This window comes from Triticum urartu, chromosome 2 (genome assembly GCF_003073215.2).
Source record: "Triticum urartu cultivar G1812 chromosome 2, Tu2.1, whole genome shotgun sequence".
NCBI lineage: Eukaryota > Viridiplantae > Streptophyta > Magnoliopsida > Poales > Poaceae > Triticum > Triticum urartu.
In genome coordinates, this window is record NC_053023.1 from 665,997,703 (window position 1) to 666,069,791 (window position 72,089).

Below are 72,089 nucleotides of genomic sequence, written 5' to 3' on the forward strand. Positions count from 1 at the left end.
AGCATCTGAAGGTCAGACTTCTTGGACTCATCTCTTCTATTTGTAGTACATTGCTGCTGCACCCAAAGAAGGGTGCCAACTTGGGAGATAGAAGTACCGTTTGGCATTCTTGTTTCATCCATGTTCTTGCGCTCTCGTCAATATTTCTGTAACGACCATCGATGGACCCGTTTTGTGACCATTGACCGTATGTCTTGATTATGGATCCAAGTGGAACGCAAAGCAACCTGAAGAGAAGATCAAGAAAATCCCCTCCGACTTTGGCATACAACACCGATGCCTTGTCCTTCGTATGGACGAGCGTTATTTCGACTGCGCTGAGCACGGGCTTAGTATCATCACTGGCTTCTTTGGGAAATAGATTTTCAGGTAACTGATCCAAATATTTTGTCAGTGGGACTGAGAGGCAGACGTCAAAACATAGTGCAGTCAAGGGTTGCTTGGAGATCAGTACGTTCTTAAGAAAACGAATTATCTGCAAGAAAAATGATGGTATACCAATGAATTCTTGCATTTCATAGAAACATAAAATGAGGAGTTTTTTTCTTTCGTGGGGGATAAAAATGAGAAGGAGTTATAGAGAGAGACTAACTTTATTGGCATTCAGTTCAAGAATTTTCTCCTCAAGCTTGGCTTGATCTTGTAGCCCAAACCTGTCGAGCAGGGAAAAGACAAGTCTTGTAGAAGCAGGAGCCACTTGGAGATCATCAGTGACGATGTACTTCAGACCATGTTTGACAAACACCCCATCCCCATAGTCTCGAACAACAGCAAGAAGATGCGGTGGACATTTCCAGAAGCTTGACGACGAGCAGCCATGTTTGCAACCAGGTAGTACAGAGCTAAACTGTCTGTGTGTTGCGCAAGTGTAAAATCCACTTTGATTGGTATCGTCAAATTTTACCTTAAGCCGGCCCAAGTGGAATGCTACAGCATTGACAGGACTAAGAGCATCTCCAACAGCTGCGCTAAACTAGCGCCGCGCCGCAAATTAGGCCGTTTTAGCGCGCGCGCAACGCGGCGGGTCACTCCAGCCGGCGCGCAAAAACGCTGCGCGCGCTATAACGGGTTGGGCGCGCGGTTGAAAACACTTATCCGCGCGGCGTATTTCGGGCGCCAGCTACAGCGCGCGACACACTCGAGCGCTCGCGCCGCACTCTCTCCTCTCCTTGTCCTATGCCCCGCGCGCGCCGGCGCCGGCGCCCTGCCACCCACCCATGGACGCGCACACCGGCGCCCCGCTCACCCCGCTGTACAGCCGCGACCCCCCCGCCGCCGCTGCCGCAGCCGCCGCGCCGCCGCCGCCGCCGCTGGAAACCCTAGCGCGGGAAGCGCTGGCGTCGCCACCGCCGGAGCACCGCCGAGCGTCGGCCTCGCGCGCAGCCTCTTCTTGCCGCCACGGATGACCACGGCGCCGGGTGGCGTCAAGCCGGCGACGTCCCGTGCCGCCGCCGCACCGTCGAAGAAGGTCCCCAATGCGGCGCGGACGAAGTAGGGCAAAACATCCGCGAAGAAAAACAAGGCGGCGGACGGCTCCGGCACCATGAAGGCGAGGGGAAAGAATCTTGCAGGGCGTTCGACGGCCGCGGCGGCTACCGAAGCGCCGGCGAGCTCACTCGTTGAGCCGGCCGCCGACGGGCACCACGTGTTTGACGAAATGCCCCCAAGGTGAAATTTTTTCCAACTTTTCTTTTCTTCTTATTTTTTCAATACATCATCATCACATATAGATAGCTTATTTGCATTGTTCAAAAAACTTTGTAGTCTCAACGATGATGCATACATGTCCACTATGGGTGTTGGGTCCAACAATTCGCATTGGTCTCAAACCAATGACATCCATTTCGAAGACCATGAGTTTGAGGTGGACGAGGAGGGTGAGGGAATTGTCGAGGCGCTGAAAGGAAGAGCAGGCAATTACTCAACCAACGATGACAAGTTACTAACCTCAATGCGGCGCAAAAAGAGTATGTCAATCTTGCCCAACAAGAAGTCTTGATCCAAAAAAAAGTCTTGTTTCGTGCAATGGGTGGCGGTGGCCTCGGCGCCATGGGTGGCGGTGGCCTCGGCGCCATGGGAGGCATGGGTGGCTTCGGAGCCATGGGAGGCATGGGTGCACATCCGGCCGCCATGGGAGGCATGGGTGCACCTCCGACCGCCACGGGAGGCATGGGTGCACCTCCGGCCGCCATGGGTGGCTTTGGAGCACCCTCCGACGATATGGCCGCCATGGGAGGCATGAGTTTTGCTTCTCTCATGGGAGGCATGGGTGCACCTCCGGCCGCCATGGGTGCAATGTCTTTCGATGTGCCTTCTCACACACATTCCCATGAAGATGCCGTTGAAGATCTTGCCAACACCGTCGGAGCTTCACATGATGCGGTGCGTGATGAGGAGAGGGAGGAAGATTCATCTTCGGAGGCGGAAGAGTCGTCTTCGGAAGATGAGGACGAAGACGAAGACGAGGAAGATGAAGATTGATGTGTCTTTCATGTCTTGAACTTTAGTTTGCATTTGAACTTGGTTGGATGAACTTGTGGGCATGATTTTGAACATGTGGGCATGAACTTTTATTCATCAACTTGTTTGTGTCAAATTTCACATGTTCATTTTTGTCCAAAATATCATATATGCAAAATGCCCGGCGAGTCGCGCGTGCTGTATTTTTGCGCTCTCCTGGAGCGGCGCGCGCGCTGCATTATAGCGCGGCTGCTGGAGCCAGCGCAGGCGGGCGCGCAAAACCAGCCGCAGCGCGCGTGGTAAACAGGTTTTTTGCGCGCGGCGCTTAGCGCGGCTGTTGGAGATGCTCTAAGAAGCATGGCCTTGCACTCCTTAGTTTGGAAATGATCTATGTTGAGACTCTCCATGCTCTTGTACAGCTCATCAAGGCACCCTAATTGAGACTGCTTGCCAAGAAGACGAACGATGGTGCCGAGAGGCAGCGTGAGGAAGCTGAAGAGGACATCGACGAACTCCTTGTCAGATTCCGCGAACAGCACCCGTTTCTTCCCCTTGTCGACGAACATCTTCACAGCTACTGTTGGTCCACCATCGCTCGACATGGTCGATCAAAAGTATGTTTTGTGGATGTTCTAGGTTCTATCTCCTGAGCGAGATGGATCTTTAAGTATCCTCCACAGCCTCAAGGCTTGGCTGCAATAGGTGGCATTGGTAACAGCACAATTAAATGGTTGAGGGTATTTGAAGGGGCTAAATTGAAGGCTTCATGCGAAGAGTCTCTATAGTTGAGAAAGGATGATCTATCTTTGCACTTCCCAAGAGGACGATTATTTCTCATCTGAAGTTGCATGGCCTTCCCATGGATGGAAGGCGTATAGGCGGTGTGGACATGTACCTAGCTCTGATCTCTGATTTAATTTAAGTGTGTGGCTAGGTCTTAGTCGATTGAGACTTAACCAAGTCTCAGTCAAGTGATATACTATATAAGAAGAAGAAAAGAAAAATTAAAAAGAAATTTTGCATGAATCTTCATGCAAAATCGAAAGAAGATAATATCGACTGAGTCATAACGAAGTCTTAGTCGACCGAGACTTAGCAAAACTATTAATTTAAAGTGATGGGAGAATTTGAAGTGATCTGTTCTGCAAATCCGAGGTGTGTCACTTTGTTTTTTGTAGAAAGAATTCCGTGCTTTTCATTCCCACTAGATAGTTGATGTCGCGCCTTACTACTCTCATCTATTTTTGAGATAAAACAAAAAGATTTGGACGCTGATAACCCTCGCACGTGTGGTGTGTGGTGGGAGCGACACCCGTCCACACGCCCTATAACACACAGACTACGCCACGTCACCGCATGCATGCATGTGAGAATCTTTTAGACTTTCAATTTTTAAAATGTTTTATCTCTTTAATGAAAAATCCGATTGAAGATCCTTTTTCACCATTAAATCCATCGCGACGAGATCTTCGAAACTAGATCTCATATCAATATGTTTCGACGACTTTCAAAAGTTGCCATGTCTATTGCACATGAATTGCCATGGTGTTTACACTGAAGTTGTTATGATATGTTTTAACTATTTTCTTCTACATTTAAAAGTAATTTTGACATATTATAATACAGGGAATTAAGAAACTAGACTTGTCATGAACCATAAACCAAAATCTCCATGATACATGCACTTAAAATTGTCATGGTTCATAAAAAAATAATTTTTATGGTCGAAGTAGTGGAATTGCCATGGTCAAAATACTAAAATTGCCATGCTCTATAAACTAAAATTGCCACATGGCAACTTTAGTGTAACACTATGGCAACTATAGTGTAAACATCATGTCTACTTTTGGCAAAAAAAAATTCGTCAAAACATATCAACATGGGATCTAGTTTTGAAGATCTCGTCGAGACGGATTTAATAGTGAAAACGGATTTTTAACTGGATTTTTTAATTAGGAGATAAAATTTTTTAAGCGAAAATAAAAAAGATTCCTGCTGATGTCATCTGTTTTGATGTGGCAAAATGAATGATGCTGATGTCGGGAATGTTGCTTCGTGCCACACGTGTGTGCGTTAACATTTACGAAAGATTTTCTTAAATAAAGTGTGAAAAGATGGATATATTTATTTTGTTAAAGTTTAGACACTAAGTAGCCCACGAAGGAGAACCAACCTATGATTAGATGGTTAGAGGGACAGTGCTATCTCTAGCTCATCAGGATTCAACTCCTGGTGCTCGCATTATTCCTGGATTTATTCCTGAATTTCCGGCGACACGCTTTCTGTGGGAGGAGACATTCCCGACGACGACGAGGCGTCTACGATGACTTTGTAAATCTCAAGATGATATGCCGGCTCAATCTCTCGAATATGCTCATAGGGGTAGGATGTGCGTGTGTGCGTTCATAAGGGTGACTGTATGCGCATATGTATGAGCGCTTGTGTATGTACTGTGTTAATAAAAAGTAGTCCATGGAAAATTGTTTAACGAACAAAGATGTATGGAGCAATGGCAAGAAGCTTATATGACCTATTGTATTACACAGTATCCGAGCATGATTAGCTTATCGAGACATAAAACACTGATTTAGAAACTTGTAAGCAACTTTTGGAGATCAACCTCATTGCTCTTTATCTCTATCACAAGAGCGCAAAATTTGGTTAGGTACCAATCATGCTCGTCCTCTCTCTCCCATGGACCAACCTCTCCTGTGGAACTCCTCCCTTCCCATGATTTATCTTCCCATTTTAATTTTAGTATGATTGAACAAAAGGATAGGGCAGATGATCTTATCGATCTGCATTCACAAAGCAAGACCAACCTCCCTAATGGAACTCCTATCTTCCCATGATCCCCCCTCTTCAATTTTAGTATAACTGAACAAAGGGATAGGGTGGATGATCATACTTTTTAGGAAAAAGGGCACTTAGATCTGTATTCATAAAGCAAATTTTGGCGGAGAATCATATGCCAGTGAAAACGGCTTCAGGACAAACAAATCTTGTGTTTGCATGATAGCAAGTTCTAAGTACTGAGTAGATTCAATGGCGACGACTGCGGCTATGGGGCGCTGGTCCTTATGGGCACGTGCACGAAGATTTTCTGACTGTTATCAACAAGGTCAGGTCGGCTTCGGCATGAAAGCGGCGACGGCGGCGTGTCGGTGGCTCGTTCTGGCGGCAATAATGATCGTTCGGTTGTCTATGGACCTCGATGTAATTTTTATTATGTTTGAGGTGTTTGTACATCTGGTGAATCTTTATAATAGATCTAATTTTTAAAGTAGTGAGTAGATTCAATAGGATTTTCATGTAAGTAGTCACATAATCATTGTCATTACTTCAGCTTACTTAAAACAAGTGTTTTGTTTTTATGCCTTTCAGAAAGAATATGGAATTCAACTGTTGAAAACATTGGCTATTTCAAATCTGGACAGTGAAGAAAATATGATAGCAAGGTAAAGGAATGATGAAACCCTTTCCAACACATAAATGATATACTTGATTATCTTCAACTCAAACATCACATTATGGAGCAATGTTATCATCTAAAGTTATCTCTAACTCGAGAGTGCCCCGCAGCAACGAGAAATTAGAAACAACAAATAATCTTCATAACTCCCAACTAGAGATTGTTTCAAATCTTCAAATTTTCAACTGCCTTATTGCAAGTGAAATAAGCTCTGCACGAACTTGTTATGGTAAAAAGAAAATAAAATAAAATAAAAAATATAACATGAATACCATCACAAGGGGAAATGTTAAATCCATGTTCCCTCCGCGAAGGGTCTATCTTTTTTACTTTTATGACACTTTTCTTTTTATTTTGAGTCAACTCATTATTCCAATCTCAATATTCTCCATTTGGCAAAAATTATATGTTGGGAAAAAAAATCTAGGCACATATATTCAATTGAATATATATAATCATGACTCATTGTTGTTGACAATTATCGCTGAGATAATTAAGTTAGGTGGAAGCATTAAACCCCTATCTTCCTTTGTGTCCAGTGAAAAAAATTTGTTCTAAAAATATGCTTCTGAGTGCCAGCAATCATTAGAAGACCAAATGATAGTTGAGTATGTGAAGTTTGCCAAACCAAAACTCTTACATAGACTCTTCTGCCAAAATAAGAATGCATTGTGATTGTTTGATGACTGAAAACATAGTTTGTCAGGTTTCAAGAGAGTTTGTTGTTTAAACCTTAACATGTGAATGGATTGCTACTTGATCATGAGAAGTTTCATGAGAGAGTTGTTGTTTATGATATATAATGGTGTTAGTAAATTGATGTTGTTATGTATGTATTCTTTGTTATCAATACTTCTCTCCATAAACTTGTGGTCATGTTTACTGAGCTCGGTATTCGCTTGGGATAAATGGAGTCTAAGCTTGGGGTGCTGATACGTCCATTTTGCATCAATATTTCCTACTATAATGTATCCTATTTCAATGACATATTTCATATTATGAAGCTATTCTAATGTCTTTTCTCTCTTAAAATGCAAAGAATGCAAAGAGAGAGAAATTACCGGATGGCTGGAAATTTGAACCAATAATACAATATAAGTAAAAAAACGGAGCTCCAAATGCAGCGGGGATTTTGAGGAATAATATCGGAATGTGAGACGAATATTGTAATGAAGATGGGCCAGAGGGGACCCACCCAGCCTCCATGTGGCCTGGTGGCACACCCTACCCCCTAGCCGCATTGCTGATGAGTCCAAATTATGTGATGATTTTGATAGTTATTTTGTGCCTACACGGTAGGCTTTGTGGATTTTACCCCGTTTGCGCACTACCTTTTGTCAATATTCCTCAGGTAGCATATTTTGGAACAAATAAATGTTTTATGGAAGAAATCCCAGGAAATGATGTTGAAATCTTGTTATTTAATATGATAATCAACTATCATAAAAATAATGAAGCAAAGGGATCAAGGAGGAACTAGTGCAATGCTTCCAGAGCCAAACAAGGCCTAGCATACGAGCGTGCCCGCTCGTATGCGTGGTCATATTAGGTGTCAGCGTTGCTGCCTCATCCACTACTTGCACCCCATGAAGTCGGATCGGGGATCAGACGAACATATATACGCACCAAAAACACATTCAGAAGGCAGAACCCTAGTCTCCGGAGTGATCCGGAGGAGGGATTGGCAAAGAGGAGATCGCCATCTTCACCACCACGCACAAGGGGACATCAACATTATCGCCACTGTCATCATCATCCACATCCATCTCATATCATTGTAACATCAGGAACCCTAGTGAATCGTCTTGTGTGTTACTTATGTGATTCATCACGTTCACCATTACCACCCTCATGATGCTTGATGTCTCCATGTGTGAGTAGACCCCCTAGCACTCGGGGATATGGATGTGAAGGAAATATGCCCTAGAGGCAATAATAAAGTTGTTATTTATATTTCCTTATATCATGATAAATGTTTATTATTCATGCTAGAATTGTATTAACAGGAAACTTAGTACATGTGTGAATACATAGACCAAACAGAGTGTCCCTAGTATATATGCCTCTACTTGACTAGCTCGTTAATCAAAGATGGTTAAGTTTCCTAACCATAGACATGTGTCATCATTTGATGAATGGGATCACATCATTAGGAGAATGATGTGATGGACAAGACCCATCCGTTAGCTTAGCATAATGATCGTTAAGTTTTATTGCTATTGCTTTCTTCATGACTTATACATATTCCTCTGACTATGAGATTCTGCAACTCCCGAATACCGAGGGAACACCTTGTGTGCTATCAAACGTCAGAACGTAACTGGGTGATTATAAAGATGCTCTACAGGTGTCTCCGAAGGTGTTTGTTGGGTTGCCACAGATCAAGATTAGGATTTGTCACTCCGAGTATCGAAGAGGTATCTCTGGGCCCTCTCGGTAATGCACATCACTATAAGCCTTGCAAGCAATGTGACCAATGAGTTAGTTACGGCATGATGCATTACAGAACGAGTAAAGAGACTTGCCGGTAAGGAGATTGAACTAGGTATGATGATACCGACGATCGAATCTCGGGCAAGTAACATACCGATGACAAAGGGAATAACATATGTTGTTATGCGGTTTGACCGATAAAGATCTTCGTCGAATATGTAGGAGCCAATATGAGCATCCAGGTTCCGCTATTGGTTATTGACCAGAGATGTGTCTCGGTCATGACTACATAGTTCTCGAACCCATAGGGTCCGCACGCTTAACGTTCGATGACGATTTGTATTATGAGTTATGTGATTTGACGACCGAAGTTTGTTCAGAGTCCTGGATGAGATCACGAACATGATGAGGAGTCTCGAAATGGTCAAGAGGTAAAGATTCATATATTGGAAGGTTGCATTCGGACATCAGAATGGTTCTGAGTGATTCGGGCATTTTTTCGGAGTACCGAGAGGTTACCGGAACCCCCCGGGAAAAGATATGGGCCTTATGGGCCATAGGAGGGAGGCTAACCAGCCCACAAGGGGCTGGTGCGCCCCCCACAAGGGAGGAGGCCGAATTGGACTTGGGAAGGGGGCGCCACCCCCTTTCCTTCTCCTACTCCCTCTCCTTCCCCTTTTCCTCCTCCGGTAGAAGGAAAAAAGAGTGGGGCCGAATCCTACTAGGACTGGAGTCCTAGTAGGACTCCCCTCTCCCTGGCGCGCCCCTTGTTGGCCGACCTCCTCCTCCCCTCCTTTATATACGGGGGCAGGGGGCACCCCAAAGGCATAACAGACAATCTATTAGCCTTGTGCGGTGCCCCCCTCCATAGTTCAACACCTCGGTCAATATCGTCGTAGTGCTTAGGCGAAGCCCTGCGCCGGTAACTTCATCATCACCGTCGCCACGCCATTCGTGCTGACGAAACTCTCCCTCATCCTCAACTAGATCAAGAGCTCGAGGGACGTCATTGAGCTGAACGTGTGCTGAACACGGAGGTGCCGTACGTTCGGTAGTTGGATCGGTTGGATCGTGAAGACGTTCAAGTTCAACTACATCAACCGCGTTACTAAGCGCTTCCGCTTTCGGTCTACGAGGGTACGTGGACACACTCTCTTGTCTTGTTTCTATGCATCTCCTATATAGATCTTGCGTGATCGTAGGATTTTTTTTGAAATACTACGTTCCCTAACAGTGGTATTAGAGCCAGGTTTATGCGTAGATGTTATATGCATGAGTAGAACACAAAGAGTTGTGGGCGATGTCGGTGTCAAAACCGGCGGATCTCGGGTAGGGGGTCCCAAGCTGTGTGTCATGGATCGATGGGTAACAGGAGACAGGGGACACGATGTTTACCTAGGTTCGGGCCCTCTTAATGGAGGTAATACCCTACTTCTTGCTTGATTGATCTTGATGAATATAGAGATTACAAGAGTTGATCTACCCTGAGATCATATGTTGTGGTCTAAACCTGAGGGTATGATGAATAATGTCATAGTGATCTATCGACTAGCCTGGCCTTGGCTTATATAATGCACCGGAGGCCTAGGACAACAAGAGTTCTAGCCGAATACGTTGGTGGAGAGGAGTCTGATACGTCTCCAACGTATCTATAATTTTTGATTGCTCCATGCTATATTATCTACTATTTTGGACATTATTGGGCTTTATTTTCCACTTTTATATTATTTTTGGGACTAACCTATTAACCGGAGGCCCAGCCCAGAATTGCTGTTTTTTGCCTATTTCAGAGTTTCGAAGAAACGTAATTTCAAAGGGAGTCCAAACGGAATGAAACCTTCGGGAACGTGATTTTCTCACCGAATATGATCCAGGAGACTTGGACCCTACGTCAAGAAAGAAAGGAGGTGGGCACGAGGTAGGGGGGCGCACCCACCCCCCAAGGCGCGCCCACCACCCTCGTGGGCCCCACCTTGCTCCACCGACATACTTCCTCCTCCTATATATACCTACGTACCCCCAAACGATCAGATACGGAGCGAAAAACCTAATTCCACCGCCGCAACCTTCTGTACCCACGAGATCCCATCTTGGGGCCTGTTCTGGAGCTTCGCCGGAGGGGGCATCCATCACGGAGGGCTTCTACATCATCACGATAGCCTCTCCGATGAAGTGTGAGTAGTGCACCTCAGTCCTTCGGGTCCATAGTTAGTAGCTAGATGGCTTCTTCTCTCTTTTTGGATCTCAATACAATGTTCTCCCCTCTCTCGTGGAGATCTATTCGATGTAATCTTCTTTTTGCGGTGTGTTTGTTGAGACCGATGAATTGTGGGTTTATGATCAAGATTATCTATGAACAATATTTGAATCTTCTCTGAATTCTTTTATGTATGATTATTTATCTTTGCAAGTCTCTTCGAATTATCAGTTTGGTTTGGCCTACTAGATTGGTTTTTCTTACAATGGGAGAAGTGCTTAGCTTTGGGTTCAATCTTGCGGTGTCCTTTCCCAGTGACAGTAGGGGCAGCAAGGCACGTATTGTATTGTTGCCATCTAGGATAACAAGATGGTTTTTTTTATCATATTGCATGAATTTATCCCTGTACATCATGTCATTTGGCTTAAGGCGTTACTCTATTTTCTTAACTTAATACTCTAGATGCATGCTGGATAGTGGTCGATGAGTGGAGTAATAGTAGTAGATGCAGGCAGGAGTCGGTCTACTTGTCTCGGATGTGATGCCTATATACATGATCATACCTAGATATTCTCATAACTATGCTCAATTCTGTCAATTGCTCAACAGTAATTTGTTCACCCATCGTAAAATACTTATGCTCTTGAGAGAAGCCACTAGTAAAATCTATGGCCCCCGGGTCTATCTTCATCATATTAATCTCCCATCACTTTATTATTGCCTTTGCTTTTTTACTTTGCTTTTTATTTTACCTTGCATCTTTATCACAAAAATACCAAAAATATAATCTATCATCTCTATCAGATCTCACTCTCGTAAGTGACCGTGAAGGGATTGACAACCCCTTATCGCGTTGGTTGCGAGGACTTATTTGTTTTGTGTAGGTACGAGGGACTCGCGCGTAGCCTCCTACTGGATTGATACCTTGGTTCTCAAAAACTGAGGGAAATACTTAAGCAACTTTGCTGCATCATCCTTTCTTCTTCAAGGAAATCCAACGCAGTGCTCAAGAGGTAGCAAGAAGAATTTCTGGCGCCGTTGCCGGGGAGTCTACGCAGAAGTCAACATACCAAGTACCCATCACAATCCCTTATCTCTCGCATTACATTATTTGCCATTTGCCTCTCGTTTTCCTCTCCCCCACTTCACCCTTGCCGTCTTATTCGCCCTCTCTTTCCCGTTTGCCTTTTTCTCGCTTGCCTTTTGTTTGCTCGTGTGTTGGATTGCTTGTTTGTCTCAATGGCTCTACCTAGATTTGGTGATCTTCACCTTAAAAGGTTAGAAGAGATCGAAAGCAACGTCAGTAGTTTTATGGTTTTGCAATTTGAGCATAATAATTTCTTCAGAAAGGAGCTTAAGGAACAAAAAAGTTTTATGCGTTATATGAATAAAGAGCTCGATGATATGTCTAAAGAATTTGATGGTATAAGATCCCAAATTGCTCGTCTTGAAAAGTTGACTGCCGAAATTTCGAATAAGCGGCTTACCTTAGTCAATAAGATGGCCTCTAAACCGGATTTCTATGAAAATAAAGATGAAGATCTAAAACTTATTGATGTGTCCCCTATTAAATCTTTGTTTTGCAATATGAATCTTGATAATGATGTGACTGAATATGATCCACCTTTACCTAGAAGGCGTTCCAAAAATTTGGAATTTTTAGATCTTGATAATGAAATTGATAAAAGTAGGATTGAAGAGATTAAAACCCTAGATGTTGCTAAACCCACTATTTTGGATTTCAAGGAAATTTAATTATGAAAGTTGCTCTTTAATTGATTGTATTTCCTTGACAACCCCTTATCATGTTGGTTGCGAGGAGTTATTTGTTTTGTGTAGGTATGAGGGACTCGCGCGTAGCCTCCTACTGGATTGATACCTTGGTTCTCAAAAACTGAGGGAAATACTTATGCTACTTTGCTGCATCATCCTTTCCTCTTCAAGGAAATCCAACGCAGTGCTCAAGAGGTAGCAGAGTCCTTGTCTTGATCACCAAGTCTTGTGGAATACTCCTTGTATGCGGCATGGGCTGCCCGAAGTGGCCCATGAGTGAACCGCCATGGGGGTCCTCGGCCCGATCCACCTGGTCGGGAGACGATGTGGTGAGTACCCCCCAGTCCAGGACACCGTCAGTAGCCCGCTGAACTGGTCTTCAAGTTGGGGACACTCCTCGATCCTTCCGAACTGTTCTTCATCTTCGGTCGTCGGTCTTGAAAACTGGTTCAACAAATCTTCTTATCTTCGATCTTGAGGATCACCGAAGTAAATCCGAAGAGTTTACACGTTGGGTATCCGAGGAGCCCCTTTAAGTTATCGGCCTTTATCAATGCCTCGTTGTTTTTTACGCCACACTTCGGGTTTGAAGTGTTTCCATGCGGCGGCATCCTCTTGCATCCGAGCTCCAACGCCGAACTGCATTCGAGATATCTTTTGCAGCCGAGCACCAACGCCAGACTATATCCGAGCTCCAGCGCCGGACTATATCCGAGCTCCAACGCCGGAATATATCCGAGGTGTCATAGATCACCTTGGCTTGAAAAAGTTTGAAGGAGGTTATCCGAGTTTAACGCTGAAAAGTTCTCTATGGAACGAGTCATTCGAATCCGGGCTTTATGCCGGACCACTTCCGAACTCCAACGATGGTCAGCATCCGAGGTGTCGTAAACTACCTCGGTCTTTTAAAAGATTGAACGAATTCGGCCGAGCTTAATGTTGGAAATGCCCTCTATGGAGCTAGCCACTGGCGCCCGAGCTTTATGCCGGACTGCTTCCGAGGTGGTGCACCTCCCCGACCGTGGGATGATTTTTGTGAATATTTTTGATTGGTGCAATTTACTCTCTGCCGAGACATATAGCCAGTATATGTATATCCAGTAGCCCTCAAGGTGTGTGTCGGTCTAAACCCGAGATGCACCTGAAGGAAAACATAAAATTGCTGATCCTGGTAGCCCCTGAGACTCAGGTCGATTTGCAAAACTGGCCTGAGGATCAACTCCTAGCTCGGCAGCATACGTAGGAATAGAAACACAGTGTAATATATTAGAGATAATAGTGATCGGCGAACGGGCCCTTGAGAGAGGGTCTTGAGAAGTTGCCGCAATATATTAGCTTGACGTCAGATAGGTCCAGATGGTACCTATTGTTGTTCGAAGACGCATTTACCCATAGTTCGGTCAAGCCAAACACTAAGCACTTTGAATTTTCTGCATTGAACAGGCAACGCAGTAGCGCCCGAGACACTGGTCAGGTGGCAACACCTAATCAGCGGATCGATGTGCCCCTTTAATAAAATAATAAGCCCGAAGCCCAGTAGCCCCGGAGCCTTAATGCGGGCACGGGTGGCCGAATTAAGGATCGACATCCGTAGTAAAATCACAAATTATGTGTAATGATTCTATGTATCCAAGTACTCTACGTCATTAATGCTCGAATCCGTATTGTACAAAACTTTGTTGACCGACCATCGGCTTCAACCTCTTCGGCTAGTAGCCGAGGAGTGTTTTCCTACTTTATAAAGCTGTTAAAAGAGCAAAGATTTATGGAAAACAAGGCAATCCGGCCATACGGTTTTATAAACAAAGGTACACGGAGAGATATGTTATATTACGTTTTAACGTAAGAAACATCTTCCAAAGAAAATAGTCCCGCTATCGGTTCCTTTCTTTGGGTCGTCATGCTTATCATGATCATGAAACCTCACCTTCGATCCGATCAATGTGGGAGGAAAATATTGAGGATTTAGTTTGGGGAAAGTTCCCGAACTCTATGGTATTAATGAACCAAAATTTTCACTTCCGTCATTGCCGACCAATGTGATCCTTTAAGATTGCTAGATTTCGGCTTCACCCAGTTTGAGGTACTAACTTGGATGACCCGGTAGTAACAATCACAGAGGTGCTCCCTTTACTACCTAGCCGAACAATCGGGAACGTAGGGGTAAGCACAGGAGCCAGGAAACCCAGCTTGGCCAAAATCTTAAGTCAAATTGATGCATATTTATGGCTTTATAATGATGATTGTGGAAGGCGGCTCTCATATATTAAATACAAACGCCGATGGTATGTGAGGGAGTCTTGGATTAGGGGGTATCCGGACAGCCGGACTATATCCTTTGGCCGGGCTGTTGGACTATGAAGATACAAGCTTGAAGACTTCGTCCCGTGTCCGGATGTGACTCTCCTTGGCGTGGAAGGCAAGCTTGGCAATACGGATATGTAGATCTCCTCCCTTGTAACCGACTCTGTGTAACCTTAGCCCCCTCCGGTGTCTATATAAACCGGAGGGTTTAGTTCGTAGGACAACAACAATCATACCATAGGCTAGCTTCTAGGGTTTAGCCTCTACGATCTCGTGGTAGATCAACTCTTGTAATACTCATATCATCAAGATCAATCAAGCAGGAAGTAGGGTATTACCTCCATCGAGAGGGCCCGAACCTGGGTAAACATCGTGTTCCCTGCCTCCTGTTACCATCCGGCTTAGACGCACAGTTTGGGACCCCCTACCCGAGATCCGTCGGTTTTGACACCGACATTGGTGCTTTCATTGAGAGTTTCACTGTGCCGTCACCGCAAGGAAGGATGCCTCGTCTCGTTTTCAAGGACAACGTCACCTCTGGGGGAGCCCTGGCTGTCGGCCAAACTCTCCGGCTAGGCAGCTTCGTCATGACCGCCCGTTCGGCTGCTGCACCGACAATGAGTTGTCGGGTCATCGAAAACAGCCTCCACGTCGGCTCGGAACTTGCCGAGCAGATGGATCCAATAGAGCTCTCTTCGCTAAACGAGCTCTTGGATCGCATTGCCGCTTTGGGAGTCGCTACGGACTATGATAGGATTGGGCTTAAACCCAACCAAAGGGAGATTAACTCTCCGCTGGTCACCCATCAGATAGCGGTGGTGGAGGAATAATGCGGCGATTCTTCCTCTATCTTGAGGACAAACTATGTCCGGATTCCCGAGCACTCCGAGCCAGATACCCGTTTACGGAAGGACATCACCCAAGCCCTGAACCTAGAATCAGGCAGTGGGCCATACTTATTGGGCAACATCCCGGAGCCCGAACTTCCTAGATCAGAAACTCCTCTGCCCCCGGGTCTCAGATCGGGTCAGGGTTCGGACTCAAATCCACCCACCCACCCAGATACAAACGATCTTTCCCACATCAGGCAAGAGCCCCAGGAAACAATACATAATTATTGGGCCAGATTCCTCCTTGTAATGAACAAGGTCAAGTACTGTCACGAGGAAGACACAATCTCATTTTTCTGCAATAATTGCACGGACAAGGGAATCCTTAATGCCATAATTCGCCGTGACATAGCACGCTTCGCTGACTTGGCGGCCATAGTACGGAAGTACTGTGCGATGGAAAGTGCCTGGAAAACCGAAACAAAATTCTGGGATAATCCGGCTCTGACTAAACACCCAGTCCGAATTAAAAGGGTGCACTCTTATAAGACGCCCGACTCAATTACAAAGAAGCAAAAGCCCACTACAGGGCGTGGAACCGTATTGGAGGGATGGCTTAACGGGCCCTGCAAAATTCATAGTACAGCGGATACCATACCAACACACAGCCTTAGAGCATGTTGGGTACTCCGGCAGGTGGCCAAGAGCGATGAGGACCTCCTCATTCCAAACACCGCAGAGCACCATCTCGGGGATAACAATACGGTATTGACAGTCTTCGATACCTTCGCCTCAAATAATAGGCGCAAGCGAGCACTCCGTAGCCTTGCCAAAGTCTGCCACGTGGCAGCAATAAATCCATGGAGCGACACGGCTATCACCTTCAATGCCAGTGATGAACCTAAATTCCGAACAGCCCGAGCACCAGCCGCATTGGTCCTTAGTCCAATTGTGGACGGCTTTCAGCATGGACGGCGGCAGCGGATTAAACCTCATTTATGAGGAAGCTCTTCAAAAAATGGAAATAGACAGGAACCACATTGAGCAAAGCAGCACGACCTTCAGAGGAATCATCCCTAGTCGGGAGGCACGCTGCGCTGGGAAAATCACACTAGATGTGGTATTCGACACTCTGGAGAATTATAGGTCCGAAGAAATTACATTCCAAGTGGCCCCGTTCAGTAGCAGATACCACGCCCTTTTAGGGCGGGAGGCATTTATGATCTTCCAAGTCATACCCCATTACGGGTACATGCAGCTCAAAATGCCCAGGCCCAATGGAATCATCACTCTAGCTAGTGATCCGGACATAGCGCTCTGCGCCGAAAACAAAACAACTGCACTGGCCCTCGAGGCATTATCGGAAGCCCTTGCGGCCGAGGAATTAACTGCGCTACGCTCCATAGTGGACAGGGATGACATGATACTCGACAAAAGTGGACAGGGATGACATGATACTCGACAAAAGACCCAAATCCACTCTTTTAAACCTGCGGATGAAATAGTCAAATTCCAAGTCCACCCAACGGACCCTACAAAAACAGCCGCCATCGGGGCACATTAAACCCCGCTGTAGATGCACTACAGGATTCCTGCATGAATGGGACATATGCCAAGGGAATCCTGAGGCTGGAGCTGTATACGTCTCCAACGTATCTATAATTTTTGATTGCTCCATGCTATATTATCTACTGTTTTGGACTATATTGGGCTTTATTTTCCACTTTTATATTATTTTTGGGACTAACCTATTAACCGAGGCCCAGCCCAGAATTGCTGTTTTTTGCCTATTTCAGTGTTTCGGAGAAACAAATATCAAACGGAGTCCAAACGGAATGAAACCTTCGGGAACGTGATTTTCTCATCAGATAAGACCCAGGAGACTTGGACCCTACCCAAGAAAGCCGAGGGGCACGAGGTAGGGGGCGCGCCCCTACCCCCCAGGCGCCCTCCACCCTCGTGGGCCCCCGAAGCTCCACCGATACTTCTTCCTCCTATATATACCTACGTACCCCCAAACGATCAGATACGGAGCCAAAAACCTAATTCCACCGCCGCAACTTTCTGTATCCATGAGATCCCATCTTGGGGCCTGTTCCGGAGCTCCGCCGGAGAGGGCCGTCATCACGGAGGGCTTCTACATCATCATAGCCTCTCCGATGAAGTGTGAGTAGTTTACCTCAGACCTTCGGGTCCATAGTTAGTAGCTAGATGGCTTCTTCTCTCTTTTTGGATCTCAATACAAAGTTCTCCCCCTCTCTTGTGGAGATCTATTCGATGTAATCTTCTTTTGCGGTGTGTTTGTTGAGACCGATGAATTGTGGGTTTATGATCAAGTCTATCTATGAATAATATTTGAATCTTCTCTGAATTCTTTTATGTATGATTGGTTATCTTTGCAAGTCTCTTCGAATTATCCGTTTTGTTTGGCCAACTAGATTGGTAGTTCTTGCCATGGGAGAAGTGCTTAGCTTTGGGTTCGATCTTGCGGTGTCCTTTCCCAGTGACAGAAGGGGCAGCAAGGCACATATTGTATCGTTGCCATCGAGGATAACAAGATGGGGTTTATTTCATATTGCATGAATTTATCTCTCTACATCATGTCATCTTGCTTAAGGCGTTACTCTGTTTTTAACTTAATACTCTAGATGCATGCTGGATAGCGGTCGATGAGTGGAGTAATAGTAGTAGATGCAGACGATGAGTGGAGTAATAGTAGTAGATGCAGAATCATTTCGGTCTACTTGTCACGGACGTGATGCCTATATACATGATCATGCCTAGATATTCTCATAACTATGCTCAGTTCTGTCAATTGCTCAACAGTAATTTGTTCACCCATCGTAGAATACTTATGCTCTTGAGAGAAGCCACTAGTGAAACCTATGGCCCCAGGGTCTATTCTCATCATATCAATCTCCATCACTTTAATTTTGCTTTGCTTTTTTTACTTTGCCTTTTACTTTTCACTTTGCATCTCTATACAAAAAATACCAAAAATATTATCTATCAGATCTCACTCTCGTAAGTGACCGTGAAGGGATTGACAACCCCTAATCGCGTTGGTTGTGAGTAGCTATCGTTTTGTGCAGGTACAAGGGACTTGAGCGTGGCCTCCTACTAGATTGATACCTTGGTTCTCAAAAACTGAGGGAAATACTTACGCTACTTCACTGCATCATCCTCTCCTCTTCGGGAAAACCAACGCAAGCTCAAGAGGTAGCAAGAAGAATTTCTGGCGCCGTTGCCGGGGAGTCTACGCAAAACGTCAACATACCAAGTACCCATCACAATCCCTATCTCTCGCATTACATTAGTTGCCATTTGCCTCTCGTTTTCCTCTCCCCCACTTCACCCTTGCCATTTTATTCGCCCTCTCTTTCCCAATCTCCTTCTCCTTCTCTTTCTCCGTTTACCTTTTTCTCCCTTGCCTTTTGTTTGCTCGTGTGTTGGATTGCTTGTTTGTCGCGATGGCTCAAGATACTACCAAATTGTGTGACTTCACCAATATCAATAATAATGATTTCCTTAGCACTTTGATTGCTCCTCTTGCCAATACTGAATCTTGTGAAATCAATACTGCTTTGTTGAATCTTGTTATGAAAGATCAATTCGCCGGCCTTCCTAGTGAAGATGCCGCTACTCATCTGAATAGCTTCGTTGATTTATGTGATATGCAAAAGAAAAAAGATGTCGAAAATGACATTGTTAAATTGAAGCTATTTCCTTTTTCGCTTAGAGATCGTGCTAAAGCTTGGTTTTCGTCTTTGCCTAAAAATAGTATTGATTCTTGGAACAATTGCAAAGATTCTTTTATCTCTAAGTATTTTCCTCCCGCTAAGATCATCTCTCTTAGAAACGACATTATGAATTTTAAGCAACTTGATCATGAACATGTTGCACAAGCTTGGGAGAGAATGAAATTAATGATACGTAATTGCCCTACTCATGGTTTGAACTTATGGATGATTATACAAATTTTTTATGCCGGATTGAATTTTGCTTCTAGAAATCTTTTAGATTCGGCCGCGGGAGGCACTTTTATGGAAATCACTTTAAGAGATGCTACTAAACTCCTAGATAATATTATGGTTAATTATTCTCAATGGCATACTGAAAGATCTTCTAATAAAAAAGTGCATGCGATAGAAGAAACCAATGTTTTGAGTGGAAAGATGGATGAACTTATGAAATTATTTGCTACTAAGAGTGTTTCTTCTGATCCTAATGATATGCCTTTGTCTACTTTGATTGAGAATAACAATGAATCTATGGATGTGAATTTTGTTGGTAGGAATAATTTTGGTAACAACGCGTATAGAGGGAATTTTAATCCTAGGCCATATCCTAGTAATCGTTCTAATAATTATGGAAATTCATACAACAACTCTTATGGAAATTATAATAAGATGCCCTCTGAATTTGAGAATAGTGTTAAAGAGTTTATGAATTCACAAAAGAATTTTAATGCTTTGCTTGAAGAGAAATTGCTTAAAGTTGATGATTTGGCTAGGAACGTTGATAGAATTTCTCTTGAGGTTGATTCTTTAAAGCTTAGATCTATTCCTCCTAAGCATGATATCAATGAGTCTCTCAAAGCTATGAGAATTTCCATTGATGAGTGCAAGGAAAGAACCGCTAGGATGCGTGCTACGAAAGATGCCTTTATTAAAGTGTGTTCTTCCAATTCCTATGAAAATCAAGATGAAGATCTAAAAGTTATTGATGTGTCACCTATCAAATCTTTGTTTTGCAATATGAATCTTGATGAAACTGAATATGATCTTCCTTTACCTAGAAGGCATTCTAAAAATTCGGAGTATTTAGATCTTTATGACGGAATTGATGAAAGTGGGACTGAAAGAAATAAAAAGCTAGATGTTGCTAAACCCACTATATTGAATTTCAAGGAATTTAATTATGAAAGTTGCTCTTTAATTGATTGTATTTCCTTGTTGCAATCCGTGCTAAATTCTCCACATGCTTATAGTCAAAAGAAAGCCTTTACCGAACATATTGTTGATGCCTTGATGCAATCTTATGAAGAAAAGCTTGAGTTGAAAGTTTCTATCCCTAGAAAACTCTATGATGAGTGGTAACCAACTATTAAAATTAAAATTAAATATCATGAGTTTTATGCCTTGTGTGATTTGGGTGCTAGTGTCTCCACTATCCCCAAAACTTTGTGTGATTTGCTAGATTTCCGCGATTTTGATGATTGCTCTCTAAACTTGCATCTTGCGGATTCCACTATTAAGAAACATATGGGAAGGATTAATGATGTTCTTATTTTTGCAAATAGGAATTATGTGCCCGTAGATTTCATTGTTCTTGATATAGATTGCAATCCTTCTTGCCCTATTATTCTTGGTAGACCTTTCCTTAGAACGGTTGGTGCGATTATTGATATGAAGGAAGGGAATATTAGATTCCAATTTCCATTAAAAAAGGGCATGGAACATTTTCCTAGAAATAAAATAAAATTGCCATATGAAACTATCATGAGAGCCACTTATGGATTGCCTACCAAAGATGGCAATACCTAGATCTATCCTCGCTTTTATGCCTAGCTAGGGGCGTTAAACGATAGCGCTTGTTGGGTGGCAACCCAATTTTATTTTTATTTTTTTGTGTTTTTCTTCTGTTAGGGAATAAATAACCCATCTACCTTCTGTTTGGATGTGGTTTTGTGTTTTAATTAGTGTTTGTGCCAAGTTAGACCTATTGGATCTTCTTGGATGATAGTTATTTGATCTTGCTGTAATTTCCAGAAACTTTGCATTCAGTGCCCGAATTATTAAAAATCTCCAGAACGTGATAAAATACTTATTCCAATTGCTTCTGATCAATAAACAAATTGTCTAGGTCTTCTAATTTTGGTAGAATTGTTTGGGTTCCATAAGTTTGCGTTAGTTACAGATTACTACAGACTGTTCTGTTTTTGACAGATTCTGTTTTTCATGTGTTGTTTGCTTATTTTGATGAATCTATGGTTAGTAAAATAGTTTATAATCCATAGAGAAGTTGGAATACAGTAGGTTTGACACCAATATAAATAAAGAATGAGTTCATTACAGTACCTTGAAGTGGTCTTTTGTTTTCTTTCTCTAACGGAGCTCACGAGATTTCTATTGAGTTTTGTGTTGTGAAGTTTTCAAGTTTTGGGTGAATTCTTTTGATGGATTATGGAACAAGGAGTGGCAAGAGCCTAAGCTTGGGGATGCCCATGGCACCCCCAAGATAATCCAAGGACACCAAAAATTCAAAGCTTGGGGATGCCCCGGAAGGCATCCCCTCTTTCGTCCACTTCTATCGGTAATTTACTTGGAGCTATATTTTTATTCACCAACATGATATGTGTTTTGCTTGGAGCGTCTTGTATTATTTGAGTCTTTTTTGTGAGTGTGCCACAATCATCCTTTCTATACACACCTTTTGAGAGAGCCATACATGAATTGGAATTTGATAGAATACTCTATGTGCTTCACTTATATCTTTTGAGCGTTATACTTTTGCTCTATGTGCTTCACTTATATCTTTTGAGCGTTATAATTTTTCTCTTTGTGATTCACTTAGATCTTTTTAGAGCACGGTGGTGGATTTGTTTTAAAGAAACTATTGATCTATCATGCTTCACTTAGATTATTTTGAGAGTCTTAATAGCATGGTAATTTGCTTAATGTTAATATGCTTTGTATTCAAGATTTGTGAAACTTTCTTTTGAGTGCGATGAATACTAAGAAAAGATTGATACTTGATAATTGTTTTGAGATATGGAGGTGATAATATTAGAATCATGCTAGTTGAGTAGTTGTGAATTTAAAGAATACTTGTGTTAAAAGTTTGTGATTCCCGTAGCATGCACGTATGGTGAACCGTTATGTGATGAAGTCGGAGCATGATTTATTTATTGATTGTCTTCCTTATGAGTGGCGGTCGGGGACGAGCGATGGTATTTTCATACCAATCTATCCCCCTAGGAGCATGCGCGTAATACTTTGCTTAGATAACTTCTAGATTTTTGCAATAAGTATATGAGTCCTTTATGACTAATGTTGAGTCCATGGATTATATGCACCTTTTCCCATCCTTCCACCATTGCTAGCCTCTCTAATACCGCGCACCTTTCGCCCGTATCATACACCCACCATATACCTTCCTCAAAACAGCCACCATACCTACCTATCATGGCATTTCCATAGCCATTCCGAGATATATTGCCATGCAACTTTCCACCGTTCCGTTTATTATGACACGCTCCATCATTGTCATATTGCTAGCATGATCATGTAGTTGACATCGTATTTGTGGCAAAGCCACCGTTCATAATTATTTCATACATGTCAGTCTTGATTCATTGCATATCACGGTACACCGCCGGAGGCATTCATATAGAGTCATATTTGTTCTAAGTATCGAGTTCTAATTGTTGAGTTGTAAGAAAAATAAAAGTGTGATGATCACCATTTTTAGAGCATTGTCCCAAGTGAGGAAAGAATGATTGAGACTATGATTCCCCCATTAGTGGGGATGAGACTCCAGACGAAAAAAAGAGGCCATAAAAAAGGCCCAAAAAACTGAGAGAAAAAGAGAGAAGGGACAATGTTACTATCCTTTTACCACACTTGTGCTTCAAAGTAGCACCATGATCTTCATGATAGAGAGTCTCTCGTTATGTCACTTTCATATACTAGTGGGAATTTTTCATTATAGAACTTGGCTTGTATATTCCAATGATGGGCTTCCTCAAAATTGCCCTAGGTCTTCGTGAGCAAGCGAGTTGGATGTACACCCACTTAGTTTCTTTTGATGAGCTTTCATATACTTATAGCTCTAAGTTCATCCGTTGCATGGCAATCCCTACTCACTCACATTGATATCTATCGATGGGCATCTCCATAGCCCGTTGATACGCCTAGTTGATGTGAGACTATCTTCCCCTCCTTTTGTCTTCTCCACAACCACCATTCTATTCCACATATAGTGCTATATCCATGGCTCACACTCATGTATTGCGTGAAGATTGAAAAAGTTTTGAAAAAGTTTATGAAACAATTGCTTGGCTTGTCATCGGGGTTGTGCATGATTTAAATACTTTGTGTGGTGAAGATAGAGCATAGCCAGACTATATGATTTTGTAGGGATAACTTTCTTTGGCCATGTTATTTTGAGAAGACATAATTGCTTTATTAGTATGCTTGAAGTATTATTATTTTTATGTCAATATGAACTTTTGTCTTGAATCTTTCGAATCTGAATATTCATACCACAATTAAGAAGATTTGCATTGAAATTATGCCAAGTAGCACTCCGCATCAAAAATTCTCTTTTTATCATTTACCTACTCGAGGACGAGCAGGAATTAAGCTTGGGGATGCCTGATACGTCTTCAACGTATCTATAATTTTTGATTGCTCCATGCTATATTATCTACTATTTTGGACTATATTGGGCTTTATTTTCCACTTTATATTAGTTTTGGGACTAACCTATTAACCGGAGGCCCAGCCTGTGACACCCCCAAATTTTAAACTTGTTTTATAATTAAAATTTTGCCAGGAAATTTAAACTTTTAATTTTCTGCTTTTGGTTTCAGGGCTTTTCTTTACCTTATTATTTTGGAGTTTTACCTCAAGTGAAAAAACTTTCCAACATATTATTGGACTTGTTTGCCCTTTCAAGAAAAACATTTCTATTATCAGTGGAATTCATTTACACAATTGTTTCTCTCTGAGCTTTATTTCTTTAAATGTTTTTCCTTAAGTTTGGAGCGCTTTTTGTACTACAACCACCTAATAAATTTATTTAAAATTTTCACCAAAAATTGGAGATGTCATGGTGATGATTTTAAATCACTTCTATGCAAAAATATATTTCATTCATTTAATATTTTGAGCTCTACACCAAGATTTTCAAATCTGGTCCAGTGGGCAATTTTGCACTACAACCTAATTAAATATTTCTTTTAAACTTCCACCAAAAATTTTTGGGATGTTCATAGGAGTATATTATGCAACTTTATGCAAAAACCCTTTTATGTTCTTTGAAAAATTTGAGTGAATCAACCTCTTTTACTTTCTGGTCCAGTTTGACTTTTTCTACTGCATCCCTATTAAATTTTGCTCTAGTGACCATGAGCTTTCTTCCTGCTCCTTGTAGTACACCATACCAAACCCTTAAGTCCAGGAGAGTGGACTCATTGGAGGATTTTAAATGCATGCAAACATGCCTTTTTCCTTCTGCCCAGAACTGTAGTTTGCAAACATGCCTTTTTCCTTCTGCCCAGAACTGTAGTTTTGCAAAACTTGCACTAACAAGTTTCTGCTTTTGGCAAACTAACCCCACCACCCTCTGTACCAACTAAAGAGACCCCAATCTAGAAATTTGGGCCACCCCAAGAGTTGCCTAGATGCCATTGGCATTCTGTCAAACACCTGGTGTGCATGTCCAGTTTTGGCATGATTTTTGTTTTGCACTGTGATCTTGCCTCCCTGTACATACTGGCATGTCTACTAAGTTCCTAGCTAACCCTAACCCAGGCCTGCTAACCCCCAGCCTCCCCTATGCCCTCTAGCACACGCTGGCATTTCAGCAAACACATTGTGTGCGTGCACTGGGCGCGCCCAGAGCGCGCGTTTTGCACGTGCGTGCACACGAGTCGCCGCGTCCCGCTGCCGACGCCCCGCGCTCGCCCTGGCCCTTTCCCTCTCCCAGTCGACGCCCCGACCCCTCCCCTCGCCGCAGAGCCACCCCTGGCACTCCACAGGGCCGCCGTCAGGTCGGCTGTGGCCGCAAGCGGCCGGCTACAGCAGCCCTGCCATGGGCGGCGCCGCCCGAGCCACCGACGCGCGCCAGCTCGCCCCCTTGAGCAGTAGGGAACTCGTCGGAATGCGCCGGCCAGCCCAAACCACCGCCACGTCGCCCTGCAGCACAGTATGGCGGTTCGCCGGCGAGCTTATCTCCAGCCACCGCGAAACCGACCTTTCCCGGCTATATATAGCCCCAGGCCTCGCTCGAGACCCCTCAGGCAGCCTCCTGCCAACCCTCTAGCGCGCCCCACGACCAGCAAGCAACGGCGGGAGACCTTCTCCCTCGCCTCCGACCGATTCGGCCGCCGCCGCCCTCTTGTCCCCACCATCGCGAACAGGGCCTCCCCCACCCTTCCAGCACCACCACCCGACTCCTCTTCGTCTTGCGGAGTCGCCCAGACCCCCAGCTACGACGGAGCACCACCCTGGCCAGGACCCGCAAATTGGCCTGAAGCTATCTCCGCCGCGAAGCTCACCACCGGCGATTCCCTTCGGCCCCACCTACCTAACGACCACCGAAAGGACCGCCCTAGGCCCCCGGATCCATCCCTGCCCTCAGCTCCCCGCGAGGAACCGCCGTTCACCGGCGACGATCGCCGGAGCCCCGCCTCCGCTCGGGCAGAGGAAGAGGAGGGAGTGGAGACCAGTCAAACCTGACCAGTGGGCCCGCTGGACCCACTGTCAGTGACCCACGCGCAGTCCACGCTGGATAAGTGGAGACGTAAACCCGGAATACGCCTTTGACGTGGTCAGTTTTCGAAACGTTTTCTCCTTTTTCTATTTTATTTTTAAAACAGAATTTGACTAAACTTTGACTGGCTATAACTTTTTAAATATAAATCCAAATGACTTGATTCTTTTTCTGTTGTTTCCCAAATAATGTCTAGTTTATTTTCATGTTTATTTCAAAATTTTCCAAACAAATTTTTTGTACTGTTTTTAAAGTATGCGTCGTTTGAATATTTTCAATAATAGGATTTTGAAGAAGGAGAAAACTTTCAAAAAGTTTTGGAATGCACCCTGCCTCTCCACAACTTGAAGGCAAGCATTCTGAACCCTGGCATAATATTTTGTGGGTTGTTTGATATGGTTATAACCCCACCTCGACATGGAGCATTAGTTATTTTTATGTGACGATATGATCATACGCTTTGAGTGCATAATGGAAACTCTTGCTGTTGGTAATGGATATACTTGTGATAGCAATCACCCTCATATGGCATCATGCCTACCGGGAAGGATCCGGGAAAGTCGCTGTCTTGGGTAGACACGAGCTTGTCCCTCGTCGAGACGGTTATGACCGGTGGGGCAGGGGAGGTATGATGAGTGGTGGTTGTGTCTGATGGATACGAAATATTACTCTTGAGCTAACCATGCAGGAAAATACTCAAACCTCTTGAGTTGACCATAGATCGAGTCTTGTTCCGGTAACCCCCATACTTGTTTCGTACTACCACTTGTCCCTGCCACAGGTAGGGTACAGTTCAGTAAGTTGTCAACCCCTATCCTAGCACACACCGTACAGAGAGGCCATGGTGGAAGATACCGGAGGCCTCTTGTCGGTGTCAAAACCTGCGGATCTCGGGTAGGGGGTCCCAAAATGTGCGTCTAGGAGGATGGTAACAGGAGACAAGGGACACAATGTTTTACCCAGGTTCGGGCCCTCTTGATGGAGGTAAAACCCTACGTCCTGCTTAATTAATATTGATGATATGGGTAGTACAAGAGTAGATCTACCACAAGATCAAGGAGGCTAAACCCTAGAAGCTAGCCTATGGTATGATTGTTGTATGTTGAGGTTCTGTCCTACGGACTAAAACCCTCAAGTTTATATAGACATCGGAGAGGGTTAGGGTTACACAAAGTCGGTTACAATGGTAGGAGATCTGAATATCCGCATCGCCGAGCTTGCCTTCCACGCCAAGGAAAGTCCCATTCGGACACGGGACGAAGTCTTCAATCTTGTATCTTCATAGTCCAGGAGTCCGGCTGAAGGTATAGTCCGGCTAACCGGACACCCCCTAATCCAGGACTCCCTCAGTAGCCCCCGAACCAGGCTTCAATGACGACGAGTCCGGCGCGCAGATTGTCTTCGGCATTGCAAGGCGGGTTCTTCTCCAAATTCCGTGTACCCATTGAATAATGTCCAGTTTCTGTAATGTGGCGCTCCTTGGCTTCTATGCCAAATAATGGTCGTCTTCCACGTGTCAAACGAATACGAAAAGTCTGGGTGTTTTTACATTCACACCCCTAGCCGCGTAAATGAGCCACCTATTTAAGGAGATGGGGATTTAGATCCAAACCACACCTTCTCCCCTCTGCGAGTAGTCATCAGAGCGCATCCAGCAAAGGTCCATTCCACCATGGCCGGCCGTCGAAACTCCTCCTCTCGCCCCTCCAGTCCTAAGCCTGGAGACTGGGAGAGGTGCTCCATCCCGCATAGCGAGCTAGTATCGCTTCAGACCAAGGGATTCCTCCCTCCGGCCTATATGGTCCCGGTTCGAGCCGGACTCGCCACCTATAATGGCGGAGAGCAGGCGGAGAGCGCCCCCAATCCCTCCAAAGGAGAGCGGGTATGCCTTGTCCCTTATCTAATAAGAGGACTGGGATTTCCAATCCATCCATTTCTCCGGGGGCTTCTGGAGTTCTATGGCCTCCAGCTGCACAACCTGACGCCTGCCTCTATACTACATATCGCGGGCTTTGTTGCCCTTTGCGAGCTTTTCTTGGGCGTCGAGGCTCATTTCACGCTGTGGAAGAGGTTATTCTGCCTGGTGCCCCGTTCTCAAGAGGGGTCAATATATCAAGTGGGCGGAGCCGAAGTGTGGCGCATCGCCGGGACCGGATATCTATCCGGAACCCCAAAGAAGGCGTCCGAGGACTGGCCTTCGGAATGGTTCTATATAGAGGATGTCCCGCTGCCGGATCCTGTCCGGATCGGCCTCCCTGAGTTTAGCAGTGCTCCCCTGAAGAAGCGCCTAAGCTGGCGTCCACGGAGCTCTCAGAGAGAAAGTGATAGGGACGTCCTTTACCTGATGGGTCGGACAAGATTATTAGCTCATTCCGGACTAACCATGATTGGAGTCATGAACGCATGCATCATGCGGGGGGTGCAACCGCTACAGTATAGAGGTCACCCATGTGGGACTTTAACGGGGAGGATGACGCTACCCGTTGCGGCCGTAAGGGGTCGGACTCGGCTGCCACTCTAGTAAAGATCTTGTCCACTTTGTACAAGGGAGAAGAGGAGGAATTCCTCCACGTCAACCCACAGGGTGGATTTACTATGTACAATCCTCCAAGTTGGGTAAGCGGACAATTTCACTTGCCCACCCGTTCTATATTCCCATGATTAAATATGTAGTCTGACGACTTAACCGCAGGAATTGCGTTAGGAAGTAAAGGACATAAACAGCCCGCCTCCACAGCCCGAGGATCCAGAACGGCCCCTCGATCCGGCCTCCATAGAGGATCCAGACTTATCCGTGGAGCTAATTGATGGGGTGTTCCATCAACTAAGTAAGGATGATGCCTTGGTGGCCATTATGGCCGATTACCCGGGGTTAATCCCGGCCTCCCAGGTAACTGAGACCGGAGTCCCAGTACTTTTGAAAAGGGATCCACCCGCACGTGTTTTCAGTTTCCTGACAACAACCATATTTTGCAGGGGAGGTTCTTGAGACGGGAGGCCGAGCCTGCAGCGGCTAGCCAACGAGGGGCTGCAGGGCCCCGCGGGACGAAAAGAAGTGCTGTCCGGACTGAGGCGCCGGCGCCAAGGTATAGTGCGCCTTTTTATTCCAGGTGTTATCCCCTCAGGGCATATTAACACTCGTGCTCTTGTCAGGACAAAAAGAACTCGCCGGACTATGTCCGGAGAAGCTGCCAATCGTGCCTCCACTAGCCAGGCTCTAGAGCCTGGTCCGGAGGCGGAGGCGAACACGGGGCGCGCGCCGGACGCTCCTTCGACAGAGGATGCAGACAGGCTGTCCGTCACAAATTCCAAGGTGGAGAGTGCCATGAACCACAGGCGTCACCGGACAGTTCTTCGTGACGCTTGTTTCTCCCAAGAGGCATTGGACGCCTTCAATTCGGGAGATGCGTATCTCCGTGCCGCTCAAGATGGTCTAGCCAGAGCCACAGAGCAGTATGTAAAAGACATACGGGTGAGAAATTTTTATGGTTATATATATCAGTAGCCCCCGAGACTTGAAACAGTTAGAATAACTGATTTAAGGATCATGTAATATGCAGGTTCTTTCAGAGAAGAATACCCAACTGTCCCAGGAGCTGAAAGTGTGCAAAGCCCAACTTGAGGCCGCACTAGCCGCGACAGGGGAGCCTAAGGAGACCCCCTCTGGTAATATATGCTTCAAAAAGATAAGTATTATGCGGTGTATGTGCAAATCTAACAAATGAAATTGTAGATGGCGCCGGATTAGATCCGGAAAAGCAACAACTCCTATGCCAGTTAAAAGCTGGTGAGAGCGTGCTGACAAAGGTGAGGCAGGAGAAGAATGACCTCCAAGATGCCAACACCAAGCTGGTCGTTGAACTTAAAGATGTTCGTGGCCAGCTGTCGGACTCCACTAAGGAGAATCAGCGGCTTCGACGCAGCATATTTAGTAAGTACTTAAACGAACTCTAAAAAAGGAGTTCGGTGAGGAAGTCGACTAACAAAGTTATGTCTGTAGGTATGCTAACAGGTCGTCCTGCAGAGGAGATGCCCGGTTCTACGGGTGACCTTCTTCCCGAGCTCTCACAACTGCACGAGCGAGTTCGGCAGGCGATGCGAGGCATTGCCCAAGCCTTATGGCCTTCCTACTCCATGCCCGAGGGCCTTGGAGAGCTTGCAGAGAAGCTTAAGGGAGCTCGGCGGCGCTTCCGGTTGTGGAAGATATCGGCCTACCATCAAGGCGCTACGGAGGCCTGGGCCATGGTGAAGACGCGGTACACGAAGGATGACCCAAACCACATGGCCGAGATTGGACCTGTGGGGCCCGATGGGAAGGAGATCCCTGTAAGCTTAGTGTACGGCCAAGTAGAATTGGCCGCAAAGTATTCCCAGCAGGACTGTAAGTTAGACAGCCTGTTGGATGGAATTGAAGAGGAATACAATCAGTCATAATGACTATGTAATTTCAATTGACATGTGTAATGCCTTCTAGCCGGATTGTAGATCGTTTGTCGTTGCCGACCTTTTCGCTTCGACCTCGGGACCTGACGGTCCGGAGTGTGTCCGAATACCCTTGCGGTTATATAAGAACCGGGGTAGGCATGGAGACCAGGCGTAGGGGTCATTAGTGCTTTATCAGACAAGTGCCCAACTAGTTATGTTATATTACATGGTTAGTAAGAAACATCTTCCAGAGAGAATAGTTCCGTTAGGGGTTCCTTTCTCTGCGAGGCATGCCCTGAAGTGCATGTCCGGACTGCGAATGTAGAAAAAGCATCTGGGGGCACATAAATAAATAAGTAAAAAAGGTCATCTTTAGTTCACCGACCGAATATTCCCTTAAGAACGCTAGCTTTCGGCTTCACCCAGTCTGAGGTACACATCCGGCTGACCCGGTAGTAACAATCGCAGAGGTGCTCCCTTTACCACCTAGCCGAACAATCGGGAACGTAGGGGTAAGCATAGGAGCCAGGCAACCCATCTTGGCCAAAACTGAAGTCATATCGATGCATATAATGGTGAATAAAAGGTACATGCGGAAGTGTGACACATGTGTTGGGCATGAAGCTCGTATAAATAAGCTTCTGTATAAAGAAGCCCCCAGGTTTAATGAGCGCGTCTAGCGCGTCAATTGATGAGCCTTTAAGGGCTATAATAGAAAAGAGGGGAAGGAGAGAAATATAAGACAAAAATCTAAAAAATGGACAGGGGAAGGAGACGAACACAGAGTCCGGCGCTAGGCATAGAATCTTCGGAGACGGGCTGCGTTCCATGGGTTCGGCTCGAGTCGGTTATCCGATGCATCACGCAGGCGGTACGCTCCACCAGTCAGGACTTGGTCAATTATGAAGGGACCTTCCCACTTGGGCTTGAGTTTGTCCTTTTTCTTGTCCGGCAGGCATAGAACTAATTCGCCAACGTTGTAATTTTTGGCCCGTACTTCTCTGCTTTGATATTTTCGAGCTTGCTGTTGATAGAATGCGGAACGGGCTTTTGGCATGTCATGCTCCTCCTCCAAAGCGTCCAAACTGTCCTGCCGATCGAGTTCGGCTTCTCTTTCTTCGTACATGCGCACTCGAGGTGAGTCATGAATTATGTCGCAAGGCAAAACTGCCTCTGCGCCGTACACCATAAAGAATGGTGTGTATCCGGTGGTGCGATTCAGCGTGGTCCGCAGCCCCCAGAGTACGGAGTCGAGCTCCTCTACCCAGTGCGTGTTAGATTCCTTGAGGGACCGCACTAACCTGGGTTTGATGCCGCTCATAATAAGACCATTTGCGAGTTTGACCTGCCCGTTAGTTTGTGGGTGATAGACGGAAGCATAATCGAGCTTGATGCCCATGTTTTTACACCAGAGTTTTACCTCATCGACCGTAAAGTTCGTGCCGTTGTCAGTGATGATGCTATGGGGGACACCGTAGTGGTGTACAACCCCGGATATAAAGTCTATCACCGGTCCGGATTCGGCCATTTTAACAGGCTTGGCTTCTATCCATTTGGTGAACTTGTCCACCATGACCAGTAAGTATTTTTTCTTGTGGGTTCCGCCTTTAAGGGGTCCAACCATGTCAAGCCCCCAGACCGCGAAGGGCCAGGTGATGGGGATAGTTTGGAGGGTGGTAGGTGGCATATGGCTTTGGTTTGCAAAAAGCTGGCAACCAACGCATCGTTGGACTAAGTCCTGAGCGTCTGCTCGGGCCGTCGGCTAATAAAAGCCTGTACGGAAAGCCTTGCTTACAAGGGACCGAGATGCAGCGTGATGACCACCGAGTCCGGCATGAATTTCAGCCAGAAGGTTCCGCCCTTCCTCTTCGGAGATACACCTTTGAAGGACTCTGGTAGTGCTTTTCTTATAAAGCTCTCCCTCACGGACTTTATAGGGTTTAGATCGCCGCACTATGCAGCGCGCCTCGTTTTGGTCCTCTGGGAGTTCCTGCCTAGTAAGGTAGGCTAGGAATGGTTCTGTCCACGAGGCGATGACGGCCATTATTGCGTGGGGTGAAGTTGTAATTTCATTAGCAGAACCTCCAATTATGTCAGATTGTTCGGTGTCGAGCAGTGTGGCTAGGTCCGGGCTGTTATTGTTAGGTTCCCGTTCCCATACTACGGATGGCTTGAATAGCCGGGGGACTGCATCGCGTTTTGCGCCGATGCGTCCCGGGACGTCTGCTGCCTGATTGTTTTCCTGGGCTATATGGTGAAATTCGAGTCCCTTGAACCGAGCTGACATTTGTAAGACGACATTGCGGTAAGCTGCCATTTTGGGATCCTTGGCATCGAAGTCTCCATTTATTTGGGATATCGCGAGGTTCGAATCCCCGCGCACCTCTAGGCGTTGAATGCCCATGGATACTGCCATCCGGAGACCATGTAAAAGGGCCTCGTATTCGGCTGCATTCTTGGAGTCCGTGTACATAATCTGGAGTACATATTGGACTGTGTCTCCTATGGGGGACGTCAAGATGACGCCAGCCCCTAGTCCAGCCAACATTTTGGAGCCGTCGAAATGCATGATCCAGTTTGAATATGTGCCGTACTCTTTAGGGAGCTCGGCCTCCGTCCATTCCGTGACGAAGTCGGCCAAAACTTGCGATTTAATAGCTCACCGTGGCTTATAGGTTATGTCGAACGGGAGGAGCTCGATGGCCCATTTTGCAATCCGTCCCGTTGCGTCGCGGTTGTTGATAATATCATTGGGTGGTACTTCCGAGGCTACTGTTATCAAACACTCTTGAAAGTAGTGTCGTAGCTTCCGGGATGCCATGAATACCGCATATGCAATCTTTTGATAATGCGGGTACCGTGATTTGCATGGAGTGAGGACAGTGGACACGTAGTAGACTGGCTTTTGAAGGGGGAATTTGTGTCCGTCCGTTTCCCACTCGACGACGAGCACTGCGCTGACAACCTGATGGGTTGCTGCAATGTACAATAGCATTGGTTCGCCGATGTTTGGCGCGGCCAGGACTGGGTTTGTTGCCAATATGGCTTTTATTTCATCGAGTCCAGCCGTGGCGGCATCCATCCACTCGAAGTGTTCGGTGCGCCGAAGGAGGCGATAGAGGGGTAGTGGCTTTTATCCCAAACGGGAGATGAAGCGGCTTAGAGCCGCCACACATCCGGTTAATTTTTGAATTTGTTTGAGGTCCTTTGGGATATCCAATTGTGACAAAGCTCGGATCTTGGCTGGATTTGCTTCGATTCCTCTACCGGATACAATGAAGCCCAACAGCTTTCCGGCTGGAACACCGAAAACGCATTTTTCCGGGTTGAGCTTGATATCATATGTTCGGAGGTTATCAAATGTAAGCCTCAAGTCGTCTACTAGAGATTCGACATGTCTTGTTTTGACGACCACATCATCCACGCACGCCTCCACTGTTTTGCCGATCTGGTTTGCCAGACATGTCTGAATCATGCGCTGATATGTTGTGCCGGTGTTTTTGAGCCCGAAGGGCATTGTGTTGAAACAGAATGGGCCGTATGGTGTGATGAATGCCGTTGCGGCTTGGTCTGACTCTGCCATCTTGATTTGATGGTAGCCGGAGTATGCGTCGAGGAAACACAACGAATCATGTCATGCGGTGGCATCGATAATTTGATCGATGCGGGGGAGGGGGAAGGGATCCTTTGGGCAAGCCTTGTTAAGGTCTTTAAAATCAACACACAGGCGCCAGGATTTGTCCTTCTTTGGTACCATCACCAGGTTTGCTAGCCAGTCCGGATGTTTTATATCTCTGATGAATCCGGCCTCCAATAGCTTGGCTAGCTCCTCTCCCATGGCCTGTCTCTTGGGTTCGGAAAAATGCCGAAGAGCTTGTTTCACAGGTTTGAATCCTTTTAGGATATTTAAGCTGTGTTCGGCCAGCCTGCGTGGGATTCCTGGCATGTCTGAAGGGTTCCAGGCGAAGATGTCCCAATTTTCACATAGAAATTCTCGCAGTGCGGCGTCTACATCAGGGTTTAATTGTGCCCCGATGGAAGCTGTTTTATTGGGGTCCGTTGGATGGACCTGGAATTTGACTATTTCGTCCACTGGTTTAAAGGATGTGGACTTGGATCTTTTGTCGAGTATCACATCGTCCCTGTTAACCGTGGAGCGCAGCTCAGTTAGTTCTTCAGCCGCTAGGGCTTCGGATAGTGCCTCAAGGGCCAATGCGGCTGTCTTGTTTTTGGCGCGGAGCGCTATGTCCGGATCACTAGCGAGAGTGATAATTCCGTTCGGCCCGGGCATCTTGAGCTTCATGTACCTGTAATGGGGTACACTAGTGCAGAACCGGGCAATAGCACCGGTTCGTAAGGCCCTTTAGTGCCGGTTTAGGAACCGGCACTAATGTTTCGGCACTAAAGCCCCCCCCTTTAGTACCGGTTCAGCACGAACCGGTGCTAAAGGGAAACCACGTGGCACGAGCCAGCTCCGGGGGCCGGGAGCCCTTTAGTACCGGTTGGTAACACCAACCGGTACTAAAATGTTTGGGGGGTTTTTGGTTTTATGATTTCTTTTTCATTTAATTTTGTGTTTTCCATTTTAATTCTTTTTCGTTTGCTGGTATTTTACAGTACTACACATTGTACACGTTATGCATATATATATAAATAGAATTTCTAGTAGAACCAATCATATATATATCATCAATGTCTCACAAACCACCATATTAATTTACACATACACACATGTATAGCTATATACAATTTCTCCTACATATGCATGTTGCCTTCGGAGCCAGTGGCATTAGCCTAATTGGTGCCTTCGGAGCACGATGACAATTGGAAGTGGTTCATGACCTGGTGGATGGGGGCGGTAGCGGGTAATAGTATTCTCCCTTCGGATTTATGACATGGTCGAGCAAAAATCCCGCTATTTCCTCTTGAAGTGCTTCTACGCGCTCCGTTTCTAGGAGCTTGTCCCGCACCTCTTTGAACTGTTAAGAAGGAGATCAATATGCATGTGTATTAGTTTTGTGACTAGATATCGATAATGGTGTAAAAATTGTGAATAGTGTTCTGACAAGCGTACCCATTCCTGTCTTTGAGATCTGCTCCTTTCGGACGCCATCATGCGAATGTTCTCGCAAACGCAGAATGCACACAGATCAGTCCCCTGCCCCTGCTTCAGGGCCTTTATTACGAGAATGGAATTTAATTTGATCAGATAATAATTAATCAAGCATGATAATTAAAGAGATGGCAGCTAGCTAGCTAGCTAGTACTACTTAATTACTTACCTTGGGTCGAAACCATTTCAGCTGTCGTTTCCATTCGCCTTCCGTGACGCTGATGAACCTTGCCCAAGCCCTGCCCGCCGACAAAGAAAATGAATAAAGGGGTTATTAAATAGTTCATATCATGAAATGACGAACTAAATAGGCCGAGATATATAGTTAATAATGATTGAAATTACCCGTTGACTATCCCAAACAAGATGTTATAGTCACTATTTGCTTTGAGTAGCGAGTCCAGTATTTCAACTGTTCCGGCGTCAACTTTAATGATACACAAGATCCAGTGAAATCTGCATGCACACACGTTTGCATGTCTTAATTAAGCGGGCATATGTAAGCAAAAACATGTAGCTAGCTAGTAGGCAAAAACAGAGAATTTGTAGTACAAGAAAGTGTGACTCACTGGAAGTTGTAAGGAAGTAGTATATCTTCATTGTATTTGAGGCGCTTCAAGAACTCTAGCATGCTGTCCTCTACCTGCTTTTCATGATACTTGTTTATTTTCCATGTGTATTCATTAACGGTGTTTGGGTCAATGAACCCAATGCCATAGCGCCACCTTTTCTCATTTCATACATCTTCATCCTGCATAATACCACAGAAAAGAATATAGTGAGGATAATTACAGGTAATGATTGATCAAAAGGATCACTACAGCTAGCTTGAGACTTAAATTACAGAAAGAAATCACTTACAGACAATAGCAACTGACGATAGATTTGTCGAGTGCGTCTTGATTGTATAACTAAAACAGTTCAGAATACTCAATGGCCACAGCTTTCTCATGGTAGTAATGATCCTTCTTGACATACACCATGAGGGAATCTCGATCGGATCTCTTGATAATGTCCATGTTGTTGGGGAACGTAGTAATTTCAAAAAATTTCCTACGCACACGCAAGAACATGGTGATGCATAGCAACGAGAGGGGAGAGTGTTGTCTACGTACCCTCGTAGACCGCAATGGAAGCATTGATGCAACGTAGAGGAAGTAGTCGTACGTCTTCCTGATCTGACCGATCCAAGCACCGTTACTCTGGCACCTCCGAGTTCTTAGCACACGTACAACTCGATGACGCTCCCCGGGCTCCAATCCAGCAAAGCTTCGGGGATGAGTTCCGTCAGCACAACGGCGTGGTGACGATGATGATGTTCTACCGATGCAGGGCTTCGCCTAAGCACTACAACGATATGATCGAGGTGGAATATGGTGGCAGGGGGCACCGCACACGGCGAAGGAACGATCACGTGGATCAACTTGTGTGTTCTAGGGTGCCCCCCTGCCACCGTATATAAAGGAGCCAAGGTGAGGGGGCGGCCGGCCAAGGAGGGCGCGCCAAGGGGGAGTCCTACTCCCACCGGGAGTAGGACTCCCTTCTTTCCTAGTTGGACAAGGAGAGAGGGGGAAAGAGGAGGAAGAGAGGAAGGAAAGGGGGGGGGGGCGCCGCCCCCCTTCCCTTGTCCTATTCGTACTAGGAAGGGGAGGGGCGTGCGGCCACCTCCTGCCTCCTTTTCTCTTCTCCCTCAAGGCCCATGTAGGCCCAATAACCCCCCCCGGGGGGGGGGGTGTTCCAGTAATCCCCCGGTACTCCGGAAAAATGCCGATTTCACCCGGAACGATTCCGATGTCCAAATATAGGCTTCCAATATATCGATCTTTATGTCTCGACCATTTCGAGACTCCTCGTCATGTCCGTGATCACATCCGGGACTCCAAACTAACTTCGGTACATCAAAATGCATAAACTCATAATAACTGTCATCGTAACGTTAAGCGTGCGGACCCTACGGTTCGAGAACAATGTAGACATGACTGAGAAATATCTCCGGTCAATAACCAATAGCGAGACCTGGATGCCCATACTGGCTCCTACATATTCTACGAAGATCTTTATCGGTCAGACCGCATAACAACATACGTTGTTCCCTTTGTCATCGGTATGTTACTTGCCCGAGATTCGATCGTCGGTATCCAATACCTAGTTCAATCTCGTTACCGGCAAGTCTCTTTACTCGTTCTGTAATCCATCATCTCGCAACTAACTCATTAGTTGCAATGCTTATGTGATGTGCATTACTGAGAGGGCCCAGAGATACCTCTCTGACAATCGGAGTGACAAATCCTAATCTCAAAATACGCCAACCCAACATCTACCTTTGGAGACACCTGTAGAGCTCCTTTATAATCACACATTTACGTTGTGACGTTTGGTAGCACACAAAGTGTTCCTCCGGCAAACGGGAGTTGCATAATCTCATAGTCATAGGAACATGTATAAGTCATGAAGAAAGCAATAGCAACATACTAAACGATCGGGTGCTAAGCTAATGGAATGGGTCATGTCAATCAGATCATTCACCTAATGATGTGATCCCGTTAATCAAATAACAACTCTTTGTTCATGGTTAGGAAACATAACCATCTTTGATTAACGAGCTAGTCAAGTAGAGGCATACTAGTGACACTAAGTTTGTCTATGTATTTAGACATGTATTATGTTTCCGGTTAATACAATTCTAGAATGAATAATAAACATTTATCATGATATAAGGAAATAAATAATAACTTTATTATTGCCTCTAGGGCATATTTCCTTCAACATGTACCATTGATGCAATTCATACATTCTTGTGGAGCTTCTTGACATCTTCTGGCTTGACCAAAGGTTGGCCCCGGACATATTTCCGTTTTATTTCCTCCTCTGTAATCACAGGCATGTCCTCGATCTCGAGGAGTTGTCCAACAGTGATCTTGAGTTCTTCAGCCTGCATTATATGCTCCTGGGTTATTACCACATCGCCCACCTCGGGAACGTAAACTATTTGGCCACAATAATATTGGGCGCGCGTACTGTCACGTGTTGTTGGCGGCACAACAAGCGGGGGGATCGATTGCGCCGCCTGTTTTCCCAGCTGGGCAACGGTTTTCCCGCATTTTTTGACAGCTGCTTGTTGTTTGCTCGAGCTCGCCTCCTTCTGTAGACGTTGTCGATGTAACTTCCTGATGTGCCGCTCATAGTCTGTGTCAACAGGCTTAGGAGCTGGTGGTTGAGCCATACGAATGAAGTGGTCAACTACTTCCACAGGCACTTTCTCCCTTGGCGGCGGTGGCGGTTTCGGTCCAAAATGGGCGTCGACTTCTGCCCGCACTATGGCATTGGTTTGCTCCTCGGTCCTGTCGTAAGCCCTCAGGAAGAGGAGTAGTGAGGTTTGGACCATATTTATATCGCTTGCCTCCGCCTGTACTTCCTGTACTATGACCTCGACTCGTACCGCTACGCACCATAGCTGCGGGGTGTCTCTTCTGCGATTGCTGAGGCGGCGGAGACGGCTGACGGGGCTGAGTTGGACGAGGAGGAGTGGCCTGAAGCTGTGCCGGACTTGGAGGGAGTGGCCTGAGGTGTGCCGGACTTGGAGGAGGAGTGGACGTCTGACGCTGTGTCGGACTTGGAGGAGGAGTGGCCTGACACTTTGCCGGACTTGGAGGAGGAGGAGTGGCCTCACGCGTTGGTGGACTTGGAGCGGGAGTCTGCTGACTCGGTGGCGGACTTCGACGAGGAGTCGGGTGACGCGGTGTCGGTGGCCTTCGAAAGATGATGCAATCCTTTCTCCATAGGATGACATGATGTATGGCCTCTCCCAATGTGTGCTCGTCGTCACCTCCAGGAATGTCAAGCTGTAGCTCCGAATATGGGTCCACCACCTCATCAACCAAGACACGAGCATAGCCCGCTGGAATCGGGTTGCAATGGAAGGTTGCCTCGGGGGAATTTGAAAAAGCAACGGCGTCCGCCACCTTCATGGATATGTTCTTCATTTTGAAGTGTAGCTCGCAGTTAGTGTTCTCCGTGATGTCATCCACGGGGTATCTATCCAGTACTGCGTCGCCCGGGGCGGAACCCACGCTGCTTCTCGGCATGGATGGGGCGGTGCTATCCAATGCTGGATCATCCGCTAGCTGCTGCAGCTGCTGAGACCCCCTTTGCTGGCTAAGTGAGTCGATCTGCTCCTGCTGCCGCTGGAATTTAACTGCCAATTCCGCTTGACTTGCTTCTAGGCCTTGAAGGCGTTCATAGTCCAGCTTCCTCTGCTCCTCCTCCATCTTCCTCTTCTTCTCCTCCGCAATCTTCTTTCTCGCACGGGTTCTGTAGTCGGCGTTCCAGTCCGAAAACCCCTCATACCACGGAATAGCGCCCTTGCCTCGTGTTCTTCCCGGGTGTTCAGGATTTCCCAGGGCACGCGTAAGCTCGTCGTTCTCTCTGTTGGGCTGGAACACCCCCGATCGAGCCTCTTCTATTGCAACAAGTAGCGCATCGTCGGCTCCGTTCAGACATGCCTTCGTCGAAACATTGCCTGTCTTCGGGTCCAACTCCCCCCCATGCGCATAGAACCAAGTCCTGCACCTGGGGGGCCAGCTCTTAGTAACCGGAGTGACACTTGCATCCTCCATCTCTTTCTCAGACTTATCCCACCTTAGGCATTGCCACCGCGTAGCCACCTGGCCCCAGCTTATGGAACTTATCCTTTTTTCGGCATTCTTCTTGTTTATTCTCGACCGTTCCTTAGCTAATTCTGAATCCTTGAATTTCACGAAATCGTCCCAATGAGCACTTTGATTCTCTAGTATCCCCTCGAATACTAGAGTCTTCCTTCCTCCCTTGACGTACTTCTCCCACGTCGTTCTCTTGTGGTTCTTGAATGCAACCGCCATCTTCCTAAAAGCAGCGTCCTTGACTTTCTGCACATCTGCTTCTGTGAAATGATCTGGTAGGGTGAAATGTTCCATGAGAGTATCCCAAAGCAGTTTTTTTTGATTCTCGTCGACAAAAGTAACATTTGGACGTGGCTTTGCTGGCTTTCTCCATTCTTGAAGGGAGATCGGGAGTTGGTCCTTCACAAGAACTCCGCACTGACGAACGAACTTGTCCGCAATCTTCTTAGGCGCTAATGGTTCGCCATTAGGTTTGAATGCCTCGATATTGTACTTTACGCCATCCTTCAACTTTTTGTTCGGGCCTCGAATCGTCCTTTTGCCTGAAGATTTGCTCGATCCGGATGGCTGAAAGAAGAAAGATCGATTCGTTAATATATCTTCAACTCATTTAAAACATGCGATGATCACCAGACTCCTGCTTATATAAATATATATACCTCGCCGGTATTTGTTGTTTCAGGATCAACATGTTCTTCGTCGTAGTTCATGACTTCATCTTCTCGGTCGTCACGATCGAATATCATATCACCCTCTCCGGTGTTGTTTAGAAATTCGGAGCCGTCAAAATCTTCTTCATTCTGATCATCATCTGGCCCGCGTATGATATCGAACATGGTCTGTTCTCTCTCTCTGTCGGTATTGTCCGCCATAGCTTTTATTTAACTATGCCAAAAGAAATATAAAACAATTTAGTATAATCTCGAATAATAGATATAATCTCGAATACATCGTCTCGAATAATAGATATAATCTCGAATACATCGTCTCGAATAATAGATATAATCTCGAATACATCGTCTCGAATAATAGATTTAATCTCGAATATATCGTCTCGAATAATATATAATATTGAATAGTACATCACTGGCTAGGCGGTGGACACCCAAAGAGAAGGAACCCTCACAGGATCATAACTGAAGTGAGATCCCTGAAGAAACTGCCAGGTATTGGAGAACCTGCCGCCCTCTAACGCAACCATGTAGCGATGGACGTGCTCGTCCTCCTCCCTGACACGACGACGTACCACCTCCGGCGGGGCCGGCTCCCTCCGCACCGAAACTGGCCCACGTGAACGCAACCAAACGAGATCAGGGTCGACGACGGGACCCGGGGCCGGGTTCCTCATCATGCGGCGCGCCCCTCCAGGCAGCACCTCCCAGTGCCAACCCGGCGGAGCCCAGTCCCGGACATGGGTCAGCTGGACGTCGTCGCGGACGTGTCGACGGCGAGGATGCGGGCCAGGCATCGTCGACAACAAATACTATATGCCGCAAAAGTAAAGTAACATTTTTTAAATGATGGATTGTGATGATTTCATATATGCAAATTCTAAATTTTATAACTAAAATATAAGAAACTAAAAAAACATCGATCATCGTCTAACAATTTGAAATTAATCTAATTCATCTAGCTAGTTAAAACTAACATTTCCAAAATATCTAACATTTCTATATAACTAACATTTCTATAACATTTGACATTATATATATTATAACTAACATTTCTATATACTATTTGACATTAATCTAATCTAATTAATTAATTCATCTAAAACTTTGTATGAACAACAGAAAAACAGAAAAAACTAAAAGCTAAAAACAGAAAAATTGTGTGTGTGTGTGTGCGTGTAGTGTGTGTGTGTAGTGTGTGTGTGTGTGTGTGCATGTAGTGTGTGTGTGTGCGCGCGCGTGTGTGGGCGCTACGGTCGGCGCCGGCGCGCGGTGTGGCTTTGATAGATTGGAGGGAGGAGAGGGGCCGGGGGAGGGGCTCACAGCGCGCGTGGGCAAGGTCGAGGTGACGGCGACGGCGAGGCGAGGTCGATCCAAAGGCGACGGCGACGGCGAAGCGAGGGGATCGGCGACGGGCCGGTGCGGCGACCGGGACGGCGACGTGCCGGTGCGGCGACAGGCCGGCGACGGGGGCGCCGCGGAGTCGACGGGGATGACGCGACGAGGACGGGGGCGTCGCGGAGTCGACGGGGACGGCGCGACAGGGGCGGCGACGGCGCGGGACGGGGCGGCGGCAGAGAGAAGTGGGAGATGAGAAACTGAAAATTTTCGAAGTGTTTCTTATATAGGGGACACCTTTAGTACCGGTTGGAGCCACCAACCGGTACTAAAGGCCTGTTTTGGCCAGGCCAAGCGGCGGGAAGCGACCCCCTTTAGTACCGGTTGGTGGCTCCAACCGGTACTAAAGGCCCCCCTTTAGTACCGGTTGGTGCCACGAACCGGTACTAAAGGGGGGTGCGCTGCCAGGTGAGGGGCACAAAGTTTGGTCCAAACATTATAATGGGGCATGAAACCGGACTTAAACAGGTGGACGTGAATGGTTTAAGTACGGTTTAAGTACGGTCTCATGCCCCATTATAATGTTTGGACCAAGCATGGAGAAAGAGGGGTTATGATGGAAGACAATGAAGAAGAAGAGGACGACGACAGCTATCCTGGCCATGGGTTCCCTGAATACGATGATACAACAATGGGGGAAGAAGCTAAGCCGGTAATGCGGGAAGAAGCTGAGCCGGCAATGCGGGAAGAAGCTGAAGAGGAGGCATCAGATGAGCCCGTTGATGATCTTGGTCGGGCCATTGCCGATGCAAAGAGAAACTGCGCAAGTGATTTGGAGAAGAAGAAGTTGCAGCGCATGTTAGAGGATCACAAAAAATTGTTGTACCCGAATTGCGTAGGTGACAAGAAAAAGTTGGGCACCACACTGGAATTGCTGCAATGGAAGGCAGAGAATGGTGTATCTGACAAGGGATTTGGAAAGTTGCTGGTAATGATAAAGGATATGCTTCCAAAGGACGACGAATTGCCCGAGAGTACGTACGAAGCAAAGAAGGCTGTCTGCCCTCTAGGGTTAGAGGTGTAGAAGATACATGCATGCCCTAATGATTGCATCCTCTACCGCGGTGAGTACGAGGATTTGAACGCTTGCCCGGTATGTGGTGCATTGCGCTATAAGATCAGCCGCGATGACCCTGGTGATGTCGAGGGCCGGCGCCCCAGGAAGAAGATTCCTGCCAAGGTGATGTGGTATGCTCCTATAATACCACGGTTGAAACGTTTGTTCCAAAACAAAGAGCATGCCAAGGCGATGCGATGGCACAGAGAAGACCATAAGAAAGACGGAAAGTTGAGAGTACCCACTGACGGGTCGCAGTGGAGAAAAATCGAAAGAAAGTACGGGAAGGAGTTTGCAGATGACGCAAGGAGCGTATGGTTTGGTCTAAGCGCAGATGGCATTAATCCTTTTGGGGAGCAGAGCAACAACCATAGCACCTGGCCTGTGACTCTATGTTTGTATAACCTTCCTCCTTGGTTGTGCATGAAGCGGAAGTTCATTATGATGCCAGTGCTCATCCAAGGCCCTAAGAAACCCGGCAACGACATTGATGTGTACCTAAGGCTATTAGTTGAAGAACTCTTACAACTGTGGAATGGAACAGGTGTACGTGCGTGGGATGAGCACATGGGGGAAGAATTTGACCTAAAGGCGTTGCTATTTGTGACCATCAATGATTAGCCTGCTCTCAGTAACCTTTCAGGACAGACAAACAAGGGATACCGCGCATGCACGCACTGTTTGGACGATACCGACAGTATATATTTGGCTAATAAGAATGTGTACCTGGGACATCGTCGATTTCTTCCGAGCAGGCATCCCGTAAGAAAGAAAGGCAAGCATTTCAAAGGTGAGGCGGATCACCGGACGAAGCCTCGCCACCGTACTGGTGCTGATGTACATGATATGGTCAAGGATTTGAAGGTGGTCTTTGGAAAGGGTCCTGGTGGACAACCTATTCCGAATGACGCTGACGGCCGCGCACCCATGTGGAAGAAGAAATCTATATTTTGGGACCTGCCCTATTGGAAAGACCTCGAGGTCCGCTCCACAATCGACGTGATGCACGTGACCAAGAATCTTTGTGTGACCCTGCTTGGCTTCTTGGGCTTGTATGGGAAGACAAAAGATACACCTGAGGCACGGGAGGACCAGCAACGTATGCACGAAAAAGACGGCATTCATCAGGGTCATGCAAGCTACGCTCTTACCAAAGAAGAGAAGGAAATCTTCTTCGAATGCCTGCTCAGTATTAAGGTACCGTCTGGCTTCTCGTCGAATATAAAGGGAATAATAAACATGGCAGAGAAAAAGTTCCAGAACCTAAAGTCTCATGACTGCCACGTGATTATGACGCAACTGCTTCCGGTTGCATTGAGGGGGCTTCTACCGGAAAACGTTTGATTAGCCATTGTGAAGCTATGTGCATTTCTCAATGCAATCTCTCAGAAGGTAATCGATCCAGAAATCATACCAAGGTTACAGAAAGATTTGGTGCAATGTCTTGTCAGTTTCGAGTTGGTGTTCCCACCATCCTTCTTCAACATCATGACGCACATCCTAGTTCACCTATGCGAAGAGATTAACGTTTTGGGTCCTGTATTTCTACACAATATGTTCCCCTTTGAGAGGTTGATGGGAGTCTTAAAGAAATATGTTCATAACCGTGCTAGGCTAGAAGGAAGCATCTCCAAGAGCTGTCAAAATGAGGAGGTCATTGAGTTTTGTATTGACTTTATTCCTGACCTTAAGCCGATTGGTGTTCCTGAATCGCGGCATAAGGGCAGACTGGATGGAAAAGGCACGCTAGGAGGGGAACAAATAATATGTATGGACGGACATTCTCTCACTGAAGCACACTACACAGTTCTACAGAATTCCGCCTTGGTGGCTCCGTATGTGGATGAACACAAGAATTTGCTACGCTCCAAACACCCGGAGTGGTCTGATGACTGGATTACACGTGAACAAACCAGGAGTTTCGCCAGCTGGTTGCAAGCACGTACCATGCATGACACCTCTATTGAAGATGACCTGTACTTGCTGTCCCAGTTACCATCTTCGAATATAATGACTTTCAAATGGTACGAGATAAATGGTAATACATTTTACACGATCGCCCAAGATAAGAAGAGCACCAACAAAAACAATGGTGTCCGCTTTGATGCAGAAACCAAGACGGGAAAGGAAACATATTATGGTTATATACAGGACATATGGGATCTTGACTATCGACGTGGTTTGAAGGTCCCTTTGTTTCGGTGCAAATGGGTCAATATGACACGAGGCAGGGTAACGGAAGACCCGCAGTACGGAATGACAACAGTGGATCTCAACAATCTTGCGTATGCAGACGAACCATTCGTCCTAGCCAATGATGTGGCACAGGTTTTCTATGTGAAGGACATGTCTGCCAAGCCAAGAAAAAGAAAAGATAAGCAAGCGAATGCATCGTACGATGAGCCAAAGCGGCACATAGTTCTTTCTGGGAAGAGAAACATCGTGGGAGTGGATGACAAGACAGACAAGTCAGAAGATTATGAAAAATTTGATGAAATTGCTCCATTCACAGTGAATATTGACCCGAGCATCCCGTTAAATGATGAAGATTTTCCATGGTTACGGTGCAAAGGGACACACGCGAAGAAAAAGTTTCACACCCAAAGATCTGGGATGTGATCGGCTTCACTAGCTATCACCACTTTCTTCTGTGTTTCACACCCAGAAGGGGATCTCTGTAATAGTTAGGGTAGTTAATTATGTGTTTTGGCATTTGAAACGCGAAGAAATTTTATGTGCAAACAAATTCTTTCATGCCTTTACTGATTTTTAAAGTTAAGTTATTCACAAACTAGTGATTCACACTAATTTCAAATAATTCAAAATTTAAACTATTCAAATTTGAAAACTACGGGCACTAACAGAAAGTTTGTAATTTTTTGTACCTAAAGCAAAAATATTCACAAAGAAACTCTAAATACAAAAAAAACAACTCAAAAATAAATAAAGCAAAAATAAAAATAAAAAAAGCCCGCCTACTGGGCTAGAGCGGCCTGCATAAGACTAGAAACCAACCCGTTGTTGGGCCAGGATGCATGCCCGCAAAGGCCCAGTAGGCCCATGGGGCAGCACAGCACAGGTTGGCCCAGAAGGCCTGCATTTGAGAGGAGCTCGAAGGAGCAGCCGCGGCTGGGTTTATAAACCAGTGCGGCTGCCCTTCGCTAGGCGAGGTGGGACTAAACTTTGCGCCCCTCGCGTCGCAGTGCACCCCCCTTTAGTACCGGTTCGTGGCACCAACCGGTACTAAAGGGGGGCCTTTAGTACCGGTTGGAGCCACCAACCGGTACTAAAGGGGTCGCTTCCCGCCACTTGGCCTGGCCAAAACAGGCCTTTAGTACCGGTTGGTGGCTCCAACCGGTATTAAAGGTGTCCCCTATATAAGAAACACTTCAACAAATTTCAGTTTCTCATCTCCCACTTCTCTCTGCCGCTGCCCCGTCCCGCGCCGTCGCCGCCCCTGTCGTGCCGTCCCCGTCGACTCCGCGACGCCCCCGTCCTCGTTGCGTCGTCCCCGTCGACTCCGCAGCGCCCCCGTCGTCGGCCTGTCGCTGCACGGCCCGTCGCCGTCCCGTTCGCCGCACCGGCCCGTCGCTGATCCCCTCGCTTCGCCGTCGCCGTCGCCTTTGGATCGACCTCGCCTCGCCGTCGCCGTCGCCTCGACCTTGCCCGCGCGTGCTGTGAGCCCCTCCCCCGGCCCCTCTCCTCCCTCCAATCGATCAAAGCCACACCGGCACCGGCACCGACCGTAGCGCACACACACGCGCGCGCGCACACACACACTACATGCACACACACACACACTACACACAAACACTACACGCGCACACACACACAATTTTTCTGTTTTTAGCTTTTAGTTTTTTCTGTTTTTCTGTTTTTCATACAAAGTTTTAGATGAATTAATTAATTAGATTAGATTAATGTCAAATAGTATATAGAAATGTTAGTTATAATATATATAATGTCAAATGTTATAGAAATGTTAGTTATATAGAAATGTTAGAAATTTTGGAAATGTTAGTTTTAGCTAGCTAGATGAATTAGATTAATTTCAAATTGTTAGACGATGATCGATGTTTTTTTAGTTTCTTATATTTTTAGTTATAAAATTTAGAATTTGCATATATGAAATCATCACAATCCATCATTTAAAAAATGTTACTTTACTTTTGCGGCATATAGTATTTTGTTGTCGACGATGCCCGGCCCGCATCCTCGCCGTCAACACGTCCGCGACGACGTCCAGCTGACCCATGTCTGGGACTGGGCTCCGCCGGGCAGGCACTGGGAGGTGCTGCCTGGAGGGGCGCGCCGCTTGATGAGGAACCCGGCCCCGGGTCCCGTCGTCGATCCTGATCTCGTTTGGTGGCGTTCGCGTGGGCCAGTTTCAGGGAGGAGGACGAGCACGTCCATCGCTACATGGTTGCGTTAGAGGGCGGCAGGTTCTCCAATACCTGGCAGTTTCTTCAGGGATCTCACTTCAGCTATGATCCTGTGAGGGTTCCTTCTCTTTGGGTGTCCACCGCCTAGCCAGTGATGTACTATTCAATATTATATATTATTCGAGACGATGTATTCGAGATTAAATCTATTATTCGAGACGATGTATTCGAGATTATATCTATTATTCGAGACGATGTATTCGAGATTATATCTATTATTCGAGACGATGTATTCGAGATTATATCTATTATTCGAGATTATACTAAATTGTTTTATATTTCTTTTGGCATAGTTAAATAAAAGCTATGGCGGACAATACCGACAGAGAGAGAGAACAGACCATGTTCGATATCATACGCGGGCCAGATGATGATCAGAATGAAGAAGATTTTGACGGCTCCGAATTTCTAAACAACACCGAAGAGGGTGATATGATATTCGATCGCGACGACCGAGAAGATGAAGTCATGAACTACGACGAAGAACATGTTGATCCTGAAACAACAAACACCGGCGAGGTATATATATTTATATAAGCAGGAGTCTGGTGATCATCGCATGTTTTAAATGAGTTGAAGATATATTAACGAATCGATCTTTCTTCTTTCAGCCATCCGGATCGAGCAAATCTTCAGGCAAAAGGACGATTCGAGGCCCGAACAAAAAGTTGAAGGATGGCGTAAAGTACAATATCGAGGCATTCAAACCTAATGGCGAACCATTAGCGCCTAAGAAGATTGCGGACAAGTTCGTTCGTCAGTGCGGAGTTCTTGTGAAGGACCAACTCCCGATCTCCCTTCAAGAATGGAGAAAGCCAGCAAAGCCATGTCCAAATGTTACTTTTGTCGATGAGAATAAAAAAAACTGCTTTGGGATACTCTCATGGAACATTTCACCCTACCAGATCATTTCACAGAAGCAGATGTGCAGAAAGTCAAGGACGCTGCTTTTAGGAAGATGGCGGTTGCATTCAAGAACCACAAGAGAACGACGTGGGAGAACTACGTCAAGGGAGGAAGGAAGACTCCAGTATTCGAGGGGATACTAGAGAATCAAAGTGCTCATTGGGACGATTTCGTGAAATTCAAGGATTCGGAATTAGCTAAGGAACGGTTGAGAATAAACAAGAAGAATGCCGAAAAAAGGATAAGTTCCATAAGCTGGGGACAGGTGGCTACGCGGTGGCAATGCCTAAGTGGGATAAGTCTGAGAAAGAGATGGAGGATGCAAATGTCACTCCGGTTACTAAGAGCTGGCCCCCCAGGTGCAGGACTTGGTTCTATGCGCATGGGGGGAGTTGGACCCGAAGACAGGCAATGTTTCGACGAAGGCATGTCTGAACGGAGCCGACGATGCGATACTTGTTGCAATAGAAGAGGCTCGATCGGGGGTGTTCCAGCCCAACAGAGAGAACGACGAGCTTACGCGTGCCCTGGGAAATCCTGAACACCCGGGAAGAACACGAGGCAAGGGCGCTATTCCGTGGTATGAGGGGTTTTCGGACTGGAACGCCGACTACAGAACCCGTGCAAGAAAGAAGATTGCGGAGGAGAAGAAGAGGAAGATGGAGGAGGAGCAGAGGAAGCGGGACTATGAACGCCTTCAAGGCCTAGAAGCAAGTCAAGCGGAATTGGCAGTTAAATTCCAGCGGCAGCAGGAGCAGATTGAATCACTTAGCCAGCAAAGGGGGTCTCAGCAGCTGCAGCAGCTAGCGGATGATCCAGCATTGGATAGCACCGCCCCATCCATGCCGAGAAGCATCGTGGGTTCCGCCCCGGGCGACGCAGTGCTGGATAGATACCCCGTGGATGACATCACGGAGAACACTAACTGCGAGCTACACTTCAAAATGAAGAACATATCCATGAAGGTGGCGGACGCCGTTGCTTTTTCAAATTCCCCCGAGGCAACCTTCCATTGCAACCCGATTCCAGCGGGCTATGCTCGTGTCTTGGTTGATGAGGTGGTGGACCCATATTCAGAGCTACAGCTTGACATTCCTGGAGGTGACGACGAGCACACATTGGGAGAGGCCATACATCATGTCATCCTATGGAGAAAGGATTGCATCATCTTTCGAAGGCCACCGACACCGCGTCACCCGACTCCTCGTCGAAGTCCGCCATCGAGTCAGCAGACTCCCACTCCAAGTCCACCGACGCGTGAGGCCACTCCTCCTCCTCCAAGTCCGGCAAAGTGTCAGGCCACTCCTCCTCCAAGTCCGACACAGCGTCAGACGTCCACTCCTCCTCCAAGTCCGGCACAACCTCAGGCCACTCCTCCTCCAAGTCTGGCATAGCTTCAGGCCACTCCTCCTCGTCCAACTCAGCCCCGTCAGCCGTCTCCGCCGCATCAGCAATCGCAGAAGAGACACCACGCAGCTATGGTGCGTAGCGGTACCAATCGAGGTCATAGTACAGGAAGTACAGGCGGAGGCAAGCGATATAAATATGGTCCAAACCTCACTACTCCTCTTCCTGTGAGGGCTTACGACAGGACCGAGGAGCAAACCAATGCCATAGTGCGGGCAGAAGTCGACGCCCATTTTGGACCGAAACCGCCACCGCCGCCAAGGGAGAAAGTGCCTGTGGAAGTAGTTGACCACTTCATTCGTATGGCTCAACCACCAGCTCCTAAGCCTGTTGACACAGACTATGAGCGCCACATCAGGAAGTTACATTGACAACGTCTACAGAAGGAGGCGAGCTCGAGCTCGAGCAAACAACAAGCAGCTGTCAAAAAATGCGGGAAAACCGTTGCCCAGCTGGGAGAACAGGTGGCGCAATCAATCCCCCCGCTTGTTGTGCCGCCAACAACACGTGACAGTATGCGCGCTCAATATTATTGTGGCCAAACAGTTTACGCTCCCGAGGTGGGCGATGTGGTAATAACCCAGGAGCATACAATGCAGGCTGAAGAACTCAAGATCACTGTTGGACAACTCCTCGAGATCGAGGACATGCCTGTGATTACAGAGGAGGAAATAAAACGGAAATATGTCCGGGGCCAACCTTCGGTCAAGCCAGAAGATGTCAAGAAGCTCCCAACGAGAATGTATGAATTGCATCAATGGTACATGGACATTATCAAGAGATCCGATCGAGAGTCCCTCATGGTGTATGTCAAGAAGGATCATTACTACCATGAGAAAGCTGTGGCCGTTGAGTATTCTGAACTGTTTCAGTTATACAATCAAGACGCACTCGACAAATCTGTCGTCAGTTGCTATTGTCTGTAAGTGATTTCTTTCTGTAATTTAAGTCTCAAGCTAGCTGTAGTGATCCTTTTGATCAATCATTACCTGTAATTATCCTCACTATATTCTTTTCTGTGGTATTATGCAGGATGAAGATGTATGAAATGAGAAAAGGTGGACGCTATGGCATTGGGTTCATTGACCCAAACACCGTTAATGAATACACATGGAAAATAAACAAGTATCATGAAAAGCAGGTAGAGGACAGCATGCTAGAGTTCTTGAAGCGCCTCAAATACAATGAAGATATACTACTTCCTTACAACTTCCAGTGAGTCACACTTTCTTGTACTACAAATTCTCTGTTTTTGCCTACTAGCTAGCTACATGTTTTTGCTTACATATGCCCGCTTAATTAAGACATGCAAACGTGTGTGCATGCATATTTCACTGGATCTTGTGTATCATTAAAGTTGACGCCGGAACAATTGAAATACTGGACTCGCCACTCAAAGCAAATAGTGACTATAACATCTTGTTTGGGATAGTCAACAGGTAATTTCAATCATTATTAACTATATATATCGGCCTATTTAGTTCGTCATTTCATGATATGAACTATTTAATAACCCCTTTATTCATTTTGTTTGTCAGCGGGCAGGGCTTGGGCAAGGTTCATCAGCGTCACGGAAGGCGAATGGAAACGACAGCTGAAATGGTTTCGACCCAAGGTAAGTAATTAAGTAGTACCAGCTAGCTAGCTAGCTGCCATCTCTTTAATTATCATGCTTGATTAATTGTTATCTGATCAAATTAAATTCCATTCTCGTAATAAAGGCCCTGAAGCAGGCGCAGGGGACTGATCTGTGTGCATTCTGCGTTTGCGAGAACATTCGCATGATGGCGTCCGAAAGGAGCAGATCTCAAAGACAGGAATGGGTACGCTCTTGTCAGAACACTATTCACAATTTTTACACCATTATCGATATCTAGTCACACAACTAATACACATGCATATTGATCTCCTTCTTAACAGTTCAAAGAGGTTTGGGACAAGCTCCTAGAAACGGAGCGCGTAGAAGCACTTCAAGAGGAAATAGCGGGATTTTTGCTCGACCATGTCATAAATCCGAAGGGAGAATACTATTACCCACTACTGCCCCCATCGACCAGGTCATGAACCACTTCCAATTTTCATCGTGCTCCGAAGGCACCAATTAGGCTAACGCCACTGGCTCCGAAGGCAACATGCATATGTAGGAGAAATTGTATATAGTTATACATGTGTGTATGTGTAAATTAATATGACGGTTTGTGAGACATTGATGATATATATATGATTGGTTCTACTAGAAATTCTATATATATATATATATGCATAACGTGTACAATGTGTAGTACCGTAAAATACCAGCAAACGAAAAAGAATTAAAATGGAAAACACAAAATTAACTGAAAAAGAAATCATAAAACCAAAACCCCCCCAAACATTTTAGTACCGGTTGGTGTTACCAACCGGTACTAAAGGGCTCCCGGCCCCCGGAGCTGGCTCGTGCCACGTGGTTTCCCTTTAGCACCGGTTCGTGTTGAACCGGTACTGAAGGGGGGGGGCTTTAGTGCCCAAACTTTAGTGCCGGTTCCTAAACCGGCACTAAAGGGCCTTACGAACCGGTGCTATTGCCCGGTTCTGCACTAGTGACAGACGCCCAACTGTGGCGTGCTTGTTATTCCATTTACTTATAAGCCCTTTATGTGGCGTCGCTCAGACACCCGACTGTGGCATGCTTGTTATTTCAAATACTTATAAGCCCTTTATGTGGTGTCGCACAGGCGCCCAACTGTGGCATGCTTGTTATTTCATTTACTTATAAGCCCTTTATGCGGTGTCGCTCAGACGCCCGACTGAGGCATGCTTCATATTAATATCCTTTCGAGGAGTCGCTTCAGACACCCGATCGGTGCTTTTCATTTCCCCACCCTGATTTCTTACTCATGTTTTATTTAAATGATCTACTTGCGCGCATCATGAACCTTATTTCATAACTGACGAAGTGATCATATAATAATTCAGAACATGATTATCTGGGGCTATATTATACCTGTGTTCTTAATGTTTGCGAGTACATTCAAAGTACTCACTGGCTTATCCCTAGCTATTGTCTTGGCCAGATATCTTGCGTGGAGAGGAGCATTGTGATGATAGCCCCGGAACCTACGAAATGGAGATAGCAGCCTCGCGACGATAGGAGTTATCCTGGTCAGCTGTTCATGTGGGAAATGGAGTCCCTTAGACGCTGGTGATCAGCAAACCGTTTCCGCCATCAAACACTAGAAACCAATTGTTGTACCCATAGGCCAGAATGGTCTTGTACTGCATATTATGTACTTTGCTTGGAATTTCTGTATCAAGTTGGTGCCTCATCAGCTAACAGTAATCCTGGGGCTGGTGAGCACAAGGGCCATTTTCTGGGAAATTAATATCCCGGAAAACCGGTCCTGACACAACCCAGAATTGCTGTTTTTGCCTATTTCAGTGTTTCGAAGAAACGGAATATCAAACAGAGTCCAAACGGAATAAACCTTTCTGGAACGTGATTTTCTTCCCGAATATGACCCAGGAGACATGGACCCTACGCCAAGGAAGCTTCGAGGTGGGCACGAGGTAGGGGGGCATGCCCTACACCCCTAGGCGCGCCCCCCACCCTCGTGGGCCCACCGAAGCTCCACCGACGTACTTCTTCCTCCTACATATACCTACGTACCCCCAAACGATCAGATATGGAGCCAAAAACCTAATTCCACCGCCGCAACTTTCTGTATCCACGAGATCCCATCTTGGCGCCTGTTCTAGAGCTCCGCCGGAGAGGGCCGTCATGATGGAGGGCTTCTACATCATCATAGCCTCTCCGATGAAGTGCGAGTAGTTTACCTCAGACCTTCGGGTCCATAGTTAGTAGCTAGATGGCTTCTTCTCTCTTTTTGGATCTCAATACAAAGTTCTCCCCCTCTCTCGTGGAGATCTATTCGATGTAATCTTCTTTTGCGGTGTGTTTGTTGAGACCGATGAATTGTGGGTTTATGATCAAGTCTATCTATGAATAATATTTGAATCTTCTCTGAATTCTTTTATGTATGATTGGTTATCTTTGCAAGTCTCTTCAAATTATTCGTTTGGTTTGGCCAACTAGATTGGTAGTTCTTGCCATAGGAGAAGTGCTTAGCTTTGGGTTCGATCTTGCGGTGTCCTTTCCCAGTGACAGGAGGGGCAGCAAGGCACGTATTGTATCGTTGCCATCCAGGATAACAAGATGGGGTTTATTTCATATTGCATGAATTTATCTCTCTACATCATGTCATCTTGCTTAAAGCGTTACTCTGTTCTTAACTTAATACTCTAGATGCATGCTGGATAGCGGTCGATGAGTGGAGTAATAGTAGTAGATGCAGAATCATTTCGGTCTGCTTGTCACGGACGTGATGCCTATATACATGATCATGCCTAGATATTCTCATAACTATGCTCAATTCTGTCAATTGCTCAACAGTAATTTGTTCACCCACCGTAGAATACTTATGCTCTTGAGAGAAGCCACTAGTGAAACCTATGGCCCCCGGGTCTATTCTCATCATATCAATCTCCATCACTTTAATTTTGCTTTGCTTTTTTACTTTGCCTTTTACTTTTCACTTTGCATCTCTATACTAAAAATACCAAAAATATTATCTATGAGATCTCACTCTCGTAAGTGACCGTGAAGGGATTGACAACCCATAATCGCATTGGTTGCGAGTAGCTATCGTTTTGTGCAGGTACAAGGGACTTGAGCGTGGCCTCCTACTAGATTGATACCTTGGTTCTCAAAAACTGAGGGAAATACTTACGCTACTTTGCTGCATCATCCTCTCCTCTTCGGGGAAAACCAACGCAAGATCAAGAGGTAGCACATAGCCTTAACATTCTAAAGGGATTCAAGCCGGTCAAGGAGACTCTTCGGCGTTTCTCTTAACCTAAGAGACATGCCATGGGAGAGGAACTAGCCAAGTTATTGGAGGCCGGATTCATTAGAGAAATAAAACATCCGGACTGGCTAGCAAACCTGGTGATGGTACCAAAGAAGGACAAATCCTGGCGCCTATGTGTCGATTTCAAGGACCTCAACAAGGCCTGTCCCAAGCATCCCTTCCCCCTCCCCCGCATCGATCAAATTATTGATGCTACTGCAGGACACGACTCATTGTGTTTCCTCAACGCATACTCCGGATACCATCAGATTAAGATGGCAGAGTCCGACCAAGCCACAACGACATTTATCACCCCATACGACCCCTTCTGTTTTAACACTATGCCTTTTGGGCTTAAGAACGCCGATGCAACGTATCAACGCATGATTCAGACATGCCTGGAAAAATAGATCGGCAAAACAGTGGAGGCATATGTAGATGATGTGGTCGTTAAAACCAGACACGTCGAATCCCTAATGGAGGACTTGAGGCTCACGTTCGACAATCTCTGAATGCACGGCATCAAGATCAATCCGGAAAAATGCGTTTTTGGCGTGCCAGCCGGAAAGCTCCTGCGCTTCATCGTCTCCAGTAGAGGAATTGAAGCAAATCCAGCTAAAATCCGAGCCCTGTCATAGTTGGCCATCCCAACTGACCTCAAGCAAATCCAGAAATTAACTGGATGTGTGGCGGCCTTAAGCCGCTTTATCTCCCGATTAGGAGAAAAGGCATTACCCCTTTATCGCCTTCTTCGGTGCACCGAACACTTCAAGTGGATGGACGCGGCCACGGCCGGACTGGAAGATATAAAAGCCATACTGGCCACCAACCCAATCCTGGCCGCGCCAAACATCGGCGAACCAATGCTGCTATACATAGCGGCAACTCATCAAGTTGTAAGCGCAGTGCTCGTCGTCGAACGAGAAACGGACGGACATAAATTCCCTCTTCAAAAGCCGGTATATTATGTATCCACTGTCCTCACTCCATGCAAATCATGGTACCCGCATTATCAAAACATAGCATATGCGGTATTCATGGCATCTCGGAAACTACGGCACTACTTTCAAGAGTGTTCAATCACAGTGGCCTCCGAAGTACCACTCAATGACATAATAAACAACCGCGATGCCACGGGCCGGATTGCCAAATGGGCCATTGAGCTCCTCCCGTTCGACATAACATATAAACGTCGGCGAGCCATCAAGTCGCAAGTATTGGCTGATTTTGTCGCCGAATGGACAGAAGCCGAACTCCCTAAAGAATACGGCGCATACTCCAATTGGATCATGCACTTCGACGGCTCTAAAATGCTGGCTGGTCTGGGGGCTGGCATCGTCCTGACATCCCCTACCGGAGTTACAGTTCAATACGTACTCCAAATACTGTACACAGACTTCAACACCGCAGCCGAACACGAGGCCCTGTTACATGGTCTTCGAATGGCAGTTTCCATGGGCATTCGACGCCTGGAGGTGCGTGGGGACTCGAACCTCACAATATCCCAAATAAATGGACACTTCGATGCCAAGGATCTGAAAATGGCGGCTTATCGCAACGCCGTCCTCAAGATGTCAGCTCGGTTCGAGGGGCTCGAATTCCACCATGTGGCTCGGGAAAACAATCACGCGGCAGATATCCTCGCCCGTATCGGCGCTAAGCGCGACGCGGTCCCACCTAACATCTTCTTGGAAAGGCTGTTCAAGCCATCCATGGTATGGGAAGGGGACACCGGTAACAATAGTCCGGAGCCGGCCACAACGCCAGATACTGAACACTCTGACATAATCGGAGGCTCTGCCACCAAAATAACACCTTCAGCCCAGGTAATAATGGCCGTCATCGCCCCGTGGACAGAACCATTCCTGGCCTACCTAACCAGGTAGGAACTTCCCGAGGACCAAAATGAGTCACGCTGCATAGTGCGGCGATCTAAAGCCTACAAGGTCCACGAGGGAGAGTGAGGGAGTCCTGGATTTGGGGGTGTCCGGATGGCCGGACTATACCTTCAGCCGGACTCCTGGACTATGAAGATACAAGATTGAAGACTTCGTCCCGTGTCCGGATGGGACTTTCCTTGGCGTGGAAGGCAAGCTTGGCGATGCGGATATTTAGATCTCCTACCATTGTAACCGACTTTGTGTAACCCTAACCCTCTCCGGTGTCTATATAAACCGGAGGGTTTTAGTCCGTAGGACAACATACAACAATCATACCATAGGCTAGCTTCTAGGGTTTAGCCTCCTTGATCTCGTGGTAGATCTACTCTTGTACTACCCATATCATCAATATTAATCACGCAGGACGTAGGGTTTTACCTCCATCAAGAGGGCCCGAACCTGGGTAAAACATTGTGTCCCTTGTCTCCTATTACCATCCGCCTAGACGCACAGTTCGGGACCCCCTACCCGAGATCCGCCGGTTTTGACATCGACATTGGTGCTTTCATTGAGAGTTCCTCTGTGTCGTCGCCATCAGGAAGGATGCCTCGTCCCATCTTTAAAGACGGCACCGTTGCTAAGGGAACTTTGGCTGTCGGCCAAACTTTCCGGCTAGGTGGTTTTCTTATGATCGCCTGTTCGGCTGTTGCGTCGACAATGACCTCTCGGGTCATCAAAAGCAATCTTCACGTCAGCTCGGAACTCGCCGAGCAATTAGATCCAATGGAGCTCTCTTCCGTAAACGAGCTCTTGGATCGCATCGCCACCCTGGGGGTCGCTACGGATTACGACCAGGTTGGGCCTAAACCCGATCTAAGAGAGATCAACTCTCCCCAAGTCACCCGTCATGTCTCCGTGATAGAGGCGCAGTGCGGCGACCCTTCATCTATCTTAAGGACTAGCTACGCCCGGATTCCCGATCCCTCCAAGCCGGATACCCGCAGAGGGGAGGATATAACTCAAGATCTAAACTTAGAATCAGACAACGGGCTAGATTCATTGGACAACATCCAAGAATCCAAACTTCAGAGTTCGGAAACTCCTTGGCCTTGGAGTCTCAGATTGGGTGACGTTTCAGACCTAATTCCACCCACCCACCCGAACATAAGCGATCTATCCCAAATCAGGCAAAAGCCCGAAGAAATAGTACATCATTACTGGGCCAGATTCCTCCTAGTTATGAACAGGATAAAGGACTGCCTCGAGGAAGACACAATCTCAATCTTCTGCAATAATTGCACGGACAAGGGAATCCTCAACGCCATAAGTCGTCGTGATATTACACGCTTCGCTGACTTGGCGTCCATAGTACAAAAGTACTATGCGATGGAAAGCTCCTAGAAAACTGAAATAAGTTTTTGGGACAATCCGGCCCTGAATAGCAACCCCGTCCGAAATAAAAGGGTGCATCATCGTCACACACCCGGGTTAAACACCAAAAAACCAAAACCCTCTACAGGGCATGGAACCGTACTGGAAGGATGGCTTAATGGACCCTGTAAAATTCATAGTACAGAGGACGCCATACCAACTCACAACCTTAGAGCATGTTGGATACTCCGGCAGGTGGCCAAAATTGGCAAAGACCTCCTAATTCCGGATGCCGCAGAAAGCCACCCCAGGGACACCAGTACAGTCTTCACAGTCTTCGAGACTTTCGCATCAAATAATACGCGAAAAAGAACACTCCGCAGCCCTGCCAAAGTTTATCAAGTAGCAACAATAAATCCATGGAGTGACATGGCTATTACTTTTAATGCCAGTGATGAACCTAAATTCCGAACAGCCCGAGCTCCAGCCGCATTGGTCCTCAGTCAAATAGTGGATGGCTTTCGCCTCACCAAGGTACTCATGGATGGAGGCAGCGGATTGAATCTCATTTATGAGGAAACCCTTCAAAAAATGGAAATAGACTGGAACCGCATCGAGCGAAGCAGCACAACCTTTAGAGGAATAATCCCTAGTCGGGAAGCGCGCTGTACAGGAAAAATCACACTAGATGTGGTGTTCGGCACGCCAGATAATTACAGGTCCGAAGAGGCCACGTTCCAGGTGGCCCCATTCAGTAGCGGATACCACTCTCTGCTAGGGCGGGAAGCGTTTACAATCTTCCAAGCGATACCCCATTACGGGTACATGAAGCTCAAGATGCCCGGGCCGAACGGAATTATCACTCTCGCTAGTGATCCGGACATAGCGCTTCGTGCCGAAAACAAGACAGCCGCATTGGCCCTTGAGGCACTATCCGAAGCCCTAGGGGCTGAGGAACTGACTGTGGTGCGCTCCATGGTCAACAGGGACGATGTGATACTTGACAAAAGATCCAAGTCCACCTCCTTCAAACCAGCGGACGAAATAGTCAAATTCCAGGTCCATCCAACGGACCCCAATAAAACAGCTTCCATCGGGGCACGATTAAACCCTGATGTAGACGCCGCACTGCGAGAGGTCCTACGTGAGAACTGGGACATTTTCGCCTGGCACCCTTCAGACATTCCAGGAATCCCACGCAGGCTGGCTGAACACAGCTTAAATATCCTAAAAGGATTCAAACCTGTCAAACAAGCTCTTCAGCGTTTTTTCGAACCAAAGAGACAGGCCATGGGAGAGGAGCTAGCCAAGCTATTGGAGGCCGGATTCATCAGATATATAAAACATCCGGACTGGCTAGCAAACCTGGTGATGGTACCAAAGAAGGACAAATCCTGGCGCCTGTGCGTTGATTTTAAAGACCTTAACAAGGCTTGCCCAAAGGATCCCTTCCCCCTCCCCCGCATCGATCAAATTATCGACAGCACCGCAGGACACGATTCGTTGTGTTTCCTCGACGCATACTCCGGATACCATCAAATCAAGATGGCACAGTCAGACCAAGCCGCAACGGCATTCATCACACCATACGACCCATTTTGCTTCAACACAATGCCCTTCGGGCTCAAAAACGCCGGCGCAACTTATCAGCGCATGATTCAGACATGTCTGGCAAACCAGATCGGCAAAACAGTGGAGGCATACGCGGATGATGTGGTCGTAAAAACAAGACATGTTGAATCTCCAGTAGACGACTTGAGACTTACATTTGATAGCCTCCGAACATATGACATCAAGCTCAACCCAGAAAAAAATGCGTTTTCGGTGTTCTAGCCGGAAAGCTCTTGGGCTTCATTGTATCCGGTAGAGGAATCGAAGCAAATCCAGCCAAGATCCGAGCTTTGTCACAATTGGATATCCCAAAGGACCTCAAACAAATACAAAAATTAACCGGATGCGTGGCGGCTCTAAGCCGATTCATCTCCCGCTTGGGAGAAAAGGCACTACCCCTCTATCGCCTCCTTCGGCGCACCGAACACTTCGAGTGGACGGATGCCGCCACGGCCAGACTCGACGAAATAAAAGCCATATTGGCAACAAACCCAGTCCTAGCCGCGCCAAACATCGGCGAACCAATGCTATTGTACATTGCAGCAACCCATCAGGTTGTAAGCACAGTGCTCGTTGTCGAGTGGGAAACGGGCGGACACAAATTTCCCCTTCAAAAGCCGGTCTACTATGTGTCCACTGTCCTCACTCCATGCAAATCACGATACCCGCATTATCAAAAGATTGCATACGCGGTATTCATGGCATCCCGGAAGCTACGACACTACTTTCAAGAGTGTTCGATAACAGTAGCCTCAGAAGTACCACTCAACGATATTATAAACAACCGCGACGCAACGGGCCGGATTGCAAAATGGGCCATCGAGCTCCTCCCGTTCGACATAAGTTATAAGCCACGGCGAGCTATTAAGTCACAAGTATTCGGAGGCAGAATCGACGGAGACCGAACTCCCTAAAGAGTACGACACATATTCATACTGGATCATGCATTTCGACGGCTCCAAAACGTTGGCCGGACTAGGGGCTGGCGTCGTCTTGACGTCCCCCACAGGAGACATAGTTCAATATGTACTCCATATTATGTACACAGACTCCAACAATGCAGCCGAATACGAGGCCCTTTTACATGGTCTTCGGATGGCAGTATCCATGGGCATTCAATGCCTAGAGGTGCGCGGGGATTTGAATCTCACGATATCCCAAATAAATGGAGATTTTGATGCCAAGGATCCAAAAATGGCAGCTTACCGCAACGCCATCTTAAAAATGTCAGCTCGGTTCGAAGGGCTTGAGTTTCACCATATAGCCCGAGAAAACAATCAGGCGACAGATGTCCTGGCATGCATCGGCGCAAAACGCGATGCAGTCCCCCCCAACATCTTCTTGGAAAGGCTGTTCAAGCCATCTGTAGTATGGGAAGGGGAACCCGTAAATAACAGCCTGGACCCAACCGCACTGCCCAACGCCGAACAATCTGACATAGTTGGAGGCTCTGCCAATGATATTACACCTTCAGCCCACGTAATAATGGCCGTCATCACCCCGTGGACAGAACCATTCCTAGCCTAACTTACTAGGCAGGAACTCCCAGAGGACCAAAACGAGGCACGCTGCATAGTACGGCGATCTAAAGCCTATAAAGTCCATGAGGGAGAGCTTTATAAGAAAAGCACTACCGGAGTCCTTCAAAGGTGCATCTCTGAAGAGGAAGGGCGGAACCTTCTCGCTGAAATTCATGCCGGACTCGGTGGTCCTCACGCTGCAGCTCGGTCCCTTGTAAGAAAGGCTTTCCGTACAGGCTTTTATTGGCCGACGGCCCGGGCAGACGCTCAGGACTTAGTCCAACGATGCGTTGGTTGCCTGCTTTTTGCAAACCAAAGCCATATGCCACCCACCGCCCTCCAAACTATCCCCATCACCTGGCCCTTCGCGGTCTAGGGGCTTGACATGGTTGGAACCCTTAAAGGCGGAACCTACAAGAAAAAATACTTACTGGTCATGGTGGACAAGTTCACCAAATGGATAGAAGCCAAGCCTGTTAAAACGGCCGAATCCGGACCGGTGATAGACTTTATATCCGGGGTCGTACACCGTTACGGCGTCCCCCACAGCATCATCACTGATAACGACACGAACTTTACGATCGATGAGGTAAAACTCTGGTGCAAAAACATGGGCATCAAGCTCGATTATGCTTCCGTCTATCACCCACAAACTAACGGTCAGGTCGAACATGCAAATGGTCTTATCATGAGTGGCATCAAACCCAGATTAGTGTGGTCCCTTAAGGAATCTAATACGCACTGGGAAGAGGAGCTAGACTCCATACTCTGGGGGCTGCGGACCACGCCGAATCGCACCACCGGATGCACACCATTTTTCATGGTGTACGGCGCAGAGGCAGTTTTGCCCTGCGACATAATTCATGACTCACCTCGAGTGCGCATGTACGAAGAAAGAGAAGCCGGCCTCGATCGGCAGGACAGTTTGGACGCCTTGGAGGAGGAGCGTGACGTGGCAAAAGCCCGTTCCGCATTCTATCAACAGTAGGCTCGAAGATAGCAAAGCAGAGAAGTGCAGGCCAAAAATTACAACGTTGGCGAATTAGTTCTACGCCTGCCGGACAAGAAAAAGGACAAACTCAAGACCAAGTGGGAAGGTCCCTTCATAATTGACCAAGTCCTGACTGGTGGCACGTACCGCCTGCGAGATGTATCGGATAACCGACTCGAGCCGAACCCATGGAACGCAGCCCGTCTTCGAAGATTCTATGCATAGCGCCGGACTCTATGTTCGTCTCCTTCCTCTGTCCATTTTTTACATTTTCTGTCTTACATTTCTCTCCTTCCCCTCTTTTCTCTTATAGCCCTTAAAGGCTCATCAAGTGACGCACTACCCGCGCTCATTAAACCTGGGGGCTTCTTTACATAGAAGCTTATTTATACGGGCTTCATGCCCAACACATGTGTCACACTTCCGCATGTACCTTTTATTCACCATTATATGCATCGATATGACTTAAGTTTTGGCCAAGCTGGGTTGCCTGGCTCCTGTGCTTACCCCTACGTTCCCTATTGTTCGGCTAGGCGGTAAAGGGAGCACCTCTGCGATTGTTACTGCCGGGTCAGCCGGATGTGTACCTCAGACTGGGTGAAGCCAAAAGCTAGCGTTCTTAAGGGAATATTCGGTCGGTGAACTAAAGATGATCTTTTTACTTATTTATTTATGTGCCCCCAGATGCTTTTTCTGCGTCTTTTTTCGCAGTCCGGACATGCACTTTAGGGCATGCCTCCCACGGAAAGGAACCCCTAATGGAACTATTCTCCCTGGAAGATGTTTCTTACTAACCATGTAATATAACATAACTAGTTGGGCACTTGTCTATTAAAGCACTAATGACCCCTACGCCTGGTCTCCATGCATACCCCGGTTCTTATATAACCGCAAGGGTATTCGGACACACTCCGGACCATCAGGTCCCGAGGTCGAAGCGAAAAGGTCGGCCATGACAAACGATCTACAATCCGGCTAGAAGGCATTACACATGTCAATTAAAATTACATAGTCATTATGACTAATTGTATTCCTCTTCAATACCATCTAATAGGCTGTCTAGCTTACAGTCCTGCTGGGAATACTTTGCAGCCAATTCTACTTGGTTGTACACTAAGCTTACAGGGATCTCCTTCCCATCGGGCCCCACAGGTCCGACCTCGGCCATGTGGTTTGGGTCAGCCTTTGTGTACCGCGTCTTCACCATGGCCCAGGCCTCCCTAGCAGCTTGACGGCAGGACGATATCTTACACAATCGGAAGCGCCGCCGCGCTCCCTTCAGCTTCTCTACAAGATCTCCAAGGCCCTCGGGCATTGAGAGGGAAGGCCATAAGGCTTGGGCAACGCCTTGCATCGCCTGCCGAACTCGCTCGTGCAGTTGCGAGAGCTCGGGAAGAAGGTCACCCGTAGAACCGGGCATCTCCTCTGCAGGACGACCTATTAGCATACCTACAGACATCACTCTGTTAGTCGACTTCCTCGCCGAACTCTTTTTTCAAAGTTCATCTAAGCACTTACTAAATATGCCGCGTCGAAGCCGCTAATTCTCCTTAGTGGAGTCTGACAGCTGGGCACAAACATCTTTAAGTTCAACGTCCAGCTTGGTGTTGGCATCTTGGAGGTCATTCTTCTCCTGCCTCAGCTTTGTCAGCACGCTCTCACCAGCCTTTAACTGGCGTAAGAGTTGTTGCTTTTTCGGATCTAATCCGGCACCATATGCAATTTTATTTGTCAGATCTACACACACACCGCACTTCATAAAATACTTATCTTTTTGAACCAGATAATTACGAGAGGGGGTCTCCTTGGGCTCCCCTGCCGCGGCCAGTGCGGCCTCAAGTTGGGCTCGGCACTCTCCTAGCTCTTGGGACAGTAGGGTATTCTTTTCCGCAAGAACCTGCATTATAAATGATCCTTAAAACAGTTTTTCTAACTGTTTCAAGTCTTGGGGGCTACTGGTATATATAACCATTAAATTTTCTCACCCGTATGTCTTTTACATATTGCTCCGTGGCTCTAGCTAGACCATCTTGAGCGGCACGGAGATACGCATCTCCTGAATTGATGGCGTCCAATGCCTCTTGGGAGAAACAAGCGTCGGAAGAACTGTCCGGCGACACCTGTGGTTCATGGCACTCTCCCCCTCGAAATTTGTGGTGGATAGCCTGTCCGCATCCTCTGTCGGAGGAGCGTCTGGTGCGTGCCTCGTGTTTTCCTCCGCCTTCGGACCAGGCTCTAGAGCCTGGCTGGTGGAGGCGCGATTGGCAGCCTCTCCGGATATAGTCCGGTGAGGTCTTTTTGTCCTGACAAGAGCATGAGTGTTGATATACCCTGAAGGGATAACACCTGGAATAAGAAGGCGTACTATACCTTTGCGCTGGCACCTCGGTCCGGACAGCACTTCTTTTCATCCCACGGGGCCCTGCAGCCCCTCGTTGGCTAGCCGCGGTAGGCTCGGCCTCCCGTCTCAAGAACCTCCCCTGCAAAACACGGTTGTTGTCAGGAAACTGAAAACACATGAGGATGGATCCCTTTTCAAGGTGCTGGGACTCCGGTCTCAGTTACCTGGGAGGCCGGGATTAACCCTGGGTAATCGGCCGTAATGGCCACCAAGGCATCGTCCTTACTCAGTTGATGGAACACCCCATCAATCAGCTCCACAGATAAGTCCGGATCCTCTTCGGAGGCCGGATCGAGGGACCATTCTGGATCCTCAGGCTGTGGAGGCGGGCTGATGTCCTTTACTTCCTGACGCAGTTCCTGCGTTGAAGTCGTTAGACTATATATTTAATCATGGGAATATAAAACGGATGGGCAAGTGAAATTGTCTGCTTACCCAACTTGGAGGATTGTACATAGTAAATCCACCCTGTGGGTTGACGCGGAGGAATTCCTCCTCTTCTCCCTTGTACAAAGTGGACAAGATCGTTACTAGAGCGCCAGCCGAGTCCGGCCCCTTACGGCCATAACGGGTGGCGTCATCCTCCCCGTTAAAGTCCCACATGGGGTGACCTCTATACTGTAGCGGTTGCACCCCCCGCATGATGCATGTGGCCATGACTCCAATCATGGTTAGTCCGGAATGAGCTAATAATCTTATCCGGCCCATCAGGTAAAGGACGTCCCTATCACTTTCTCTCTGAGAGCTCCGCGGACACCAGCTTAGGTGCTTCTTCCGGGGAGCACTATTGAACTCAGGGAGGCCGATCCGGACAGGATCCGGCAGCGGGACATCCTCTATATAGAACCATTCCGAAGGCCAGTTCTCGGATGCCTTCTTTGGGGTTCCGGATAGATATTCGGTCCCGGCGATGCGCCACACTTCGGCTCCGCCCACTTGATATATTGACCTCTCCTGAGAACGGGGCACCCGGCAGAATAGCCTCTTCCACAGCGCGAAATGAGCCTCAACACCCAAGAACAGCTCGCAAAGGGTAACGAAGCCCGCGAATGCAATATAGAGACAGGCGTCAGGTTGTGCAGCTGGAGGCCATAGAACTCCAGAAGCCCCCGGAGAAACGGGTGGATTGGAAATCCAAGTCCTCTTATTAGATAAGGGACAAGGCATACCCGCTCTCCTTTGGAGGGATTGGGGGCGCTCTCCGCTTGCTCTCCGCCATTATAGGTGGCGAGTCCGGATCGAACCGGGACCATATAGGCCGGAGGGAGGAATCCCTTGGTCTGAAGCAATACTAGCTCGCTATGCGGGATGGAGCACCTCTCCCAGTCTCCGGGCTTAGGACTGGAAGGGCGAGAGGAGGAGTTGCGGTGGCTGGCGATGGTGGAATGGGCCTTTGCTGGATGCGCTCTGATGACTACTCGCAGAGGGGAGGAGGTGTTGTTTGGATCTAAATCCCCATCCCTTTAAATAGGCGGCTCATTTACGCGGCTAGGGGTGTGAATGTAAAAACACCCAGACTTTTCGTATTCGTTTGACACGTGGAAGACGACCATTATTGGGCGTAGAAGCCGAGGAGCGCTACATTTATAAGAAACCGGACATTATTCAGCAGGTACACGGAATTCGAAGGAGAACCCGCCTTGCAATGCCGAAGACAATCTGCGCGTCGGACTCGTCGTCATTGAAGGCTAGTTCGGGGGCTACTGAGGGAGTCCTGGATTAGGGGGTGTCCGGATGGCCGTACTATACCTTCAGCCGGACTCCTGGACTATGAAGATACAAGATTGAAGACTTCGTCCCGTGTCCGGATGGGACTTTCCTTGGCGTGGAAGGCAAGCTTGGCGATGCGGATATTTAGATCTCCTACCATTGTAACCGACTTTGTGTAACCCTAAACCTCTCCGGTGTCTATATAAACCGGAGGGTTTTAGTCCGTAGGACAACATACAACAATCATACCATAGGCTAGCTTCTAGGGTTTAGCCTCCTTGATCTCGTGGTAGATCTACTCTTGTACTACCGATATCATCAATATTAATCAAGCAGGACGTAGAGTTTTACCTCCATCAAGCGGGCCCCAACCTGGGTAAAACATTGTGTCCCTTGTCTCCTGTTACCATCCGCCTAGACGCACAGTTCAGGACCCCCTACCCGAGATCCGCCGGTTTTGACACCGACAGAGAGGCCTTCGGTATCTTCCACCATGGCCTCTCTGTACGGTGTGTGCTAGGATAGGGTTGACCAACTTACTGAACCGTACCCTACCTGTGGCAGGGACAAGTGGTAGTACGAAACAAGTATGGGGGTTACCGGAACAAGACTCGACTATGGTCAACTCAGGAGGTTTGAGTATTTTCCTGCATGGTTAGCTCAAGAGTAATATTTCGTATCCATCAGACACAACCACCACTCATCATACCTCCCCTGCCCCACCGGTCATAACCGTCTCGACGAGGGACAAGCTCGTGTCTACCCAAGACAGCGACTTTCCCGGATCCTTCCCGGTAGGCATGATGCCATATGAGGGTGGATTGCTATCACAAGTATATCCATTACCAACAGCAAGAGTTTCCATTATGCACTCAAAGCGTATGATCATATCGTCACATAAAAATAACTAATGCTCCATGTCGAGGTGGGGTTATAACCGTATCAAACAACCCACAAAATATTATGCCAGGGTTCAGAATGCTTGCCTTCAAGTTGTGGAGAGGCAGGGTGCATTCCAAAACTTTTTGAAAGTTTTCTCCTTCTTCAAAATCCTATTTATTGAAAATATTCAAACGACGCATACTTTAAAAACAGTACAAAAAATTTGTTTGGAAAATTTTGAAATAAACATGAAAATAAACTAGACATTATTTGGGAAACAACAGAAAAAGAATCAAGTCATTTGGATTTATATTTAAAAAGTTATAGCCAGTCAAAGTTTAGTCAAATTCTGTTTTAAAAATAAAACAGAAAAAGGAGAAAAACGTTTCGAAAACTGACCACGTCAAAGGCGTATTCCGGGTTTACGTCTCCACTTATCCAGCGTGGACTGGCTCATGGGTCACTGACAGTGGGTCCAGCGGGCCCACTGGTCAGGTTTGACTGGTCTCCACTCCCTCCTCTTCCTCTGCCCGAGCGGAGGCGGGGCTCCGGCGATCGTCGCCGGCGAACGGCGGTTCCTCGCGGGGGCGCTGAGGGCGGGGATGGATCCGTGGGCCTAGGGCGGTCCTTCCGGTGGTCGTTAGGTAGGTGGGGCCGAAGGGAATCGCCGGTGGTGAGCTTCGCGGCGGAGATAGCTTCGGGCCAATTTGCGGGTCCTGGCCAGGGTGGTGCTCCGTCGTAGCTGGGGGTCTGGGCGACTCCGCAAGACGAAGAGGAGTCGGGTGGTGGTGCTGGAAGGGTGGGGGAGGCCCTGTTCGCGACGGTGGGGACAAGAGGGCGGCGGCGGCCGAATCGGTCGGAGGCGAGGGAGAAGGTCTCCCGCCGTTGCTTGCTGGTCGTGGGGCGCGCTAGAGGGTTGGCACGAGGCTGCCTGAGGGGTCTCGAGCGAGGCCTGGGGCTATATATAGCCGGGAAAGGTCGGTTTCGCGGTGGCCGGAGATAAGCTCGCCGGCGAACCGCCATACTGTGCTGCAGGGCGACGTGGCGGTGGTTTGGGCTGGCCGGCGCATTCCGACGCTTTCCCTACTGCTCAAGGGGGCGAGCTGGCGCGCGTCGGTGGCTCGGGCGGCGCCGCCCATGGCAGGGCTGCTGTAGCCGGCCGCTTGCGGCCACGGCCGACCTGACGGCGGCCCTGTGGAGTGCCAGGGGTGGCTCTGCGGCGAGGGGAGGGGTCGGGGCGTCGACTGGGAGAGGGAAAGGGCCAGGGAGAGCGCGGGGCGTCGGCAGCGGGACGCGGTGACTCGTGTGCACGCACGTGCAAAACGCGCGCTCTGGGCGCGCCCAGTGCACGCACACAATGTGTTTGCTGAAATGCCAGCGTGTGCTAGAGGGCATAGGGGAGGCTGGGGGTTAGCAGGCCTGGGTTAGGGTTAGCTAGGAACTTAGTAGACATGCCAGTATGTACAGGGAGGCAAGATCACAGTGCAAAACAAAAATCATGCCAAAACTGGACATGCACACCAGGTGTTTGATAGAATGCCAATGACATCTAGGCAACTCTTGGGGTGGCCCAAATATCCAGATTGGGGTCTCTTTAGTTGATACAAAGGGTGGTGGGGTTAGTTTGCCAAAAGCAGAAACTTGTTAGTGCAAGTTTTGCAAAACTACAGTTCTGGGCAGAAGGAAAAAGGCATGTTTGCATGCATTTAAAATCCTCCAATGAGTCCACTCTCCTGGACTTAAGGGTTTGGTATGGTGTACTACAAGCAGGAGAAAGCTCATGGTCACTAGAGCAAAATTTAATAGGGATGCAGTAGAAAAAGTCAAACTGGACCAGAAAGTAAGAGGTTGATTCACTCAAATTTTTCAAAGAACATAAAAGGGTTTTTGCATAAAGTTGCATAATATACTCCTATGAACATCCCAAAAATTTGGTGGAAGTTTAAAAGAAATATTTAATTTGGTTGTAGTGCAAAATTGCCCACTGGACTAGATTTGAAAACTTGGTGTAGAGCTCAAAATATTAAATGAATGAAACATATTTTTGCATAGAAGTGATTTAAAATCATCACATGACATCTCCAATTTTTGGTGAAAATTTTAAATAAATTTATTAGGTGGTTGTAGTACAAAAAGGGATCCAAACCTAAGGAAAAATCATTTAAAGAAATAAAGCTCAGAGAGAAACATTTGTGTAAATGAATTCCACTGGTAAATAGAAATGTTTTTCTTGAAAGGGCAAACAAGTCCAATAATATATTTGGAAAAAAAATTCACTTGAGGTAAAAACTCCAAAATAATAAGGTAAAGAAAAGCCCTGAAACCAAAAGAAAAGCCAGAAAATTAAAAGTTTAAATTTCCTGGCAAAATTTTAATTATAAAACAAGGTTAAAATTTTGGGGTGTCACAACACTACCCCCCTAAAAAAATCTCATCCTCGAGATTTGCTAAGGGTCGTTTTTGAAAATATTGCTCCTATCAGCTGAAACCAAACAGATTACTCATAGCACATACTTGGGCACATCGCGTAAGTTGCTATGACGTTTACAATGCAAACGGTAACTGGACGGGGTCCCGAGAAAACGTCTCTGGTATTGGGGCGCACTCTTCTTCTATCGGGGGAAGTGGATTGATCAGACGATGAACGCTTCTCTCCTGGTCGGGTCTCAGTGGTCTGCCGATGGCGATCTGAGGATTTAAATCAGCGAGGCTCTGGAGATAACCCATTACTCGCTGGGTCAAACGCTCTTGAGCGATGACATACTGGACTAGGTTGGCCAGTACTGGGTCTCTCTCAATTTGTTCATCGGGAAAAGATGCTACTTCTCCGGGTGCTGCACGGCTCGGAAAGTAATAATACCCTCGTTCGCTGGCATAGGGTATTGCGAATCGAAGGCGAACAAGCGCTTCGTGTGCAGCCGCTTCTATGGCCGTCTGTGGAGTTGGCATAGATTTCCCTAGGAAGGAGACTTCCGTTGGGTCTTGGTTTGAGTTTACAGGAGGGATGTGCACTACTGCCCAATATTTCGAGGTGGAAGAGGTGATCCTCGACTTGAACAGCTCGTACTGGGGTGGCTGGGTAGAACCCATGGTACTGCAGGTAAAGTCCCACAATATTTTAACAAAACTACCCGGGGTCGCATCTGGGGTTCTCAGATAAATGCTAGGGCTCGGCATGGCAAGAAATGGTTGTGAGGGTTGCGCACAAGATGACGGGTACTTGGCAAGGTCACGGGGTGGCCGTTTATATAGCAACTGGGCTGGGTTATTTACCGCGGTGAGGGGAAATTGTTTTGTCGGTTCTGCTCTCATGGGGGTCGGGGTCCAGGCCACAAATACACACATCTCACCAAAGCGATGCATTACTGTGGTTGTCGTCGGGGTTGGTTTTGGTAGCTACGCCCGGAATTAAAAATGCAGCCGTACATTAACACAGCTACTATTAAGACAGCGGCGCACATGCAGGCGACATTGTGGCGCTACAAGATCACACAATTACAGGGCGTGGTGTATACTAAGACTCGGTACTACTCGACTAACTTAGTCTACCTCGTTTACATCCAAGCGGGCATGCCTTGTGGATGTCGAGGCTTCTCCATTGGCCTCACCGTCGGGGTTAGCCGGAGGGGGTTGAGGAACTGCAGGGTCGGGGTAGCAATGATGACCATCGCGGGGATTGTTGGCCACAATCCAGTTGGAGTGGGTTCCCAAAAGGCGACGAAGCACTTCTGGGGTCATCAAAGCACCTTGGTTGCTGGCTGGGGCTGAACTCAAGGTCTCGATTGGTTGTCCGAACAGCATGACTGGGTTGTCGGCGTCGGGCTCATCTCCTCTCCTTGCCGAGGCTCGGCGAACCAGTTCGCCACGAGCTGTGATCAGATCAAGGGTGATTTGATCGAACAGACCCTCTAGCGCACTTACATAGCGCACCAGATGCAATAATGCAGGGTCCGTGTCGTGGTCTCCATTGGCGACTTGTGGTGGTCTACCATACCCGTCACGGCTGGGGTAGTAGTAGAAGGAGCGACAGTTAACTCTGGGCGACAGGTGCCGGAGTTGAACTATAGCTTCTCGAGCAGCTAGCTGGATGGCTTGTGGCTCAAAGGAAGTTGTCCTTCCGGTGAACCTGTAGGGGCGTTCAGGTGATAGACCCCTACCATAGACGTGCACAGTGGCCCAGAATTGATGGCTTTCACCGCTCATGGACCCTTGGTACACAACATATTCTGGGGGCTCTTCTAACGCGAAGGCACGGCGGGTGAGGTTTGCTAGCACGGTCACAAAACCTCCAAGGTTAGTTGCTGTGGTCTCATTGTGAACAATGGGGCCAGGCATTCTAGCTCGGTTTGGGGTAAAGGCTGTGATGTGCTGGGCTGAGGCGAGCGTGCCCTTTTTATAGGAAAAGGGGACGGAGTCTTCCTTCACACGCTTGCGAAAAAGGACTATTTAGGGGCCGGTCACTAGCGCGTGATCGACAGGCTAGGCTGATAGGTTGGGCACCGACTGCCAAAAGTGTCGGGTCACTGTGTGGCTATCTTACACGAGAAGCTTGGCCGGGGTTTGGTTAAGGTTTGGTGGGTTGGTTTACCTAGGTTTTCAACCTAGCTAAGATAGGATTAGCCAATGGTCAGCCTGGCTCTGATACCAAGTTTGTCAGGACCGGTTTTTCGTGATATTAATTTCCCAAAAAATGGCCCTTGTGCTCACCAGCCCCAGGATTACTGTTAGCTGATGAGGCACCAACTTGACACAGAAATTCCAAGCAAAGTACATAATATGCAGTACAAGACC